General features: G+C 33.3%; 5 protein-coding genes across 5 annotated transcripts in view; 3 read left to right on the top strand and 2 right to left on the bottom strand.

The window, feature by feature from the left end:
- The window catches only part of LOC112005175 (receptor-like protein EIX2), a 4,905-nt gene extending 2,320 nt beyond the window's left edge, over positions 1–2,585 (top strand). Inside the window, exons 2-3 of the mRNA XM_065774918.1 lie at positions 1–915; positions 2,289–2,585. The exon at positions 1–915 is cut by the window's left edge and continues 1,657 nt beyond it. Coding sequence (XP_065630990.1) covers positions 1–872 — 872 coding nt within the window. The 3' untranslated portion in view covers positions 873–915; positions 2,289–2,585. The remainder of the gene's footprint in view (positions 916–2,288) is intronic.
- Positions 2,586–13,211: 10,626 nt separating this feature from the next.
- LOC136061261 (uncharacterized) lies at positions 13,212–14,269 on the bottom strand. The gene is made up of 2 exons (XM_065774933.1): positions 14,092–14,269; positions 13,212–14,000 (listed from the first exon to the last, which is right to left on the bottom strand). Exons 1-2 carry the CDS (start codon positions 14,239–14,241, stop codon positions 13,320–13,322), a joined length of 831 nt encoding a protein of 276 aa, XP_065631005.1. The 5' UTR covers positions 14,242–14,269; the 3' UTR covers positions 13,212–13,319.
- Positions 14,270–39,036: 24,767 nt separating this feature from the next.
- LOC112038985 (josephin-like protein) lies at positions 39,037–40,555 on the top strand. Its single transcript, XM_024071815.2, has 2 exons — positions 39,037–39,449; positions 39,847–40,555. Exons 1-2 carry the CDS (start codon positions 39,366–39,368, stop codon positions 40,303–40,305), a joined length of 543 nt encoding a protein of 180 aa, XP_023927583.1. The 5' UTR covers positions 39,037–39,365; the 3' UTR covers positions 40,306–40,555.
- Positions 40,556–44,951: 4,396 nt separating this feature from the next.
- LOC112038986 (uncharacterized) lies at positions 44,952–45,647 on the bottom strand. Its single transcript, XM_024071816.2, has one exon. It carries the CDS (start codon positions 45,391–45,393, stop codon positions 45,118–45,120), a length of 276 nt encoding a protein of 91 aa, XP_023927584.1. The 5' UTR covers positions 45,394–45,647; the 3' UTR covers positions 44,952–45,117.
- A 20,917-nt stretch (positions 45,648–66,564) lies between these two features.
- Positions 66,565–68,550, top strand: LOC112038977 (cytochrome P450 86A1). The gene has a single exon (XM_024071807.2). It carries the CDS (start codon positions 66,612–66,614, stop codon positions 68,172–68,174), a length of 1,563 nt encoding a protein of 520 aa, XP_023927575.2. The 5' UTR covers positions 66,565–66,611; the 3' UTR covers positions 68,175–68,550.
- Positions 68,551–72,089: the final 3,539 nt, after the last annotated feature.

The raw sequence follows: 72,089 nt of genomic DNA, 5'->3' as shown, positions 1-72,089 counted from the left end.
TACGTTTACGGTCAAATCTATTCAATGGAACCATCCCTCGAGAATGGTGCAATCTTTTATATCTCCATATCCTAGATATTGCACAAAACAATCTTTTTGGAGGCATTCCAGATTGTTTAAATAATTTGACTACTCTGGTTAACAGCAACAACAATGATCAATACAACTCTTTGGACTTGATGTATATTGAAAAAGCAATCATAGTGACAAAAGGAAGAGAGTTGCAATATGATACTACTCTCAAATTTGTTAACACCATTGATCTTTCAGGGAACAATTTGACAGGAATAATTCCTGATGAAGTAACAAGTCTCAAGGGATTAGGTACGCTAAACTTGTCAATGAATCATCTAACTGGAAAGATTCCCAATAATATTGGGAACTTGCGGTGGCTAGAAACGCTAGATCTCTCAAACAACAATATTTCTGGACCTATTCCTGAAAGCATGTCTTCTTTGACCTCCTTGGCATATTTGAACTTGTCTTTCAACAACTTGGCTGGAAGAATCCCATCTGGCAATCAACTCCAAACACTAAATGATGCATCCATCTATGAGGGCAACCCTTCGTTGTGTGGCTCCCCTCTTCTAACCAAGTGCCCTGGAGATGAAACATTTGAGGAGCCAAATTTTATTGGTGGCAGTTCTGAAGACAAGTATGGTGGAGATGATTTTGAAAGGCTATGGTTCTATGTTTGCGTTGGATTTGGGTTTGTTGTAGGCTTCTGGAGTGTTTGTGGCACCTTGCTGGTGAAGAAATCATGGAGGCATTGGTATTTTCGTTTTTGTGATGATATCAAAGACAGGATAGCGCTAACAATTGCATTGAAAGTGGTTCGTTGGAAAAGGAAATTGGGGCTGGAAAAATTTTGAAGTTTGAAGATGGAAAATTCAGCCCTTTGGGTCTTCGTTTGAGGTATGTAAGATTTTCGTTACCTGTCGTTCTGTTTTGGTTGTTATAAATGTTTTTTTGTTTTTTTGTTTTTTTTTAATGTAATTTCGGAATTTCCGTGTGTTTGATGATATCCCTATGCTCTTTTTCTTTTTAGTTTTCGTGTTTTAAAGAACTGATGATTTAGATATATGGGTTTTGGCTTATTTGAAGTTTATATGGGCATTTAGGATCGATGTAGAATATTATTTTGAATCTTTGATTGTGTTTGAGTTATTCTCTGTTTGGGTTCTGGAATCTTTTCATTGTGTAGCTAATATGTTTGCTAATTTATATTGTCAACTTCTATTTCCGATTTTTTTTTTCTTTTCCAAATTCTTTTGGGTAATTTGTCTTTTTCTATATCTTGTTTTACAATTATTTAAATTGTGGTTGATATGTCTGGCGGTGTGATTTTGGGGTGTCAAAAAGTATGGATTTGTGCCTATTTGGCTCATCTACCCTTAAAATGTTGCAAGCAATTTTCTGTGTAATAAAGTTCAACCAAATAACTTTTCCTAAAACGAGTCTTGGTTTTAATCATGGTTGAAGTAGTTGGCTTGTGTTTCCCATGCCCGGCCCTGAGTTTGAGTTCACCATTTTCTTTACCACCATTTGAGTCACTAGGTCCAATACCCTTGCCTGAAAATACACCTCCATATTGTACTTGTCCACAGTACCATCACCATTTTACTATCTCTCACCAATTCTCCCAGTCCTAAGCCCACCTCCAAGCCCAACTGGTACGATCCCGGGCCCGCCAACCACAAATCCCCCAGAAAATTTTAAAGCCCACCTAGTAGTGTACCATTTCCAACTACCTATGTTCCAAGCCCACTAGGGCCTATATTTAAGCCCACCTTATATTGAGCCCAGCCCATATATGAAGATATGTTCCAAGCCCAACTACAGATATACCAGCCCCCACTATATTTGTTCCAAGCTCACCATAGTTTGAGCCACCTGTGGTGTATTCTTAAAATGTTTTCTTCATTCCTATCCTTTAACTTTAATATGTTTTCAATTTAGTCATTTTGTCTAATTTTGTTTCAATCTTGTCATTAGTTTTAGTATTTCCCACTTTCTAAACAACATTGTTGACATAACGGTTCAGATTGAATGGACGTGGACAACATGACTACATTAAAAACAATTGAAAGTTAAAAGGACCTAAATTAATAGTGTAAAAGAACTAAATTTAAAATATTTCAAATTTAAATAGTGTAATTTGTAAATAGGGCAAAGCATGTACATTCTGTTTTCATACAATGTGTATGTACGTATCTGCTACTGTAATTTACTAATCCTACTTCTTCTTCTTTTTCTTTTTTTTCTTTTCTTGGGGGGTGTGTCCACAGGTTATGATGGGTGCCACTATGAGTACTATTAGCTTGAAGATGCAAGACCCACTCTTGAAAACTAAAAGACAGATTTGGCCCTCTTTTTTCTCAGGCTCTCTCCCATATATATTTTGAATAATCAATATATATTATAGACTTACAGTGAATTCTACATGAATTTTGTAAGTAATATTTAAAGATTTTGATAGGTGGGTCCCTTAATAAGTATAGGGTTTTAAGATTTTTGGTTTTAGATTCTTGTGGTGAAAATTTTCTTTTTGTACGTGGGATCTACCTTTAATCTCTTTTGCATGAGATGTATAGTATTCTGAACCTATGAAATTATAATAAAATTTGGATGGTGAATGAACATCAACATATATTTCTAAAATGTTTGTCAACAAGTTTGAATTGTTTGATTCTGGCATATTTATCATGAAACCTAATACTATATGGTCAATTTTGTTAACTTCCCATATTGTATCAATCCTTAATTGCTTATTGTACCGCTAAGATTAAGAGATACGGACACTCTATAATTCCACAATTTTCTTAATACGGATATATCAAGAAGACAAGAATACTCTTTAATATGCGTCCATAATATGTTGGAAGGAAAAAAGCATAAATTTTTTTTGTACCAAAAAAAAAAATCATTTTTTAAATTAGATATCTTTAGATATTTTGATTATTCTGTATTTTAGAAACTTAAACAAACATGAAAAGAAAAGAAAAGAATTTTTTTTTTTTTCAAAAAGACAAAGTTTAGCTATAAAATTGGTTGTAGTCTTAGGCTATAAACTCGCTTAGTAAAATAAATATTACTACATATTTTGAAAATCTAACCGTTGAATTACATGTACTTTACGCTCTTAATGCACATATCAATTTTTGTGTCAATCAGATATCATATACTATAAAATCTATAATTTTATCTTTTATGCATAATTTTAAATTACAAAAACTTGTAATTTAAAAATTTATTTATTGATTTTTAATTTTCTTGAAATTTTGCAAACATGGAGGATGTAAGAAGAAGATGCAATCCAATGGTGGATTTGTCAAAATTCAGCTCCAATAAAAAGATATTGAGTGAGTTTTTAGCCTAAGGTTACAATCGATTTTGTAGCTAAATTTTGTCATTTTCAAAATTGTCATATTTCTCTATCTTGTGTCATATCATGTCAATGTTCATGTAGTTCTCTATATCCTTCTTACAGTTGTAGCCCCAACGGATTCCATCCAAAACCATCACCATACATGAAGAACCAAAGCTTTAGGTCTGTTTGGATATCGCTTATTGTTGAAAACCGAATATATTATAGTAAAATAATTTTTAAATATGTGAATAGTGCAGTGGTACTTAATTTTAAAGTTGTTTTTGCTGAAAAAATACTTGCAAGTCTCATGAACACTGCACGAGATTCACACCAAAAAAATGCACTGCTGATAAACGCGCAAAATGCGCTTCCCAAGCTCACACTTTGTTTTTAAAGAAAACTTTCTTTTCAATAAAGTATAGAAAAGTTGTGCACAAACAGACATAGAGTGAGCTTTGTGAGGTGGTGCTTCCTTGCCTAATACTGTAATAAATGCACAATTACCGACATTTTGCTTTCCTTTTGCCTTTGTATTAAAAAATGAGTCCAAACTTAATAGAGATGGGATGTAAAATTTATATTTTACACCATCCAATAAAAGATTGACATATCAGTTATTTACTCAAAATTTGATACATCTAATCACACATAATAATATTTCAATAAACTTATAACTAAGTTGGATTTTTAAATAAATATTAGAATTGATTGAGTGTGATAGTACGTATTCTATAATATGTAATATGATAATGAGACATGAGTTTGGAGGGGTAAAACTTGAGTTTTATACCACACCCTTATAGAATTTAATCTCTTACAAAATATTTAGGTTTGCCCCCACATTGTTATATACATATACATAAAATTACACACTGGTAATTAATAAAAACCAGTCTTTTATTCAGCAAAAAAATAAAATAAAAGCCAGCCTTTTGCATATATGATTGCGGTGATAAAACCTAAAGGAATGTCCAGAAATTAGAATATCACTGGTCTTGAGGGTTTTCAAGTTTCAAAAACGTACAGTTCGTAAAACATACCAAAAAAGAATTAAAGAAATCAAAACATGCCCAAACAAAAGATTTTTGGATGAAACATAATAGGTAAACAACACTTTTTATTTGGGACAAAATTTAAGTACAACCCTTAGGTGTAATATATTTAGTTCCCTAAATGTATTCAAATATATGATTATGTTGTAATGAAGTATAAATAGTGTTATCTTTTTCAATGACAGTTACATCCAATGCAGCTATTTGAATTTAATCAAGAAACTTAATATATTAACTGTAACTAAATTTATTCCTTTTCTTTTTATTTCAAAACCACATAGACATGGATGATGAAACTATGCAAATGCAAAGATTATTTATAAGAAGGGTTTGAAGTAGGAGCTAATCAGCCCATTAGGCTTATAATGTGCATTAAAAGTGTGTTTGAGAATAGCTTGTTCATGAATTCCTTACCTCTTTGTTCTAAGGTTAATGTACAGACACAAACTTTCTTCATCTGTAATATCTCTCCTTTTAATGGATGTATTACAATGTTCCTGTTTGCTTCTTTCACTAGTTTGTTCATTAAATATTTTCCACTACTCATGTCCTTTCTAGAGGAGGGGCGACCTCCCTTACTTCTCCTATTACTTGATTTTTGAAGGTCTTAATTAGGTTAAAAATTAGAATATGTGAATTGATTGATTTCATAAAGGAAAGATACAAGGGTAGAATTAACATTTACTTTCATTTTATTCTTATGCTAAATTGCAAACTACACCCAAAAGTTTAAGAATGTTTGAATTTTACAACTTGAAATTCTATTCATATTTTCTGTTAAGTGTCATTTAAATTTATCACAAATGTTTAATTTGTCCAATAAAATGATGTCACATCATTTTTTGGACTTAAAAAAAAAATTAAAAATGACATAACATAATAAAAATGACGTTGTATCATTTTATTGGATGAACTAAACATTTGTGGCTAGCTTACGTGGCACTTAACAGAAAATATGAACGGAGAGACTGCTGATGCAAATGAAATAAAATTTAAGGGATAAAATTCAAATTATAAAACTTTAGGATATAAAATCCAAACATTTTTAAATTTTAAAGGTGTAATTTTGCAATTTAACCTTATCTTTATATATACTTTGAACAACAAATTTTTTTTACTACTTTATATATCTATATCTATATCTATATATATATATATAATCAAACTTTACTTTCTTCCCTTGATATTATATGAAACTTCCTCATTTTTGCTCATCTGTTAATAAAACTTTGTTTAACTTACTTGACTAAAACATTCCAAATACATTGGGATTCATTTTAGTTTTAAAAATTTGTTGAAGTGTATTCTTTGAATAACCTTGGCAAATTTAGTTATGTTCTTTAAGTTATGTATGACTGAAAGTACGTTGTAGCATAGCTCACATTGCTATTTATCCATAACGTTTCTCTTTATTTGTTGTCAAAATTAAAATGTGCTCTCTTTTAGGTTTTAAGTGTGCAACGCAGAGTAAATTTAACTAGTGATTTGTAACATCTGCAATAGCTTGAATTCTCTTCCACCAAAGTCAATAGCTTTCCGACATTAGTTAGTACTTAGTAGTTGCAATTTACATATCTTTTTATAGGGTAGTACTTTTGGTTGAATAAATTACCTTATAAGTTATAACAATGGGAATGTTATTCATACGCGTTATCTCAAAACTATTCTGACGAATACTCTGAAAAAAACGCCTCTGTAAATAGGTAAATTGGCTAGTTCCCATACATTATCTAGTTCTATTGTGAGCAAAATAAGCTCTATCCTCTAAGAGAAGTAAGTGCCCATAACGGCATCTTTGAGGTTAATGTCAGAGGTGTCAATTTATTAACCAATAAGGACTACTTCATGAGTTGTTGACGCCACAAATGCCAAAAAACTTTGTATTAGAAAATTGTATTGTTGTGGTTAGGAATGTAGATCCTGAGTTTTATAGAAAATGTTGCTAAAAACCTTATACACAATTTAAGCATACGCAAGAATGGCAGGATTAGATCCCTCACAGAGTTGATTACAAAAAATTCCCTAATAACATTACTATTATTAGTTTTTATCTTTTATTGGCCCAAATATATTGTTTGGGAAATTTCCCAACCATTAACCACTCTGGACAATGTAATTAGTTGGTTTTAATTCCAACATGACTAACTCAACACATTTTGTGGCATTAGGTGACAATTTAAAGTTAGACATTTAAAGAAGAGTTATTAGTTTCTTCCAATATTTTAATGGTCGTACTCTAAACACTTCTTTGCAAAAAAAAGTGATTAATTTAATATATATTTTTATAACAATTTTATCGTTGATTAAATTGGTTTCATTTTATTAATACCACTATGATCATGTCAAAATCAGGATATATTGACCATATTATTGCCATGTTAAATGGCTTCATGCAAAATATGGCTACATTTTTGTGGGGGGAAAAGTCCAACCATACATAGTGGGTCTAAAGCTCAATGTGAAGGTTATTGTATATCCAAAGAGACTAAAATTGTCGAAGGATACTTCGCGTGAAAGAAGGATACATGAGGACGAAGAAACTTCGTCCGAAGAGAGCATCAGTGTTCCGAAGAGATCATTATCCTCGGATGAAAAGATTCTGGGTCATACAAAAAAATTTTAAATTTTAAAAACTGAAATCAGAGAAAACCAACCGAAATTCTAAATTTCAGTTAGTCCATTCGATTTTTCGCACACCCCGAAGTGAGTGTAGGCAATACTAGTCTTTCATACGTTGTACCTAATAAGCTGCAATAATATCAGTCAAGAAACCTTAAAACCATGGTTTTTAATTTTAAACATGTTTAAGAATGGACTGTCCTTCCATGATGAACTAGCAAAAAGGAGACGAGAGCACCAATACAATGTCAGAGAATATAATGAATGTCTAAATTTTGTTTATGTAACATGTGTCAATGTGTGTGATATTTTGCAACTAAGCACTAACTTGAGGATAGAACTATTCTTGGACCTTGGAGGGAAATTCCCCTCCCCCTACCCTCCTCCCAATACTAGTGTGTGTGTTTAGAAATTTAGTTCAATAAAATTATACTTGGCCAACCCTTAACAATATTATTAATCATTTTAAAGGCCATAAATTTTTTTATAGATATAAACCCTAAAACAAAATTAAAAAGCCCAATAACAAAAATTATCGATTGCAAAGCTAAAAAAATTAATTAGTTCAATCAACCAATTTTACCTCAAAAAAGGCTCTTTTAAAAATTTTAAAAAAAAAATAAAATACTCTTACTCAATAACATACGCAATCATCGTAGATGCACACCAAGTTCTCTTTTCATAAATAATTACATTGTAATGTATTATGAAACAATGATTTTGTGTTTGCATCTTTGTTGACAATTAGTGAATGCTAAAGCTAAATAGATGCTTATTTAATTTAGAATTTCATAATGATTTCTTTTTTAATACTTCAACCCCTAACTCCAAGCTCAGTCCCCACACTAACTCCTCATCTACCACATTATTTCTCATATCTTTACATTTAATTTTTCTAACTTATTATTCATAAAAATATTAGAGTTAATCGTTTAATATTAAAATGCTACAGCTATATATATGGCTTTGAACAATGTTCATCAACAGGTTTGAATTGTTTGATACTCACATCTTAATCATGAACTCAGTATCTCGGTAAAATAATAATAATACTAATAAGAATAAAATCAAAATTCTAAGTAATGAGTCAAAGCCCATTGTTTACGTTTAGCAAACATAAAGAGTATCCGTGTGGAAAATGCTTTGAGAAAGTTCAGAGACACAAAAAAGTTTGACATATGTTGTGTAGCATATCGTTAGTAATAAATAAAAAAGTAATGTTAATTAGCAGTAGACCCAAATAAGAACTAGTGAAAGTTTGCCAACTTAACAAATGTAATAAATAAAAAATTTATCAATTTTTTGTGTGTATTTGTATCAAAGAGTAATAACTAGTGCACACACTATTTTAAACAAAGTACACATGCACCATTTTGCTTTAAACTTGTGATTTTATGTTACGATTTATAAATATCAAAAGTTAATATCTAGTGTACACACACTTTTGCAATTGAATTGCATGATTTTAAGTCACGTGCACAATTTTGTAAGTACTTTGTATGCAATAGTATATGAAATAAACATCACTCTCACTCAAAGCTAGTGCTTTGACTACTCACTTGGTTTGTTTCAGTAATGATATTTTCTAAAAAATGAGTCATTTATCAAAAATCATTTTCTATAAAATTATCTTATTTTCTTATATTTAGTAGTAACCTTAAATAAGTGGAAAAACAATCTTCTAACTTCTCTTATTTAGTTTGCTGTGAGATAGAGTTATTTTCCAAAAAAATTAGTAGAAAATAGTTTTTAAAAACAAGCCATACTTTTATGTTAATTAAAGATAATTTTTCTTTGATTCATTTTTTCTAATGCTACCAATATCAAACACTAAAAAATACCAAAAAAAAAATTATCCTTATACAAGTTTTCCATCGAAACAAAGATAAGTGGAAAAAGGGGGGGAAAATTGGTCTTTGCCTTTTCTAAACAAACAATCTAGCATTTTGCCATATTTCTCAAACTAATTAGGAAAATGCCCTTTTCTTGAAAATCAATTTTCTGAAAATCGATTTAGGCCTTATTGTGATGTTTTTAACAAGCCTATAGTGACGTTTTAAGGACTTATAGTGGCGTTTCGTAACTCAATATACATGAAATCGAGTTATAGGTAAAAAAAAAAAAAAATTACATGTAACTCGACTTCATGGTGATTGAGTTAAAAAAAATGTCACTATAGGTTATAAAAACGTCATTATAGGCTACTTAAAACGTCACTATAGGACTCCAGAATTTTGTGGCGTTTTTAAGAAGCCTATAGTGACGTTTTAAGGACCTATAGTGGCGTTTCGTAACTCAATATACATGAAATCGAGTTATAGGTAAAAAAAAAAAATTACATGTAACTCGACTTCATGGCGATTGAGTTAAAAAAACATCACTATAGGACTCTAGAATTTTTTTTTTTTTTATAACTCGATTTTGAGAAAATCGAATTTCAAAAGAGGGGCATTTCTTTAATTAATTTGGAAAAAGGGGGAAAAATGCTGGATTTTTTTTTTTTTGAAAGGGGCATTTGCCCATTTTCTCCGGAAAAAGGGTCCTAATGTTTACCTACGTCTCACAAGTCAGGTTTCTTCCACGGTCAGTTACTACAAGCCGTGTGGGAAAACTTTCACTCCGCTAATTTCTCCTCCAAGCCGTATGGAAAAAACATTATGTTGACTTTACTAAAAACAACGTAGGTCATTATAATTTATAGACTAGCTAGACCAATCAACTGTGATTTTAATCTTGAGACTGATAACTGATAAATATCAATCATGTAGAATGGAGTAGTTCTAGATCATAAATTATTCCACAACTCTTTTGCCAACAATTTTGACGTGACAAATTGTGAGTAGTTAACTATCATTTACACATTAACTCACAATTTTTTCTTCATCAATTACACTCTGCTATGTCACAGTTGTGGCAAGAAGTAGCGAAAAATTTTGTAGTCCTAGACTTTTCCAATGTAGCATGGCTTTTGCAGTTTTGCTTCCTATAAATCACTATTCACTTACAACATTAACAATTATAACTCCATGGCTAATCTTAATTTTGTTGTTGTATTTCTTATTTTGTCCTTGTTTAGGTCCTCACATTGAAAGAGAAGCACTTCTCAACTTCAAGAAAGGTGTAACTAATCATTCCGAGTAAGCTATACGTACCCTTCTGGTTATTGAACCACTTACTGTTCCGCTCAGCCTCTCACCCATTTTAGGTTTTAGATCTTTCTTTATCTCAAAAACCTTAATAACAAATGGTTGTTGTTGATTTGTGGTTGGAGATCTATTGAAATTGAACGTTGACTGGTTGATTTGTTTTGGTTGTATTTATTATGTGTTTGGTTGCCCAAAAAATGAAAGAAAAATTAAAAATTGTAGAGTAATTTTTTTTTATTCTTTTTCTTTCTTAAAATAAAAATTAAATGTTGATTGGGATTTGTAGTAATTAAAAATTTTTATTATTTTTTTTGAACCACTTAATCTTCAAATATACTAACTTAGCAATCTGTTAGCTACGTAAGTATTTTCCGTTAGTGACTTGATGGTCTGAAGCAAATTAATTGTAAGTTGAAATTTGAAAATAAGATAAACTAAATTGACTATTACCAAAATGTATAAATCAATTTTATTTGTTTTTCTTTTCTTTTCATTTTTCTTTTGCAATAAAACTATCACTTTATTAATTTATTCAAAAGATAAAGTATAAAGACTCTAAATTATAAATTTAATCAAACAACATGGGCCATTGCTGCACCTACTGACTGACTGCCGAGTGGAAAAACGCCTAGAGGGTCTTTTTTTTTTTTTTTTTTTTGGAGTGTCACGGTTTATTAGTTACAACTAAAATGAACACACTCACCTTAATGCTAGTATTAACCCACTTAAGTCTAAATTTTAGGAACTTAATTTCGCTAGAGATTTTCATGTTTGTTACCTCCTATATCCTCTTACTTCTTTTGGACTCAAAATGAAGAACTTACTTCTACATATAAGCATGAATAATTAGGGACATAAATCCACTTCTTAAGGGTCGTGTTTTACTACGTATAAGCATGAATAATTAGGGACATACCTCCTATATCTAATGACAAATGTCACTAGATTCTAAGGCTCATGTTTCACATGGCATATTGATCACCCTATCAAGGTATAGGTTGTTGTACTAAAGGCTTTCCTTCTGCACATATATTTTGCCTTCATAATCCCTCCAAACTGCTATCCTCATGTCATTTCCATAGCATGCCACACCTAACCATAAGAAGTTGGTGCCCTGATCGGTTGATCCTGGTCTAAGGTCAAGGTAACATGCATGTCTCTGCTAGGATCCTAATTCACACCTAGATGGCCCAAGCCTACTAATCTACTGGTTTCATGCCTTCAAGTGTGTAGGAAAAGGGATTCCACGATCATTTTTAAGGTCTCAAGTTAAAGGAACAAGGTCACCTTAATGGTGATGAATAATTTTATTCGCCATAATATTGCATTAGAGGGTTATTTATTGGGAGACATTTTTAATATATACAGAAGGAGTCCACCAAATGGCATCAAGTTCACTTGTTTTGGATGAAACCACTACAAAAAATATGAGTTAAAACAGTGGTCTTTTTTTGTAGCACTTACAAAAAATGCTACTATAATGGGTTTATTGTAGCAGATTTTCAAATGCTGCTATAAGTCTCTTTGTAGCAGTGGTTTTTTTGTAACCGCCATAATATACTTTTTTTTCTACAGCGGTTTCCCAACTGCTACAATATACTTTATTTTTTGTGTTTCTATAGGTGATTTCTAAATACAAAACTACAAAGTTTAGTCTTTTTTATTTTTATATTTTTTATACTCCAATGTAGAAAACTAATACCTTAATGAGATCATCATACACCTAAAATACTCAGAATGACACAAATACGCCTAGAATTATAAAATGACCAAAATATCTCTAGAATGTCCATAACTAGAGAACTATTTTTAAAATTTTCAAAATGAAGAATATACCCCTAGACCTCCAAATTTACAAAATACATTAGGAATGATTACAATGGACAAAAAAAAAAAAAAATCCCTAAAATCCCTAAATGATAAAAATACCCCCAAACCATTGTACTACTGTTATCTACTGGTTTAAATTGTGAAGATGTTTATCCTCAGCAATCTTAGTGTGGTGTCAAACACCTATTGAGAAGACCATAATTTCCTAACTCATTTTAGTGACATGTAATATATATGTGTGTGTGTGTGTGTGTGTGTGTGTGTGTGAGGGGGGGGGGGGAACTAACATTTTAGTATTTATTCTATGTGATTAGAAAGATTACTAATAGAATAAATATGTTTATTTTGTTCTATTATTTATTTTAAGCATAATGAAATTTTAATATCATTTTTCTAAGATTTATACTAGAAACAATTGAATTTTTTTATATGTGAGAAACAATTGGTTTGAAATATGGTATTCTTGCTCAAATTAAGTTGGTTTTGCAACAACTGAAACAATGTCCAACAAAAAGGAAAAAAATAAATTTAGTTACACACAATCAAGAATGTAAAAAAAAAAAAAATCAAATGATATTTGCATTTTCTTTAGTAGGCATGAAACATGTTTGTCTATATTAGCTACTATATTATGCAATTTTCAATTTTGAAAACACACACACATATGTATAGTATAATCAAATCACTACAATATTCTTACTATCTTTCAATTTTGTATATAAAATAACTAAATATTACAATTTTTTTACTGGAAAAATTATTGAAATAATTTGTTTTATACATCGATTGTTGGGGTGGGGGATGTAAACTTTGGACGTCCCTGTTAGAAATGTGACAACTAGTTAAGTTGCAAGATTCTTGGCTAAAATTATTGAAATATTAAGAAAAACTAATAATAAGTTTCCCCGCCCATCGTGCGGGAACTCAGCTAGCACTAAAGAAATAAGAAGAGCATAAATTCCAAGCTATTGGACTAGGTATAATGCTATTTATGTATTAATCTAATAAAAATTTTGAAAATAAAATGGCTCATACACCTTGGCAAAAGGTTAGTCCTAGTAGCTGAGAAAATATTGTTTTAAATCCACAATTTAAAAACTCACACTAAAATAGTAAATATTGCAACCAATATTATTGTTTCAAATCCAAAATAGTCACTAGACACATTACAACAAAAACAATATAGACTAGTACTCAAGCAATGATAAACTAATTAGGCAAGCTACAATGAAACAATATTCTCCCTTGAAAGCATTAATCACCAAGAATCACTAAAACAATGAAACACGTTCCCTCTTGTGACTAGTAATCTTCTTCAGACTCAGAATCATCCATAAAATTCTCTTCATCAAGTGGAAGTGGTGTACCGACTATGGTTCCATCTACATCATTTCGAGCCCAATTTAGGTTGTCATTCGCATTATTAGGTGGATTTTCAATATCATATGGCTCATTATCACAATAAATGTCTACATCATTATCACTCAAATCGCCATTACCAACGTCGAACACATCCCTTGGTTTTGTTTTGACAACAACAAGCCAATCCTTGTCTCTTTCATCTTCAACATAATATACTTGTGAAGCTTGAGATGCCAAAATAAATGGGTCATCTGTCATTCTCTTCCCAACATGTATTAAATGTGAAAAATTGACAAGAGGAAACCCAAATTCATCTATCTTATATCCCCTACCTGTATCAACGTCAACCCAATCACATTTGAATAATATGTATCTCAAATTATCATAATAATTCAATTCAATTATGTCAGATAGAACCCCATAGTAAGTAATGCCTCCTTCTATTGTTACACTGACTCCACTGTTTTGAGTTTTCTTATTTTCCTCATAATCTTTAGTTCTTAATTTAGTACCATTGACAACATATCGTTTCATCCGTCTAGCTTTAGTATTGGGTCCTTCAGCAAGCCATCTAACTTTATCAGTAAGTTTCACCTTCTCAGTATTACTCATGGCCACAACCTAAAATTATATATGATATATCAATATGAGCTAAGTAACCCTTATACTACTTCTATTGTATGCAAAAAATTATTAGTAATGAATTACTTACATAATTTCGAAACCAGTCACAAAACTCTTTTATATGGATCTTATTAATAACTCCTTCTGGTACACGACGTGGACGTATTCTGCTCTTTATTCGATCCTTGTGTAACCTATATAAACAAGTGTAGCATGTGTTATTATTAAGAGTTATCATTTGATTAACATGCTTAAATATGAATCATATTTATCAATATTACTTACTCGTGAAATGAAATAATTTCATTGCTATTGAATAGAACATAACGATGTGCTTGTACCCATTTAGTTGAATCAAGTTCAATATTCGACATTGCTCCTGTAGCATCATCAACGTTTCTAATGGGTCTATTGAATACTGTCTCAACAGATTCCAAATATCGTGAGCAGAATATTAAGCACTCTTCTGCAATGTATCCTTCAGCAATAGAGGCCTCTGGATGAGCTCTATTACGCACATAAGACTTAAGTCTTAAGAGATTCCTATTTAGAAACAGAAGATAAATAGTGGAATAATGGATTTCATTGAAAAATTTAAATAATTATGACTTACCTCTCAATGGGATACATCCATCGATAATGGACTGGTCCAGCAATTTTTGCTTCAGTGGCCAAATGGATGACTAAATGAACCATGACAATAAAGAAAGAAGGAGGGAATATTTTTTCCAATTCACATAATGTCATTGCAATTCGAGACTCAAGTTTCTCAAGATCTTCTACTTGTAGGACTTTGGAACATACTTCTCTGAAGTAACAAGATAAATCCATTAAAGCCATACTGACTTTCTTTGGTAAAGCTCCTCTTATTGCTATTGGAAGAAGTTGTTGCATTATAATGTGACTATCATGACTTTTCAAACCAAAAATTTTGCGTTGTTTATAGTAGTCGAAAGTTTTTCCTCTTAGACTTGGCATCCAAGTCTTTTCCTTGTAGAAATCCTCTTTTTTAGAGTTTGAAACGTGGTGGATAGATCTTCTCCTTATAGGGAAGATCTTTACCAAATACATGAGATTTCTAGAGTCCAAGTAGTGCAAGGACTCTATTTAGGGCCTTACGAGAATGGGCTAAAGTATTTCCACTAAGAGGTCCAATAGGCCCATGGCCGACCAGCCCATCTTTCTTCGTTCCATCCGTATCAGGTCCGTCCACCTAAGGTCCATCCACTTAAGGCCTCGTGTAAATAACGAGCTCGTCTGTTCTTATGTTCGTGGACTATAGTCAGCCCGTACAATCACAATAGGCATCCTAGCGCGTATTTTCTCCCTTTCAATAACTAATGAAGTCTTCAAATTATAAACCAAAACTTTAAGTGCATTATTGAGAAGCAAATGAAATTACTAATATGGGTGTTGGGGGGGGGGGGGGGGGAAAAATCAAAGAGGATTGGGCCTAGGTTGAGCCCAAAGGGGACCATTTATGGATAAAAGAGAATTTCAAACCTTCGGTTACAAAGTTTTTTTTTTTTTTTTTTTTAAGATTTTTTTTTTAATGGGATAAATATTAGTTTTTGATAGACATCTATTTCAAAATGAAGATTGCTAACGATTGAAGAGCAAACTAATCTTCAGGCTATTACGTGGGTCATGTAAGAAATTAATTTTTTTTGGTGAAACAAATAATTTTTATTTTATTTTTTTTATGGAAATAGATAATTTCTTCTATTTATAATAGATAACGTAGATAAGAACAAATAATTTTAGTTCTCAAGACTATAAAATATGGAGTATGAAAAAAAATTGATTATGTTATCAACATACTCAATTTTTTCAACCTTAAAACTGAATTGTACCATATTTCTGTCATAACTTCGGGAACAATTAGTCCAAAATCTTATAAAAATAAAATAATTTATAATGACCAATATAAAAATCTAATAATATGATAGTTTGTTATTTTGATTAAAATTACTCATTAAAAAAAATAATAACGTAACTATATGGAGGTGGGCAAATTCCGTTGTTCAAAATCCGTTGTCCTTATTGTTGAGTTGTTGCCATGGGTTTTGACCATACTAAGGCCAAGTGCAACATGGTGAGATCTAGGCTTTTTATTTTTATATTATAACAAATTTAGTTAGGAGACACCTAACTACTAACATCGACATTGGTCTAAAGGCTAGGGCCAAAAAACTTCCAAAATAACTGATGAAGCTGAGAAATTCACCAGTGAGTCACACGATGTCTTCACGCTCGACCGTAAACCTACACAATACAAAGAAGAAAACCTATCAAAGGGCACCGGTGTGGTGCCGGCCAAATACCCTCTGAAGGTTAAGTCAGAAAGTATTCTCACAACTCTAAAGTGCTAGAGAGGATAAATAATGCGTACCTTTATTGGTGAGAGTATTGGGGCTTTTATAGTAGTCGAAAGTTTTTCCTCTTAGACTTGGCATCCAAGTCTTTTCCTTGTAGAAATCCTCTTTTTTAGAGTCCGAAACGTGGTGGACAGATCTTCTCCTTATAGGGAAGATCTTTACCAAATACATGAGATTTCTAAAGTCCAAGTAGCGCAAGGACTCTGTTTAGGGCCTTACGAAAATGGGCCAAAGTATTTCCACTAAGGGGTCCAACAGGCCCATGGCCGACCAGCCCATCTTTCTTCGTTCTGTCCGTATCAGGTCCGTCCACTTAAGGCCTCGTGTAAATAACGGGCTCGTCTGTTCTTATGTTCGCGAACTATAGTCAGCCCGTACAATCACAATAGGCATCCTAGCGCGTATTTTCTCCCTTTCAATAACTAATGAAGTCTTCAAATTATAAACCAAAACTTTAAGTGCATTATTGAGAAGCAAATGAAATTACTAATGTGGGTGTTGGGGGGGGAGGGGGGGGGAGGAAAAATCAAAGAGGATTGGGCCTAGGTTGAGCCCAAAGGGGACCAATTATGTATTAAGGAAAGGGAATGGGCTCAAACCAAGCATTTTGGCCCAGAGGTCAAGGGAATTAGCCCAGAGAAGACGTGTCTGAAAACAAACCATCATCTAGAATTCTGATAAGACCAACCAGAGGAAGGTTTGAACAAAAAGCCTGTGTCGAGGAAGAGGATAGGCTCAAAAATGTAAACAGGCAAATGACGGCTATCAGGCTACACCAGGATACTATCTAGCTGAGGAACAATAATTTCCCCAAGTGAAGGTTGGAGGAAGCTTACTTAGAAAGTAAACATCTCATTCACATTAAATGCACTGCACTAACTTAGCATGCCACATTTATGGTGAAAGGTCGAATTTGTGTGAAAACGCAAGCGCTATTTAGACCCCCAAATTACAATAAACTATACTAAGTCATATTCATCATATATCAATCATTAAAATGAAAGCTAAAAGAGTAGAGAAGAAGAATGCAAATATAAGATAACACGTCGATGTGTTATCGAAGAGGAAACCGAAGAACTCGGCGAAAAACCTTTCCGCCATCTTCCAAGCAGTAAATCGATCCATTAGAGAATGAGTTAGAGTACCCAAATAACAAAAGACCTTCCAAGCCTAGTCTACCCCATGTACTTGGACCCTCCAAGCTCCTACTATTAACTGACTTGACGAAGCATTGTCTTTTTTAGCTTTTCGAATCACGCAATTCAGCTCGATTGCATCCACCAAACAAATGGCTTCTTTCAATACTTCCGAGCAGCTCCAAAACCTCACTTTACACTCAAAATGGGTGTGGTAAGTATTTGGGCTATCAATCTCTCAAGGATTTGGATATGGAGAGGTAGGAGTTGAGGAAAACCACAATGGATTGTGTAGAGGATTGTGGGTATGACAATCTCTAACTCTCAAGAGTTATGGTTAGGGTTTTCTCTCTGAAAAAACACTCCTCTGAATATGTGAGTAATGTGAGTATAAATAGTGTGGGTAGAGAAATGGTGTATCAGATATGACAAAATGGCAAAACAGAATGTTTTGCGGGTATCTCGTAAGAAGGCCTTACCCGCAAAATACTTGCAAAAACCAGTTGTCACCGTCTGTCATCACTCTTCGCATTCCAGTCATGTGCTGAGCACATGGCTTCACTTCACGTGAAGTCTTCTCATGAGCTACCTGCGAAAACTCCTTTAATCTTCAATGATATCTTAAGTCTTCACACTCTCTCTCACACACAACCCATACTAAGAAATCCCACATAAAATACAAGACACATAAGATTGAACAAAATTACAATCAAATTTGGCACGGAATTAAAGCCAACACAAAAGAGTTGTAAATCACAACTTTACATATTGTTAAATGACTCTCTTGAACAGTGTTTTGACAGCCTATTACCTTCACATCTTACTCTCAAAAGGAGGGAAAATGGAAGATGGGACAAGTATCCCACTTGAAGAACCATCCACCCTACAAGTGGACGGCTGAGATGGCAACAATTGACCTCTAAATGGGAAAAGATATATTATATTAAGGGATGGAAAAAAAAAAAAATTTAAGTCTAGAGATAGACTATTGTAATAAACACTTGAATATTATCATCCTGTACTTGAATATTATAAACACTTTAAGATTAAGTCTAGAGATAGATTATTGTGATCACCCTCAAGTATAAGTAGTCTTCCTCAGACAAACCGATGAGAGTTTATAAAAGAAGAGTATTAATTCAACCTCCACTCTACCAACATGGAAATAATTTCTCATTGATTCTTTTTTCTACCCCTTTCAAGCTTTGGTTTTCAAGTCTATCTCTTTGAATGCTAGAAGGCCTCAAGACTCTCTAGTTTGGAAGAGTAGTAAATCATGAATTTTTTTTTTGGTCAAAGTAAATATTTTTGCAGTAGTATATCATGGCAATTGCCACGAAAATTCAGCATCTACTCCCAATACAGGGCGAGCTCATTCCATTTAGCTTTTAAAGTTATTAATTATTTTGATATTATTGCTTAATTTATGGTAATTTTTATATGTTTATTACTATATTTATAGTTGTAATTTTATTTTAATTATATATATATATATATATATGAGAATTGATAAAAACCATATAGGTTAGGTATGACCTGTTAATCAAAAAGATTATTAAAAACGGCTCATTTGCATTGACTTTTACATGACTTGTTAATTAAATGAGTTAAATGTGTTGGGTCGGGTTGATCTGTTTAATAAACAAGTTGTGTTCAAGTTGAGGATTCCTGACACGTTTACTAAACAGGTTGGGTTCGGGTCAACCCATATAACCTAATACTCATAGCTCAACAAAACACGAACCCGACCCGCAAATATGAATTGCCACATTCTGTACAAATAACCAATCTTGATTAAAAATATAAAGAAATAAAATAATTTTATATTATAAAAAAATAGAATAAAAAAACATATATAAAAAAATTAAAATTAAAATATNTATAAAAAAATAAAATTAAAATATTAATTCTTATTGGTTATATCGAGAATGGCTAAGTTTCTTTCAACTATAAAACATAATGATTAATGCTAAATATATTATTCATAATAAAAAATTTATATATATGCTTATGTATTTTTATTTTTATTAATTAGTAGGTGTCACAAACTATTTTAATTTTTCAAATTCTTTAAATTATAGTTAAAATTAATAGATTTCCCACCATGTCAGAATACTAGTGCTTAGTCCATTGGTTGTCATTTTGGACACTTACCTTGAGAAGGTGGGTTCTAACCCTGCCAATTGAAAGATTTTCAATTTCTTTTTTATTTTTTCCCTCCCAAATAAACGTAGGTGCTGGAAGATTTTTTTTTTTCCTCCCAAATGAACGTGTGTTGGAAGTGTGTGCTGGAAGTTTTATTTTAGTTATTATTTTTTTTTTTTTTCAAATAAACGTGTGTTGGAAAGTGAAGTGAAGTGAAGTTTCTTTTATGTGCTGGAAGGTTTTTTTTTTTTTTTTTTTTTTTTTTTTTTTTTTTAAACGTGTGTTGGAAAGTGAAGTGTGTGCTGGAAGTTTCTTTTACATGTTTTTTCCCCCTCCCAAATGAACGTGTGTTGGAAGTTTTTTTTTTCCCTCCCAAATAAACATGTGTTGGAAAGTGAAATTCATGTCCCTTTTTTTTCTCCCAAATAAATGTACTTTTTTACTTCCTTTTTATTTTATTTTTTATTAACCCACTGAATCCTTATCTCATCTTGGTTTTTACGTATTATTATTTTTAACTTTTTAAGAGTCCTTATCTTATCTTGGTTTCTAATATTGGCCTTCTTTATCTTTATATCAAAATTGTAGTTACCCGCCATATTAAAAAATAAAACCTGTAGCTGCCAATAATTGCTTAGAAAAAATTAAAAGAGTTTTTATTCTCCTCAAGAAAGAAAAAAAAAAAAAAAACTTTTGTAGAAGGAGTCGTAACAACAACTCACAGGTGAGTTTTTAACCTCTCTCTCTTTGTCTCCCATTTCATCAATTTTCTAAATCTCCAATATTTTTTTACAATTTTCTCAGAGAAGTTGCTATTTCCTCCAAATCTAAGAGAGTGGAGACTGAAGAGTGATTGAATGTATGGTTTTTAACCATTACTCCCCAGGTAAACATCAAGATTTTTAAACTATTATGCATTTTTTTATTAAATAAATAAATATATTATATAGCATATAAATAGAATAAAATAATTTTAATTATTTATTTGATTAGGTTTTTTTTTTTTTTGATCTATTGAGATTTAGCATTTTTTTTTTATAAAATGAGTAATGATTGAACTGAGGCTTAGTTTTGGCTTTGAATATGTGCATGTGATTCTTAAATTTCATGAATATATACTAATTTAATCAAATATTAGTGAAAATCAATCTTTTTTCAGGATTAATTACTAAATTTTTTTGTCAAAAAAAAAAAAAACCCAAAATGTCTTATGAATATGATTACAGCAACCTATGAATATGATTACTTATGTTTTTAGTCCTGGTAGCATGTAACAATTAATTAAAAGTATGATTGTGGTGTTGACTACATTTTTTTTTGTGCATAAACAAATTTAAGTTGTCTTTTGGCCATTATTTCTAGCCTACTAAACATGAAAGATGTAGGTTTAATCAATTTATAAAGATTGTTGCAACAAACCCTCACTTATGTCCTATTAATGTTGTTAGTTGGCGTACAATGCCAAATGACTACAAAGGAAATTGTTGGAATATAATTGAGGTATTAAAATTTTAGTAACATATATTAGGCTTCTTTCCAGAATTTCAATGCTTCTACATAGATTTTTTTTTTAATAGAAAGAATGCTTCTACGTAGTGGTTATGGTTTTTATTTTATTTTTTATATATGTATTTGTGTTTCAATCAAAGTTTTACATCCCCCAAGATGAGATTGCAAGAGAGATAATCAAGCTCATCATAAATTAAAGAGATTGGGTGATCAATGGAGGAATTGGAAGCATGCTTTGAAAGCAGAGCACTTTGATAAGTCAAAAACTGCAACACAAATAGTGGCTGAGGCTCAAATATAGTAAATCGCCAAGATTATGCTAAGCTTGTTGACTCTTGGTTTAGAGGTAATACAATAAAAATAATGCACATGAGAAGATATGTATTTGTCATCATTTTTTTTTCCAATAGCCATTTGATATATTCTCGCAGATTTGCCTATATATATATATAGTTTTCACTAATGCAAATATATGTTTATTGTATTCCAGGAAACTAAGAAATACATTGGAATATAAAGGGAGACCAAGTTTCAATACAATTATTTTATCATTGTCTTATCTTAAGTACCAAAAAATATTGTTTATACTTTTATTAAGATATTTGTGATTCCAAACTTCGAATTGTAAAGTTTTATTTCTTCATTTGGATCAATATTATTAACTATTTGCAATTATTTTATTACTTTGATTTTTGGAATTGTGGATTTTAATAACATTCCAAACATGTTATATTACTAATTTTTAGGGAAAAATTTAATTAAAAAAATATTTTTGTAATATTCAATAAAGTTTATACCTTCGGTAACAGTTTTTATAACTGCTTATGTATGGAACCTACAGTAGCGGTTGTTTTTTGATGCAATAACTAATTTATAACAAAGTGTACGAATGGGAAAACTAGCATTTTTTATTTATTTATTTTATTTTATAGCAATGTTCTATAAAACTGTTGTTAAAGAATATCTAGTAGCAATTCACAAAATTGCTATTAAAAATAATTCATGCTAGATATAAGGGAAGGGTATACAAAAATTTTTAATTTTGCTTAGTAGCGGTTTATAGAACTGCTGCTAAAGAATCTATAGCAGCAATTACATAACCACTGGTATAAATAATTAATTTCAAAAAGAAGGGCCCTGTGTACTAGCGGTTTTTTTAATTCTCTAGTAGCAATTCTATGAATTGCTGCTAAATAATCTATAGGAGCGGCCACATAACTGTTGGTACAAATAATTAATTCTGAAAGGAAATGCCGTGTGTATCAGCGGTTTTTAATTCTCTAGCAGCGGTTCTATGAACTGCTACTAAAAAATCTATAGCAGCAGTTACATAACCGTTGGTATAAATAATTAATTCCAAAAGGTAAAGTTGTGTGTACTAGCGGTTTTTAATTCTCTAGCAGTGGTTCTATGAACTGCTACTAAAAAATCTATAGTAGCAGTTACATAACCGTTGGTATAAATAATTAATTCCAAAAGGTAAAGTTGTGTGTACTAGCAGTTTTTAAATCTCTAGCAGTGGTTCTATGAACTGCTACTAAAAAATCTATAGTTGCAGTTACATAACCATTGGTATAAATAATTAATTCCAAAAGGTAAAGTTGTGTGTACTAGCGGTTTTTAATTCTCTAACAGCAGTTTATAAAACTATTGCTATAGATGTTTTCTATACCAACGATTCCTAAAACTGCTGCTATAACCTATAGTGACCTATAGCAACGGCAACTTAACAGCGGTTATTCAAGTTGTAGCAGTGGTTTAGAAAACAGCTGGTATAGACCTATATGACTTTTAGTAGCATTTTTTTAAAATTTTAGTAGTGGTTACAACCACTGTTAAAAATCAAGTTTTTTGTAGTGTGGGAGCCGTGCATCTTTGGTTAGTCACATACTGGGAGCCGCGCATCCTTGGTTAGTCATGTACTGGAATCTGTGCAAAAATGTGGTGTTCATATATTAAAGAGTTCGGAGGTTCTGAAACAGTAGAAGGTTTCTTCTATAAGTTCATCTATGGGGATTGTAGAGTCTAGGGACAAAAGTTTTGTACTAGATCTGAAACTTCTCTTTACTATAGTGGATTACTTTTCGGGAAGGTTTCCCCCCAGGTTTTTTACTGTGAAACTAGTTTGTTTCATTAGTTTTCCTGAGTCATCATATATTGTCTTATTCACTTTTCCGTTATGCATTATTTTGACATGATATTGATGTTTGTTTGTTTTAACAAGTTTTATTCATAATAAATCTAATTAACAACTTGGGTTTAGAATTTGTTAATTCTATCAACTGGGGCCTAAATTTCCTAACAGTTTTTAGTTTTATTGAATTATTTTCAATGGGTAATTGTATATCAAAGTAATATTAAATTATATGTATATATATATATATATATATATTATATGAAAAAACTACATAAATCACACGTCAACTTGACGTGCAATTCTTAAAGTATTAAATAATTTTAACAATCTACTACTAACATAAAATGGTTTTTGGTAATTAAGTGCATCACACATTTTCTTTTTAATTATTTACTTTTGAATTCACTTTTAGCATGTTATATTTTTCTCTCAAAATTATGTATATCATATTATATATAATAAAAGTTGGGCTTAGATGTCGTAGTTGCGCCATGTGACTTTACCAAATTGCAAAAATTTTAATGAATTTTTAGATTTTAAGAATAGATATATATATATATATACATATTTTTTGGATAAATATGACAAATCAAGTAATGAAAGAATGTAGCATTTGATTTACAACTATAACAGTTGTGTCTATCTAAAATGTTATCAACAAACCTAAAACAAAAAAATAGATATATATTAAAAAACGTAAAAGGAAAAAATGAAGAATAAAGTAAAAAAAAAAAAAGTATTTGAGTTTCACATAAACTACTTCTTTTTGTTCATATCTTTTTCACAACTTAAAATTCCCACTATATATACACACAGTTTTTTTGGTGTTTCATTATTTCTACTACGTACTTTACAATTATTTGCTATAGCCTTCCTTTCTCCTCTCTGCCCTACCTACAACCTTGCGGGTATTTTTTTTTTTTTTTTTTATTTCATCAAATTGAATAGATTTTGTGTATTTGTTACCTTTTTATTATATATAATATGATTTTTATCAACAAGTTTTACAGATAGGTTGAAATTCTATGTTTAATAAAACCTTTTAGTGTTTTTTTTTTTTAGAAGTCAATATGGCAAGCAATATTTTTGTATTTTTTAATTTCTTATTACATGATTATTTGTTGTTGACATCAATATTTTATTATGGATTTAATTTGTTATGGCTTTTGTTTGGTGCTTTGTTCCATGTAATCTATATTCTTTAATTAAAAGCAAAATTTGCTGTCAAACATGAAATTGTATACAAAAGAATCTATCCATCCAAATTTCTATGTAAGTCTATCTTTACTTAACTCCATTTTTTTTTTAGTTCAAAATTTTGGATTTTTTTCATTAATGAACTAAGGTTTTGGATTAATTTTGTTTTCAACCGTTTTAATTATTGAATTCATTATTTTTTCATGTATAATATTAATCTCCGGGTTTTTTTATGAAAAAAAAAAATAATATATGTGTTTTTAAAGGTTAAAACACAATACAATTACAAACATTACTTTAAGTTTGGGTGTTATATTTATTTATTAGTAAGTTAGAATGTTACATTAAGTTAGAGTATTATATTTTTTATTTATTATTAATTCAGTTCAGGGTTGATATAACTTATAACCATTTGAATAAAATCAACACTAAAACAAATTATTTAAATATCAAAATAAGAAATAAAAATTAAATTTCATTTAAGTGTACATGTACAATTTATTTTTTAATCTTATATTTTGAATTAATTCTTTTTTCATTTTATTTGTTATTAAATTTAATTATATTATCAAAATATTTTTATTAAGCCGTGCATCACACGGGCATAATACTAGTTTAATTAATTTTTAGTTGATTTTACTGTATTTCATGTTTCATATATGACAAGTGTACGTATTTTCTTTTCTTTTCTATTGTGAAATTATTGGATTGGTGGGCTATTAAAACTAAATATCTTTATATAATTATAAGCTTAAATATTTATGTATTATCTTACTTTTATTTTTGAGTATTTTCTTTATTTATTTTTACTTGTATTGAAGGAAAGGATAAAAAAAATGATGTTAACAAATACATTTAAGGGTATTTTTATAATTATGTTCTCGTATGTGAAAATTACAGGTCATAACAAGTTAATCCATCAAAGTTTAGGTATAGACAATAGATCGAAACAAAACCTTTTTTTTTTTTTTTTTAATAAGAAACAAAACCCATTTTAGTTATACTCATTTTTAATTTGTACCTATACTTTTTACTCATATCCAATCAAATTATATCAAAATCCTTCCAAAAAAAAAAAAAAAATTAACGGATGCTTATGACAAGTCATTATCCTTCAGAATTAATGACAGAGAAATGAAAAATACTTAGGCTGTGTTTGGTTCCCGTAAAATATTTTCCGAAAAATAGCCTATTTTCTGGAAATGCTATTTTGGGGAAAGGAAAATATTTTCAAGTGTTTGATTGCATTATGAAAATTGTTGTAAAAAATATTTTTATGTGTTTGGTTTTATTCTGAAAATGCTATTTTCTTACACATTTTTCACATTTTTCTCAGCTATTTTCTCAGCATCCAAACAAATTTTATTACAAAAAATTTCAAAATCACACCCAAAATCACACCAAAAAAATTTCAAAATCATCAAATCCGGTCAGATCGTTGCGGTGAGGCGACTGGGTATTCAAATCTAGTGCGACTCGTGGCGTGATGCGAGTCGCTGGGTCTGGGTCTGGGTCTGGGTCGAAGGCGATCGACGATCGTGGCGATGGGTCTGGGTCTAGAACGGTGTTTCGGCAAGGTGAGTTCTCTGGGTTTCTCGGTGTGGTGGCTGGATCGGAGGCATGGGAGTGGCTGGAACGGTGTTTCGGCAAGGTGAGTTCCTTGGCTTTCTCTGACTCGTTTGGTTCTTGACGAGTTCTCTTCTTTCTCTGGATGTCTTCAAAGTTTCTCTGCTCTCTCTTTTGTGTGTGACTCGAAAATGGTTTGAAGTGAAAATGAGAGGTGAAAACCATTTCCGGGTCAAAGGAGTAAATAATGGTCAAACGGGTGCCTATTTTTCGGAAAATTTTATTTTCCATAGCTGCCAAACAGTGGGGTCAGGTGGAAAATAATTTCTTGAAATCATTTACCACCAAAACAAACGGATCCTTAGTCTAAAGCAAAAATTATTTGGCTTTGGTTAAGTAAAAACAAATTTGTCATACTAAACATCCAATAAATTAGATTTGACACGCAGCCCTTCAAGAAATGTACCCAAAGAAATGTAAGAGCATTCACATCAGCTCATGTAAAATTTGTGTCTATTTTACACATAAAAACCTATTTTTTCTATTTTACANCAAACACAAAAAACTGCAACACTCAAACCTAGGCGCTAAACACGTCATAATCCTGGCGAGGTGAAAACTCGATGATTTTGTTGCATATATATATATATATATATATGGCCAATTTTTAAGGTCATTTCAATTTTCAGATGCGTCAGCTGGTAATTAATGTGACAAGAGCAGCTGCAACGTAGGTCGTGCCATTTTAGAATTGATTGCACATGTTACATGAATTCACCAAGGCTTTATTGATGGTGCATAAAACATTTGTCACGTGTCAATCAGAAAAAAATTTGTCACGTGTAATACTTCTTGGTTTTATGTAATTTCATAGAGAGGCCAGTAATTATAAATTTATAATTTTTCTAAGATTATAAATTTATAATGAGGTTCCCTTGGACATTCACATCAGTTCTTGTATAAATGTGTAAAATACATATTTTGATCACTTTTACACATTTTAAACCAAAAAACACTCCACATTAGTCCTTTTAAAATCATGTAAACGTGTGGAAAATTATCAACGAGCTACAGTACATGGTTGGGGAAGAGAGGTAGGAGATGAGAGTCAGTTAGAGAGGAGGAGAAAAAATTATTAAAAAATTAAATACACGAGCTACAGTGCCTGTGTAAATTTACACAGGCACTGTAGCTCGTGTATTTAATTTTTTAATAATTTTTTCTCCTCCTCTCTAACTGACTCTCATCTCCTACCTCTCTTCCCCAACCATGTACTGTAGCTCGTTGATAATTTTCCACACGTTTACATGATTTTAAAAGGACTAATGTGGAGTGTTTTTTGGTTTAAAATGTGTAAAAGTGATCAAAATATGTATTTTACACATTTATACAAGAACTGATGTGAATGTCCAAGGGAACCTCATTATAAATTTATAATCTTAGAAAAATTATAAATTTATAATTACTGGCCTCTCTATGAAATTACATAAAACCAAGAAGTATTACACGTGACAAATTTTTTTCTGATTGACACGTGACAAATGTTTTATGCACCATCAATAAAGCCTTGGTGAATTCATGTAACATGTGCAATCAATTCTAAAATGGCACGACCTACGTTGCAGCTGCTCTTGTCACATTAATTACCAGCTGACGCATCTGAAAATTGAAATGACCTTAAAAATTGGCCATATATATATATATATATATATGCAACAAAATCATCGAGTTTTCACCTCGCCAGGATTATGACGTGTTTAGCGCCTAGGTTTGAGTGTTGCAGTTTTTTGTGTTTGGGCGCAGCTTACGTCCAGTGCTCCAGTGCACTGGATGTGTTGCGATTGTGACACGTGTTCAAAAATAGACACGTGTCACAATCGATGCGGCTCTAGTGCACTGGAGCAACTGGACATAAGCCGCACCCGTTGTGTTAACCCTGTCCTGTGTTTATGTGGTTTAGTTGATGAACTGTACGTGTTAGTTCTTGTTGTTCTAGTTTATGGTTAATTGGAGTTCCTGTGAGCTAGCTGTGCCAGTAACTAATGGCATGTTTGGATGGAGGAAGAAATGAGAGAGAGTAAAGGAGAATAGATTAAAGTTAGCTAAAAATAAGCGGGAGCAGCTTGTGTCCAGTGGAAGTTTCCACTGGACACATTGGATGATGGACACATGTCCACTCTTGGACACGTGTCCGAATCCGGACGTGTCCAGTGGAAATTTCCACTGGACAGAAGCCGGGTCCAAAATAAGCTAATTTTGTGCTCAATCTACTCTACTTTACTCCCCTTTTCTCTCCTTCAATCCAAACAGACTATAAATTGAGTCTTGAAGTAATTAGTAACGCTTTTGGTTTAATTCAGTCTTTTATTGGTTGTGAAGTTTTCTAGGGTTTGGAGATCTTTAGGGGGTGTTTGGGAGAGTAGTTTGAATTATGTTGTTTAAGTTTTGATATATGTGTGGGTGAAAAATGGTGTAGAAATATGTGTAATTTTGTTTAAAATGTGTGAAAATGTGTTAGAACTAACTTGCCAAACACCTCCGTAAACTCTTAAAATAAATCTCTCTTTGTAATACTAATAATTGCAATATGTCTCATTTTTTTTTTTTTTTTTGGAGAAACATGTCTCATTCTGTTTTGAAGCTCGTAGGTGTAATAAAAAAGCATAAAATGGTCTATAAAGTTTGAGTCCTGAAGACTTTTTGTTGTCTGTACTATTTGCTCTTTATGGTTTATATATTATCTCCCCTCACTTTTTCACGCAAAAAACAAAATCATGCGGTGAATGCAACAACATTTTCTTGAGGTTTCAAAATCAATCAGCAGCATGAATTGGCTGGAGACAGTCTATTTAAACAAGTACACACGTTTTTTCTTCTTCTTCTTCTCTTTATTTATTTTTTCCTTTCAAAAAGAATGATTACAAACCTTTTCACCATCTACAATATTAGTTTAAAGAGAGTCTTATCTCTATAGTTGTTCACATTTCACAAATGGCAGCATTAAAAGGTTCCCTACGCAGAAGAGATGGGGCCGTTGCTCATTTCCAACCCAAGTACTGGGGCTATGGGCACCGGCATCATTTCTTCCGCGTAAGAAACCTTTCATCTGTAAGAATCCATCTATGGAATTTGAGATTTAATATGACAGCAAAGGTTAGGTTTTTTGGGAGAAACATGTCTCCTTCTGTTTTGAAGCTCGTAGGTGTAATAAAAAAGCATAAAATGGTCTATAAAGTTTGAGTCCTGAAGACTTTTTGTTGTCTGTATTATTTGTTCTTTATGGTTTATATATTATCTCCCCTCACTTTTTCACGCAAAAAACAAAATCATGCGGTGAATGCAACAACATTTTCTTGAGGTTTCAAAATCAATCAGCAGCATGAATTGGCTGGAGACAGTCTATTTAAACAAGTACACACGTTTTTTCTTCTTCTTCTTCTCTTTATTTATTTTTTCCTTTCAAAAAGAATGATTACAAACCTTTTCACCATCTACAATATTAGTTTAAAGAGAGTCTTATCTCTATAGTTGTTCACATTTCACAAATGGCAGCATTAAAAGGTTCCCTACGCAGAAGAGATGGGGCCGTTGCTCATTTCCAACCCAAGTACTGGGGCTATGGGCACCGGCATCATTTCTTCCGCGTAAGAAACCTTTCATCTGTAAGAATCCATCTATGGAATTTGAGATTTAATATGACAGCAAAGGTTAGGGTTTCGTATCCTTTCGTGTTTAAATTTTATTATGCACCTTTATTATATAGTATTATTATTTTTGGCCTTAACTGCTTATTTCGTGTGGTGGAAATTGTGGGATGGCTATTGCCATATATAATTTTTTATGTATGTATAAGCTATGAGCCATATGCAGATCCCTCTTTTTTCTTCCATCGTTTTCTTTGGCAGCAGGCAAAAGTTAGCTATGCAATTTTATTGTACCACATAAACCTCCTAAAACTCCAGTGTCTCATACAAGATTTGACCTTGATTCTACCGTTTTCTCTTTTATTTTGCAACACGGCCATTTGACTTGGATGAAGATGAATTAAACACTTCAGAACTCAAAAGTATATATCTAAAACAACTGTTGAAAGTTTCTTTTGTTTAAAAACTACTGTTGGAAGTTTCAATAACTAGCTGATGCATGTATGGTAAAGACAGCAGTACCCTGTAACTGTTCCCCAATTAATAATGTAAAGTTCACATGCTCCTCATAATATATATAGTACATTCGTTGATTTTCCTCGACAGCTTTTGTAGGTAGGGTTTGTGTTAGTTTCCTACTATAGACATCGTATTTTTCAACCGATTAAGATTGAGAACAGAAAGGCCATTTTACTAATTTGAGGGTAAAAATGTCATTTACGCCATTGGAAGATTAATTGAGGATCCAATATGAAAATCGACATGAATCCTTAATATATGATCTAATTGTCATTTATCACAAAGATAAGAGCATCGTATTAGAAGATCATGTGAAACCAAGTCTTCTTCTTCTTCTTCTTCTTCTTCTTCTTTTTTTTTTTTTTTTTTTTATTTCATGCTAGCTCTAAGGTACATCCTTTTGAACCTATGGTTGTTTGACATTTTATTAAATATAATTAATTATTTTAAAAACCAATCATAATTATTCAATCTTTATTGAATGATATTAATCTATTGAAAGGGGAAGTATCTCTTAAGCCCGAATAAACGGATCCATCATTTGCACGGGCCCTTGTGGACGGACCTGATGTGAACGGCCCGGACATGGACGGGGTGAAGTATGNACACGCCCACTCCCGTCCACTCCTTCGTAATAACATTCTCTGACACGTAAGGTAGACGGAGTGGGATATGGTCAGGAATCTGGTACGGTCCCTTATTGTATTGAAGTGGCCCTCCTTGATGGTCGACGAAAAGCGTGGACCGTCCACTCTGGGGCAAGATGAACCCCTAAGTCCATCAGCCCCACGACGACCTATTACTATTTGTTCCTCGTCATCTGAAACCTCCTGGACTTCAATCATCTCCAGGCCCTCATGTGTTGAAGACGAGAAGATGACGACGGACTACTCTCGCTTGAGACGCCGTGGTCTTTGGACATGACGGGTATATCCCCTCGTAGTCCACCCCGTCGGGAACGACCGACTGGTTACTGATGCACTAGACATTTCCTACATATAATTACAAAACCTAAGACTCTGACGGTTGGAGATAGCGACGGACGCATTAAGTGCAAATAAAAGAAAAAAGAAAGGACGGATATAAAAATAACTCACCAGAAGCTTGAAGTAGGATGCGACGAGCGACGGATGCTTGAGTGAACGGGTCGTGCTCTGACAGACGTGACGGACTCGCTCTGACAAATCTCTTCCAGCAGCAAGTGGAGAAATGAGAGGCAGAGGACTAATATTTATACTGGGAGTGCACGGAAGACGAAGCGACGCCTCGTTCCAAAACAACAGCCACTGGCAGATTGACATTTGCACAACGCATTAATGCGTCAGCTCCTGACTCAGCATTGTACGGATGAAAATTTGCAGATAGGCGTATCGAGTTTTAGATCCGTCACCCCATGGGTCCGTTCATGAGCGCTGACGGACCCATCGGGTGAGGGGGCAACTGAAAGGGGAAGTATCTCTTAAGCCCGAATAAACGGATCCATCATTTGCACGGCCCTTGTGGACGGACCTGATGTGAACGGGCCGGATATGGACGGGGTGAAGAATGGTGGGCTTGTTATCCATGGGCCTGCTGAGCCCCTAATGAAGGATATTTTGACCCATTTTCATAAGAGCCCAAATAGAGTCCTTGCGCTATAGGACTCTGGAAATCTTGTATAATTGGTAAAAATCTTCCGCGTAAAGAGGAGACTTATTCATCACGTTTAGGATTCTACAAGAAGAGTCCTATAAGGAAAAGACTTCCGCGCCAAGGAAGGGATGTCAACCTCAAGCTACTATAAAAGCCCCAATACCCTCACAAGCCGAGGTACGCATCATTAACCCTCTTTAGCACTCTAGAGCTGTGAGCATATTTTCTAACTTGACCTTCGGAGGGCGTTTGGCCGGCACCACACCGGTGTTCTCTGTTAGGTCATCTTTTCCCTGTGCAGGTGTCGTTTCGAGGTACGAGCATTGTGCAACTCACTGTTGATATTTTCGGCATCATCATCTATTTTTAAAAAATCTTTCTCAACTGTTAAAAATGAGCTGTGACTGCTTAGGCTATATGGAATGCTCGATTTTATTTTGAGAGGTTCCAAGTACATCCTAAGTCTATACATGATGGGGCTCTTGGTTTACTAGAGGAGTATCAGAGGCTGTTTGCTGCACAAATATGCTCTTAATGATGTTTTCTTTTCGCTGTTTTCTGCTACATGTTGGGCACTTATTTCCTTATATGTTTCTTTCTTTGTTTTTGTAATTGCAATTTCCCTGGTATGGTGTTCTCAGGGTGCTGTTTCTTTTCTTTGTATACTTCTTATATAGTTATATCTTTATCTCAAAAAAAAATAATGGATATATATATATATATATAGTTACGAATTTTAATTAGTTATTTAAAAAAAAAAATGAATAACTAGAAAACCTAAATATATAATCATAAGGTTAACCGGATCATAAAATGGCTTAAAACTTGTAATTATCCCCAATATAATAATAACATCGAAACAACATTGGATAAGAGAAAAAATAGGCACATAGTCAGAGTGCCAATCGACACTTTAAGTAAAAGGTGAAGTGCCTATCGGCACTCATAGCCTATATTTGATACTTTAGTGTCCAGATGTAGAAATTTGCTTATTTATTTATATTTCTTTATCTTTTCATTTTAGGGGATAAATATGAGTCAAAGGATATTAAGAGGGAGACTCATAAGAGGTTTGAAAGTCTAAGAAACCCCAACTCATAAAATAGAGAGGAATTTACCAATTTGAGAGGACCGAAGAGTTGAATTTGAGAGTACATTAAAGAGCCCTCTTTAATCTCTAAAAATACATATCCTTAGAGCCACGAGATTCATAAGGGTAAACCTCTCTTCCCTTCACCAAATAAACCCTATAAGCACAGTTTTGAAACCTGACAACATGACACCTCCATTACATTTAGGTTGAAGGTATGTGGATAGTTGAAGATAATTGGGGATTTGAAACTCCTCAAGCTTTGAATCATAGTACATTTTGAAGTAAATCCACCAACATATTTTTTTTTTGTAAGAAGGTAGTGAAAACAGGTAACTTAACTAAAAAAATGTTTAAATTATTTTTTTAAAGGTGACATGAACATATTGTGTTTCCTTTTAGAAAACATGTGATTTGGTTGCACCTTGTGTGATCATATGTTTCACTGAGTTTAGAATCTTACATGCCATGACATCGAATGTGTAACTGAAGATCCATTGGAAACATGACATGTGAGTAAGATAACTAATCCACTTCAGCTTCTAAGCCATATCATCTTCCTTTACACCTTAATCTATTGGCTACAATATCATCTTCCTCTACTGCAAGAACAGCTTGCTTCTTGCCCTTATCCTTCATTGTCTTCTCAAAAAACATGGCTTCTTGCTACTACAAACTAATTGCTAGCACATATGAAGGCTTTGGTTTTGGTAAGAGAGGTATTTTATGCTAGGAAAAGTAATCAAGACTGAATCTTGATAGGTTCCTGGACAGAAAATGAAGAAACAAATTGCAAACGAACTTAAATCCAAAGGATCTCATGCTCTGATACCAAACCAATGCAGAGAATGTGTGTAGGTTGAATTGTTTTGAGTTTTTTTAGCAATGAGAGTTGCTTAGAATGTTTAGTAGGTGGTTAGGCACCTCTACAAGAACACTAAGTTCCAAAGAAAAGCACACAATTAAAAGCTTAAAATCACTAATTCTCAAAAAAATTGGTTACAAAATGGAGTACAAGAGTACTTATACAATTTGTTCTACAACTTACAACCATTAGTATCTTGCCAAATGTCAAACTAACATTGGTTACATCTAATACAAGTAACTAACTCATTAACAAGACTAAGTAATTCAAATAAGAATGACTGCCATATAAGCTAACTACCTTAAGGCTCTTGTTTGGACACAAAGATAGTTGTAACTAACTATTCTCAACATCTAAGGTTAATAGCTAGAACTTAAACAAAGGAATCTTAAAACAGCTTAGAAGATGCTCTTGCATTAAGATGCCCTTCTTAGAAAGCACTTGGCCTCAAGTGCTCTTGGCCTCCTTTGGATCATGGTAACGAGTAAGGTGCTGCACATTGAAAATATTGGAAATAGACAAGTGCGAAGGTAGCTCAATCTCATAGGCATTGTGATTGATTCTTTGCAAAACCCTTCAAGGACCATACTTCCTTTGTCTCAACTTAGCATACCGTCCTTCTGGTCTTCTATCTTTAGAAATCAACACCCAAACTAAGTCTCCAACCTTAAATACCACATGCTTCCTGTGTAAGTCAGCAACTACTTTGTACTTCGCATTGGTTGCTTCTAGCTTGATTTTCACTTGTTGATGAATTTGTTGCATAACATCTGCCATATCTTCAACCTTTGGATGAATTCTCTTGGGCATTGGTGAAGTTACCAAGTCAATCACACTACAAGGATTGTTGCCATATGCAATTTCAAAAGGGCTGTAACTTGAACTTCTATTGATAGAACTATTGAAAGCAAATTCTGCTATGGGCAGAATCCCCTCCCATTCTTTAGGATGGTCCCCAACTAGGCATTGTAGATGGTTCCCCAAACTTCGATTCACCACTTTTGTCTGCCCATCAGTTTGAGGATGAAAAGCTGTGCTATAGTTAAGGTTGGTTCCCACTCTCTTCCATAATGTTCTCCCAAAATGGCTGAGGAACTTAGTGTCCCTATCTAAAACAATGGAATGGGGTACCCATGCAACTTGTAAACATCCCTAAAGAAGAGATTGCTAAATTTGTCAACTACAACAAAAATACTATTTGCCCTTCTTGTGGTTGGAGGCAACCCTAATACAAAATCCATGCTTATGCACTCCCATGGCTTGGTAGGCACTGGCAAAGGAAGATAGAGGCCTGAATTAGTGGTTGTCCCCTTGGATTTTTGACAAACCAAGCACCTTTGAACCAGTTTAGACACATCTACCTACATGCCTTTCCAAAAGTACTTCTGTTGCATCAAAGATAAAGTCTTATCCCTCCCAAAATGCCCTTGATTATGCACTTCAAGCAGCAATTGATCCCTCAATGAAAAATTAGGAACACAAAGTTGAACTCCTTTAAACAGAATGCCTTCCTTCTCATAGAAACCAAGATAGGCTGCACAGTTGCCTCGCTTGATTGTAGCTTAAATAGGCTGTAACTTGTTGTCACCCATGTAATGTTCCTTGAGCATAGCAAAGCCAGGTACCACAACTTGCATATGGCAAAGCAAGGTATGTCTTCGATTTAAACCATTAACTACTTTATTTAAGACACCCGCCTTATGCTTTATGCAGAAATTGAATTGCTGTGAATAAGCAACCCACTTGGCACCTTTTATGCAGACTTTGCTGGTTATGTAGGTGCTTAAGTGCCTCCTTAAAATTGTCTAACTATCTAACAAACTAATTAGTTACAAGTAGATTAGGATATATACATGTAGTTACTTGAAATGTCCTACATCATCCTCTCTCACTTATCTCTTCTGTCTTCTGTCTTCTCTCTCTCTCTCTCTCTCTCTCTCTCTCTCTCTCTCTCTCTCATGCCTTTATTTGTTCTTGGTGGTTCTGCGGTTGTGGTTCGGCATTTCGTGGGTCTAATTTGGTGGGTGAGGTCATGAGGCACAGTGGTGATGTAGGTTTGATTTGGTGGGTTTTGTGTGTCTAATTTGGTGGGTCTCGGTGGGGGCTATGGTCTGGCGGTTTGTGGGTCTGATTTGGTGGGTGAGGTCATAAGGCATGCTGGTGATGTGGGTCTGATTTGGTGGGTCTCAATGGCTAGTAGGTCTTGGTTGTTTTGTCTAAGTGGTGCCAGTTCTTTCTCATCTCAGTGGTGCCAATTTTGTCTGAGTGGGTCTCGGTTGTTTTTATCTCGATGGTGTTTCTCAACGATGGTGGGTTGCTCAATGGGTCTTAGTGGTGTCTCAGCAGTGGTTTTGTCTCCGTGGGTCTTGGTGGTGTCTTGGAGGTTTGAGTTTTTTTTTTTTGGCTTATGACAAAAATCAAGCACAAAATTTGGCAGTTTTGTCCTAGTGGGTTTCTAGGTGGATTGTTTGGGTTTCTTTTTTTTTGGAAGGGGGGGGTGGGGAGGGTTGAATTGTGATTGTAATGGTGGTTCTTGTGGTTGGCTGTGTTACTCTATTTTAATGGGTGTTGTGGTGGGTTGTTGATGATGGTGGTTGTTGTCGTGGTTGTGGTGGTTGGTTGCTATGAATTTTTGGGGGAAGTTTTATTTATTTTAATAAGTTGTTTATATTATTTTAATGGGATGAATGTAAAAATAGAAGTTTTGATGTTGGGTGTATTGTAAAGTGAGTAGTTAAAATATATGAAGTGACTTTTTAAGTTGCTAAAAGCTATTATTTTTTGAGCTTTGATGTGAATGCTCTTAATCTCTAAAAATACATACCCTTAGAGCCACGAGATTCATAAGGGAAAACCTCTCTTCCCTTCACTAAATAAACCTTATAAGCACAGTTTTGAAACCTGACAACAGACACCTCTATTATATTTAGGTTGAAGGTATGTGGATAGTTGAAGATAATTGGTGATACGAACCTCCTCAAGCCTTGAATCTATAAGTACAGTTTTGAAGTAAATCTACCACCTATATATATTTTTTTTTGTAAGGTAGTGAAAACAGGTAACCTAAGTAAGATAATCTTTAATTTTTTTAAAGGTGTCATGAACATAATGTGTTTCCTTTTAGAAAGCATGTGATTTGATCAGTTGCACCTTATGATCATATGTTTCACTAGAATCTTACAAGCCATGACATTGAATTTGTAATTGAAGATCCACTAGAAACATAACATGTGAGTAAGATAACTAATACAGTCTTTCACTAAGATTTTGAATAGCTATCTTGAATTCAAGTTATTTGAAGTTTGATCATCCATGGAATAGATCTTGTCATGATTAGATAGATCTATGAATTTCTTAAGAAATTTGAATTGTTTTGTTTAGAATTCAATCTGATGTTCAAATGCACTTATATTAGTTATATGCCTATTCAGTTAAGCAAAACAGCCACCCAAAATCTTAACCGTTCAATGATAACCCAACCAAACCAACTAACATGATTGTGTCAAGATAAGAGGTTAGAAAAGCTAAAAAAGCTCCTATGACAACTATAACTAAACTAATATTGGCCATATACTGAAGTAGTAACTACCACATTGAAAGTATGAAAATATATATCCTCCAAGATAACATAAACTTGAAAATGGGTTTAATAGGGAAAAATACACCCTGTTTTGGGCGTATACTTCCTCGAATTAACATATATCTACTTAACTGGATTATGAACTTACCATCGTCAGTCTAGCTTAAGAAAAACCTAAAGCAAGTGAGTATGACCTCAACTCAACTCACCCAAAAGTTAATAAGCTTATATATGAAAAATACTAATAATGTTCTTAGAACCTTACCATCAGTTGCACTTGTTATCCCAAATTTATCTCCACAACAAAGATTTAGGATGTGTTTGTTTTGGCTTCAAACCATTTCAGGAAATCATTTTACACCTCACTGTGTGTTTGGCTGCACATGGAAAATAGAATTTTCCAAAAAAGCATTTCAGTTGACCGTAAAAATAAAGGCTTTAACCCGAAAATCATTTTATGTTTCTATTTTCACTTCAAACCATTTTCGAACTCAGACACTCAGAGGGAGAGAGAGAGAGAGAGAGAGAGAGAGAGAGGGAAATGGTGAGCCTCCATAGACTAAGCTCTAGTCCGACGACCCACACTCCACCGGTCTCGTCGATTGCAACATTGCGCCGATCAAGCAAAGATCGACTCCAACGCTGCACGATCTCGCCTTCACCTCCGCTGCACGATCTCGCCTCTAGATCGAACCCAGTTGCCTCTCTTTCTTCCTTCTTCTCTCAATTTGACCAGATTTGATGATTTTTTTTTTTGTTTTGTTTCTCTATGTGTTTGTGGACTGAGAAATGATATTATATATTTGTTTGAAAGCTGAGAAAATGTGAGAAAATGTGAGCAAAAAGTAGAAAATGTGTTTTTTATAGTATTTTCAAGAATACAACCAAACACTAAAAAATATTTTTCAAAGAATTTTTTAAAATACTACCAAACACCTGAAAATATTTTCTTTTTCGAAAAATATTTTCACCTAAAAATATTTTACACTTGGAAAACATTTTACATAGAACCAAACACAGTCTTAGGAAAACATACCTCAATTTGGTTTAATCAAAACTCTTTATAAAAGAACTAGAGTGGGTTAGTTCCCATCTTTAACTTGTCATCATTGCTAGCTTAGGTTTTAGATAGAGATGGTTACAGGTCTTCACTTTTTTTTTCTTATTAAAAATAAAGTATTTATCCAACAAAAAAAAAAAATTGGAATACTAGGATCAAGGTACATGCATTGATCACCAAAAAATAACTTATTTCTTTTTCGAAAACCAAAAAAGAAAGAAGTAGTAATATTTATTAACTTTGGCATCAGATGATTAGTGGCCAACACCACACCATATTCCTTTTAATCATTTTTTTTTTTTTGGGTAAGAATCCATTATCTATCAACCATACAATTGTGAATTGACTGATTTATCCATGATTTTACAAACCGAATTGGACCAATTGGTTCAATTGAGTATCGAGCACCAATTCAGTTCGACAAAAACCTCCATAACCTTTACTAAAAAAAAACCTCCATAACTGGTCAAAAAAAAAAAAAAAAAAAGAGGTCAACAATTGGCAAATAGAACCTTTTAAAAAAAAAAAAAAAAAATGTTGTTGGGTACTTGGATTTGTCATATCCTGTTGGATAAAACATTTTTTAATATTTTTTTTTAAATGCTGCTTAACCGGTAAGTTTTATATTCCCCCCAAAACGACGAACATTTGCTGAAAACGACGATTGTCTTCCAGACGTTGAAACTTTTTTGAAACTTTGAAGAAGAAGAAGAAAAAAAAAGGGTAAAAATCTGGAAGAGCACCGAATCGGAACCAAATTGCTATTTCAGAAAAAAAGAAGAAGAAAATTTTCGAGCCTAAAAAAAAAAAAGCATTGATCTCGGTTTCTATGTGTATGCAAGCAAAGCTAAAACCCTAGAATTCGTCTTCTGTTTGGTGATTCTCAGTGTGTGAGAAATTGAAGATGGCGACAGAGAATACCCAAATCTATCATGAGAGGCAAAGATTACAGTTCTGCCTTTTGCACTCCCTCAACAATCTCTTTCAGGTACCCCTTTTCCTAAACCCCCATCTCTCTCTCTCATTACTTTTTTATTTTATTTTTTGAAGCTTTGTTTGGTTAGTGAGAAGCAAAAAGAAAATAAATTGAATTTATTAAACCTTTATTTCCACTTATTTGGAACCCAATAGAACATGACACTCCAGTTTGAACTCTGCTTTGCCTAAAACAATCACTCTGGTTCAGTTGAGGATTTTGTGTATAGGATTTTAATTTTAATTTTAATTTTTCGTTTTCTCTGTTTTCTCAGCAACCAAACGAAATCTCACAATTTGTCATCTATTCTTTCTCTCCAATTTTCAAAAAAAGAAAAGCTTTAATTGTTTGTTCAGTTTGATCTTTTAATGGGTTCGTTGTTAATATAAAATTATGCATCATAAAACAGCAAAAGGACGCGTTTACTCGAGCCAGCTTGAATGAAATTGCTGAGAAACTTGTTCTTGATGATCCAAGCAAGGCGAGCTGGACACCATTATCTGTGCTCTTTAAGCCTCATTATAATGCAATCACAGGAAATTATGACATAAATGTACTAATGGTGGCATTAGAAGGGAAAGGGAAGAGTGTAATTTGGCATGATCGGCGTAACGGATCATCTTTGATCAATCTCAATGATGATACTTTGATGGGTATTGTGCTTAATGTTTCGGTTATAAAGTATGGTGGGCTTTGGAAAAGTAGGCATTGGATTACGTTGAAAAGGGTCGATGGGGTTTGGTATAATTTGGATAGTGATCTTGTAGCTCCTGAGACTTTTAAAGATGATGAAGAAGTTAGGGAATTCTTAGATTGCATCATCAATCATGGTGGGGAGGTTTTGCTTGTCATGAATGATACACAGTGAGCTTTGTTTGCTTTGGAATTAAGTTCCTTGATAGAACTTCTGAATGTGTATGTATATGCCATGTACTTGTTCCAAACAAGATCTTGGGGCAGTTTATAGATGAATTCAGTTTTGCTTTTTATGCAATCTTAGTCTCTTTCAAAGCTTGGACTTCTTGAGGTAGGAAATCAATTCCTAAGGGGTCTGGCAGGTGGTGATTAAGGATGTTCTTAATTGTTTCTTCAATGAAATGGTTTTTTTCCTTAAGGTTTCTTAATGGATTGGAATTCAGAAGTCACTTTAGTGTGCGTTTGACATCAACTGACTTATCTTTTTGTTGATTGCTTTTTGGAAAGTGTATTAAAATATACTAGTACTTTGAAAAGGTAAGAAAAAGTGAGGTTTAAAAAGCTATATATAAAATCTAATAGCTAAAAGCTAACCAAATAAGGTAGACATAAACAGACTTTAATAAAAATGTGATGGAGCAGAAGAACTTAGACATATTGGGCACGACTCTCTGACTAATATGTAATAATATTATATGTACAGATTACAGTCTCTTGGTTAAAATTCAAATAGTGTCTAGCACTTATTATAAATGTTGGTAGTTCGTCATGGAAACTGATTTCAGGCAGTCAATTTGACTGATTATTTAAGAGATGGTTGAATGAAGATGCATTTGAAAACCAAAGATTGAAGGAATTTGATTATGCTCCTTTCTAGCTTTGCCTGTTTCTTCCATGGTCTCTTAACCTGTCTTGTACTGTTTCATGCTGTATAGATCTTTCTTCTAAAAGTAATTTTTAGTTTCTTTGGTTTAAAAATTAAATCCAGATAATGTTTCTTCCATGTTTATAATACTTTTTTACTTCAATTATATATCTATTGATATTATGATTTTAGCTCAATTCTCTATGTTAAATACCTGTAAAGAGAAATTACATTAATAAATTAAGTGTAGTGTTGATAAATGCCTTCTCTTAAAGTGTTGATAAGCAGTGGCCTTGAAATACATGTCATTATAGCTTCTATACATTAACTGCTTGTCTCAGAAGTTTTATGACCTTTCTGTGCTTGAACTGGAGTTGGCTAATGATGTAGCTTTATTTTTGGGATGGAAGACATCAAATCATTCATGATTTACAACATGGAGCAGTTGGTTTAAAACATTGGTTTTACTTGAAAGATTTTGATTTTCCTTTGTGGTCGACTAAATTGTATGCTTAGGCACCTGTCCAGAAAAAGGGCAACATCTTGTCAGAGCATCTTCACCTACTCATGATTTTTTTCGTTCTTTCTTTCTTTGTTCTTTTCCTTTTGGTTTATTGTTATTATTTTTTTCTGTTTTATATTTTTTGGGGTGGGGGAGTTGGGGAACTTGGGATGGAGAATGTACCTCATGCATCCAAAATATGCATCATTGCTCTCACAAAGTGTGGATCCCACAACCATATGGAATCATGGATGCTCATTGTGAGAGAGAGACAATGCATATGTTGTATGTATGAATCTATAAGATAATTTTTGGTTGAAGATGAGTGAGTTTGGCTCCAAGGGAACTCATGATATTTTTAATGCCAGGTAATCCTGGTAAGATTTGGAAACTTTACCGGCAGTTACTGACAAAAGTTGCACCAAAATGAGAAGCAAGATGTAATCAATGCTCTGTGATGGTATGATTACATTAGATTTTACCAACACTTCATCTGTCCGTCTCTAGAAACTTTATGTATGTCTTTTTCTTTGGTTGGAGGCATAAGACCTATCATCATATGATATTACTTCTGGTCTTGTCTAATAATTCTAAGTGTCCTCTTATTGTGAAAAAAAGGTTCAGAATATATTCATGCTACTCATGCCCAAATATAGCAGGGTTTTGGTTTGGAATTAAATTTCAAGCCCATAATATTTGGAAAAGACCAGTTTTTGTAGTGAATTGGTCGTTGACAAGCATGTTTAGTTACTGATGGATTTCTCACTAAAGAATAAGATATTTGGGAATCATTTGTTTGGAGCTCTTTTTAAGCTATAAAAAGCTTTAGAGTGTTTGTTATGGATGTTGTACATTATTACTAACAGATTACCAAAAAGTTGTGTGTAAATGATAAAATTCAATAAAGCAAATGGAAGTAGTAATGCCTAGTGCCCCACTTGTGACTTCCCCCACCGGCCATCCACCATTCTCTCTGCATCAATCATGGTCCGATTCCTTCAGAATTTCTAACATAAGATCAAAAGCACTTTAAAAGCAAGACACACCAATTGGATACTGCTTAGTTGCTACTTCTTTTTTATAAAAGACGCCTCTGTAAAACTTTTGCCCTATTTTTTATTGTTGTTCTCTTTTCTCTTTTCTTTTTCTTTCTTCCTGCACCATCTCTTTTTCTTCATAATTTAGTTAACACCCTTGGATAGGTCCACTCCTTTAACTTTCCTACACAGAACCTATATTGGGATATCATTGCCCACGACCACATTCTAATAGTCTAATAGCAGGGGCATTCTCTTTATTCCTTAATTTGATGGAAACATCTTGATGTTGTTGTCACTATATAAATATTAGGTAATTCATTACCATCTATTTATAGATAATAAATACTAATTAGGGTAGTGTTGGTGATGAAGGTAATTTTAAATTCCAAAGGGTTGGCCATTCACTTTAGTCACAAGAAAGCATCGTTTCCTCTTTGGGGATAATATGGAATGGTCACTTAATTTTTTTAAGAGACTGAAGAATCATGAACTGGGTTTACAAGAATGCATGGTTAATTGTTTCCTCTTTGAGGACCTAACTGCTTGCAGGTACGCATACAACATTGTGCCTAGAAAAACTAGAAGCAAATGGTTTGCTTAAGCTTAAGCCCTTAATATTTTCTTATATTTTAGTTAAACATGATGATCTAGCATTATCTACCCGACCAAAACCATTCATTTCAATTCTTTTTTAAATTTTATATATGTTTGGTTGCACTAACTTTTCTACACTTGCACTACATGCAAGCAAAGAAATATACTCATCATGGTCCATGGTTGTAGCCGGGTGTGCGTCAGAAAGTAGAGAAAGCAAGCAGTATTCTTTTTATTGCTTACGCTCTCTTTTCTCACCGCCTCCATCGACCTTTTCGGCATTTACTTTTTGGTTCTTTTCTATATATTTCGTCTACACTCTATCATCTACTACACCCACAACTTAATATATTTCTTCTGCTGTTGTCTACATTTTTTGCTATTCCACTCACAACTCTCTCTCTCTCTCTCTCTCTCTCTCTTCATGGACAAGACAAGCGGTTACCCTTATTATAGACAAAACTATAGTAAGAGCGGCTTTTCTAGAAATTGCAGATTCAAACTGCCTAAAGGGTCTGAGTTAACTGTCAGATACCTTAAGAATCTTGCTGATAAGGTAGCAAGAGCTCTACAGTCGGTGACTACGAGGAAAAGACAGTCACCTAAGGATTCTTCTTCATTAGGAAGATCAAATCCAGCCTTCGTAGCTCCTGTTGATTCCCATAGAACAGAAGCCATTGAGGATTGCATCGAGTTCATCAACTCTTCTTCTTCTTTTTCAAGATCAAATTCTGTAACGGCGAACTCTTGATATTGTAAAATATATAATATTTTGTTCAAGAATTTATGTCAAGGGCCCTCTAGGTCATATGCGTTTTTCTTTATTTCTCTGTAAATACCAGTTTTGTTGGTTTTGGCATCCCTTTTCTAATGTTCTGATTTCTGAAAGGGGGACACTGGCTCAACTATTAAAAGGTGAAGCAATTTTAATTGGGTACTGCAATCAGAAGAAGCAGTGGCCATCTCAATTGGTTTTCAGAGAAGGTGTTATGGACTTTCTGTGATTGAGCAATCAGGAAACCTGATACTTAAATTAGTTTTGCTCATACTTTAACTTAAAACAGTAAAACTTAAACACTCATCAAGTCAAGAATGTTTCTTCACATCACATGATGGGACTGGGGGGAAAACAAAACGAACAAATGACTTCAGGCCGTTCTTAGAGGTCCACATCCTCTCTCTCTCTCTCGGACACACATTTTATGCGAAGGTTTTCTGAAAGAAATTATTGTTGCTGGCAAAGTTCTTGACTGTTACAATGGAAACTATTACCCTGTAGCCTAATAGTGATATGCTTACATGAGGCTATGGCTTAATATGCTATTTATATGGTGTTAAACATGTTTTTCACAGTTTCCTTCCACTCCCAATTATATATAATATGAATCTAGGCAGTAGCCATTCCATTCAGAAAGTTTCTTGCTTAAATACTTTTTTTTTTGAAAAGAGTGTTGGCTATTCTTATTCCTGAGAGTCGTTCCATTTTATCAGCTATCCCCGAAGGGTCCATGGCAAAAATCATGACTCATGGAAAATGCTACATTCACTGTTAATCCGTGTCCCAGATTGCTTTTCTTTTCGCTATTGGCACAATTATACACATACACAACACACGTCTCTCTCTCTCTCTCTCTCTCTCTCGCGGATGCATAATTACTAATTAGACTATTGGAGCTAATCAGTGACGTGCAGTATACTGGTCTATTTTATAGCTCTGGCACCATCACCTTATCAGTCTAATTCCCATTTCATGCACTCTCACCATCAATAAAAAGATAAAAAAAATAAAAAAATCTTATCAACATATAAGATGCTAGTTGCTAGCTGATCCAAAATGAATTAATAATAATCCTTAAGAAACAGAACACTAAGAAGTAAACACGACTTAAGCATTCCATAATCACCAAAGATTGAAAGTAAAACAGACATGAACATGGCATACGTGAAATGCCAGAAAATGATGAATGACCCCAAAAGAGGGCATCAATTCTTGGCAAAAAGGCCTCCAAAGCCACCACCCTTCTTCTTCTGAGGGACAGCCACCGAGTTCTTGCGCCCATTGCTGGTGGTGCCACCATCCTTCTCCTCCACCTTCTTGAGGATTGGATCAGTCTCAAGAAGCTGGTCCTCCTTCTGTAACCCTCCAATAATCCAGTCAAGAAGCCCTTTCTCCTCTTTGCTTCCACCAGCACCCTTTGCTGCTGTTGCGGCAAACACTCTTCCAGCTGCTGGAGCAAATGCGATTGTTAGAGAAGCCATCTTAACTAGCTTTCTTTGTTTATTTTCTCTTCAGAATCCGAGCTTGGAATAGTTGAAATGAATAGAGGAGTGAAGGCAAAGTGGGTAGGATGTTAATATTATATTATATCCTTCTCTTAGCTCCTCTCAAATGAATATGAGCCGTTAGATGGGTTTCAAATGGTAACTGAGAATTGAATGGAAGCGTTTGAAGCACGAGTTCTCCACAAGTGGCTTATCCTCATGGTTTCTATTTTTTTTTGGTACTAATTTTACGAGGAGGAAAATTTTGTAAAGCTGAGGAGTGAGGGCCTCATCCTTTAGTCAGCACATATGGTTATGTATTCAAAACGTGGCATCATTATAACCAATGCTCTCGGCCTCTCATGAAGACACTCGTGGGCTAATCCTGGATTAGTTCAAGCATTTTACCTCGACATAACTGGGCCTGAGCCCATAAAAACGTGTGACCATTAACAAAATCTTTAAATTCAAATGCAAAACAAAAACAAAAACAAAAACCAAGCCCAAAAAGTTCTCTTCAGCGTTTTTCTTATTTTATTTTATTTTTCTTCTTTTCTCCCCTTATATCTTTCCCTTCCCTTTAGAGTATTTTAAATTAATAATAATAATAATAATAATACACGTAAATAATTTTATAAATTGTCATGTAACAAGTTAGAAGAGATTCTTCCAAACTGGTTTAAAAGAAAGTTTCGTCTTTATATATTATCTCTTACCTTATCTTCTTTTCTTTCTTATCAAGCACATCTTCCCCCCTTTGCCTTTTTTTTATTCTCTCTTTATTTTCTTTCTTAAAATTATCAAGCTCTAATATCTCTTTCTTCTCTTTTCTCTCCATAATTCTTCTTCAATTAGTTCCATGAACTCTTTAGCCCTCTTAATTTCTCTCATTTTCCACATCCTCTCATTCTCAGTTACTATTAAGAACATAGAAACCTGGTAGTTACTTAGGGAGATGGTTAAGAAGTGAATGGAAATGGATGATAATTGTATTCGAATTGACTTAATTTGAGATAGTTAACACCATAGAGAAATATTAAGATAGAAAAGAAATGTATCAAGGAAGGAATTTGTTTATTCTTCAAGATATTCCAAATGATGGATACATGCAACTCTTTATACAACTCAGGCTCTCTCATATTAGCCACACATAACTTAATCCTATTGACTTACTAATTAAGCATGTACTCTCAGCAATGAGCCCATGTGATTAATGAGCTACATGTGCTTAAAGCTCAAACTAGCTCTATCTAAATCCTATCTCTTGTAATCCACTTGTAACTAACCTAACTAACTAATGGCAAGGAAAACAATGGAATTACAATAATTATTCTATGGAATTACACTACTACTAATACAACGAGGGGTTCCTAATAAATGCTTTTTATGGGAAAACAAATTACAATATATAGTAAATTGTAAATTGACCCTTAAAGTTTGGTGTTAATTTTTTTTGGGAAATTTAGACCCCGATTAGTTTTAATTAATTACTTAAGTTGATTAATTAAGTCGATTATGTAAAGCTCTAGGTCAACTAGTGATGGGCACAACCCCACCAAAAATAAATGTTAAAAATAAAATTTGACATAAGCCATATGGTTATGATGGAGAAACTTTAACGGGAAAAACCTCAACAAGTGGTTTGAAGCTTACCATAACCTCAAAGAATCACTATATAGTATGAAAGTTACAGTAATACAAATATACATGACCTTAGTATTGTTACCTACAGTAGAATTTACTAACATTACCTAACGCAACACCAACCAAGTTGGACTCTTCTACCTTGTGAATCACTTTGGTGCACAAATACCAAATTCGTGAGTCATGGTTGAATTCACAACAACAACTCTTGATTGCAGTAGATGTTGGTGCAAATGTCTTCATAGGAACTCTCTTAATCTTTAATATGCTTAGAGTTGCAGTTTGGAACAAAACCATTGGTACACAATAGTTGCAACAACTTCTCTAACTTCCAGAAAGTCCTATCTATGATTATAACAACTTAATGAGGCTTAATATATGTCATAGAATCCTAGTGCACAGATTACTAGGTCATTAAGTCATCATGCTTTACTAAATTACAAGAAAAAATCAAATTTCAATCTATCAACTAGAGTCGAGGTTTAAATGAACCTTGATTGATCAAGATGCAGCATAGGCAGCAAAACTTCCTCTTTTTTAAACAATTTATTTAGCTTTTTATTATTTATTTTTTGTTTTCAACACTACATAGATACTAAAAACTTTACAACTCAAATACATAAAAATGCGTTTTGGCTTGGATTTGCCAACGTAACAAGATTTGACCTTGACAATTTTGATTTTCCCTTTAAAGTTTTAAAATTTTGATATGCTACTCTAAAGTTAAATATCATCTTTAAAAAAAAAAAAAAAAAACTTTCCTTCTATGTCTGGTGTTGATGTTTTTGTTAAGTGTCATCTAAGCCTATCACTTTCACTCATTGGTCACCAGTGCAACCATTCTTAGGCCCTTGTAGCCATCCTTTATCATTCACTTGTTGTCTTTTGCAGGATTCATTCCACATTGTGCCTAACCTGTTCTACATTTGATGGTCATCTTCGAGGCATCTTCACAAGCTTATATTCTGACTCAAGTTATCATCAATCCTCTACCTTAAGTTTCAGGGAGTGTGTCAAAGATATTGTGGGTTTGTATGTCAAAGATGTTATAGCCTAAGGGGTTCATTTGATTGGAGGGGTGGAAAAGTGGGAGAATAGAAAATGAATAGAGGATAGAAAAGTGGAGGGATAGAAAATGTAGTTTATATAAATTTACTTTCATACCCCTACTAGAAAAAAAAAAATTAGAAAAAAAAATATAGAGTCCATTTTTTTAGGTTGGCAAACCGTGATCAAGTGTAATTCATTTTTAGTTGTTTTGATGAGTCTTGAGTGTGTTAAAAGTGTATTTTATTGTCCAAGACAAAGACCCACGTTCAGATCAAGAAAGAATCAAGTTCAGAGCAAGAAAAGAAAGGTTCTAGTTCTGTCACTTCGACACTAGACGAAACCTGGCTCGATTGATTGAAATTGTCACTTCGACACTAGCTTGATCAATCTAGATTGCGATATTAGCAAAAGTCTAAAACGTAAAAAAGCCCATAACTTGCTCTTTTCAAGTCTGATTCATGATCCATTTGTTGTACTATTTAAAGGACATCATAAGCTACCCTTAATAAGGCTTTTCAGAGAGATAAATCACTGTATGTGCAGCTAGGGTTTGTATAACCAATTTTTTCTCAATCTCACTATACTGGAGACTTTCAAAGTAGATATAAGCCTCCATCTACTCAACCCGTGAGAGTTCAAGAGCACATAGAGAAAGATCAACATGGTGTTGCTACTACCATAGTGCAGATCTATAAGAAACCATAGAGAAATTAGTTAACCACAGTTATTGATTTAAAACTTTTGAGTGGAGTCTTAAAGTCACAAACAAGAGTGTTTTTGTGTAATAGTTTTATAATAGAAGAGTTTATGGATTTCGAGCTGCGTGTGGTCACGTAGTAAATACTACATGGAGTAGCAATAGATTGAGGGTTAAGTCTATTGTATAAAATTCTATTCTATTAGTGAAATGTTGCCTTGATGATTGTTTAGGTTAAATTCTCTTTAGGTTTTTTACTTTGAAACCACAGTTTCAAAAGTTTTCTTGGGTCATCATTCTCGGTGTTCATATGATCTATGCTTGTTTGATGTTTGTTTGAATAAGATCTATTGCATAATTAAAGTAATTAATTATTGGGATAATATTTGATAAAATCTGAGATAACTGGGGGCTAAAACCCTAACAATTGTTATCAGAGTAGGTACATTCTGAAAGGACTATTTGTTTGGAGTGTGATCCTTGACCCCACTGTCATGGATATTTTTTGTGTCTTACTACTTATGGCTGTGAAAATTTAAATAAAGAAAACACAAATGATTCTGTTGTTTTGATGTTTGTGAAACTCTTTGTTCGGAATTATCTAATTCTTTGAAAATTGCTAAGAAATTCTAGGAAGAGTTAAAAAAAAGGTTAAACTTGAAAAAGAGGCATTGGGAGTATGTTTGGATAAGTCAAATGAATTGAATGTGATTTTGAAAAAACATTTTGCCTTTGAAGTTGAAAAGAACAAAAGCTTGAAACAAAAATTAGCTAAGTCTAAAGGTAAACTTTAAAAATTGTCTAGTATCAAGCCGGTTGTTGTGATTGAGTCAGTTTCTAAACCCCCAAAGCCTAAAGATGATAAAAGTTCTGATGTAAACGCTGAAGTTTCTAAACTTAAGTCTAAACCTCCTCCTAGGTTATAGAAAAAATATGGTTTTGTGCCTACCTATCATCATTGTGGTGTTCTTGGCCACATTAGACCAAATTGTTCTTTGTTGAGCCAAGAACCAAAGCTTGTGACTAGAGACCCTTCTAGGAATACTGATGTTCCTAAATTTGTTCCTGTTTGTCACTTTTGTGGTGTTACTGATCATATTTCTCCTAATTGTCATAAATTGAAATTTAAACATTGTATGATTCAGTCTAGGACAGGAGATCATGTACTCCCTACCACAAGTTTGGAAAAAAATTTTTGTCTTCTTTTGAAAAATTTAAGCATGTTGACCTGTGATAGAAATCTCCCCCCCCCTCCCCCCCCCCCCCCCCCACCCTCCCAAAAAAAAAAAAAAACTCTCTTTCTGTGTGGGTGAGAATAGATTTTATGTAGTGAGTGTTATTTTGAATTGTCCCCAATTTAATTCTTTCAATCATTTGAGAACATTTGTATTTTATGTTTTTAGTTTTTTTTTTTATTATTCAAAAAATCCTAAAACATTAATTTTTTTTAAAAAGACAAAAATATTTGATTTTGTGTCTTGTTTATTTTTCTTGAGGTGTATTACATGAATCTAAAGTCTCTTTCTTGACTTAGAACATGCTTGACATTGTGGAAAAACTTGAAAGTGTGTGTTGCATAACTTAGTGCATAACTATTTTGAGACAAATACATTTGCGGTGTCAATTGAATAAAAGTCATGTATTGTATTTTCTAGTTTAGCACATGCACACTTCTTGTTCATTATTAAACTCTCTTGTAGGTTCATTTTATGAAATGAATATTCATTGAGAACTTAGAGTTTTTAAGTCAAGCATTGATATGTGTCTTGAAAAAATTATTTATTTTTCACACTTGTTGAAAAAATATTGGAAATGACTATCTCTGTTTGTGCGTGAGTATGTACTAGATAGAACATGTACTCATTGGTTAGTTAAGAAATTAATTCTTCTTACTTGTATACCCTCTATAGCTTGGTTAAGCACCCTTTATGCACACATTATGTCAGTTGACCAAGTGTTAAATTTTGTATGATACTGACTAAAAATTTATGATTAAATTATTTGAGTCTATTATCACTCTCTTTAATGGAAATGATTAAAAAAATCTGGAGAGAAAGGCATAAATGACTATCTCACTACTTGTGTCTTCTAATCAAAATACCCTAGTGTTAAATTGAAAAACCCATGCAAATAAGGGATGCACAACACTTTAGAAAAATTAAAGGGTAAAAATCAATAAAAAAAAATGTTGTATGGGCTTGAAAAAAATTTTCTCTTAAAAATGTATGCCCTTGAATGTGCTGGTAGCAAAAAGCTCAATTTTGTTTGCAGGTCTTTGATTGCAAGTAGTCATTTAGGAGATGTGGGAGTTATATGATGTACCCTAAAGGTGATGGTCTCCATCAAGCAAATGTGATATAATTCATTTGATTATATTGTATGTTTGCAATCTTTTATCTCATAATTGACAACACTTGTACACTGATTAGTTTTTCACACACTCAAGCATATTCCTTGCTAAATTGGGTACTTAGTTTGATTAATCGTTTTATTACTTAATCCTTGAGTTCATTATTCTTTAGTATATGCTATTTTTCTTGATGTATGAACTACTGAAAATTTAAAATTTTTAAGATTAATTTGAGTTTTCAAGACACCTTGACACATGAAAATATCTTGTATGTAGAATTTTTATATCATTGGGATCTATATTGTATAGTCTAAATTGATTGTGCCTGGAAGTGTTTGCATGCATCTATTCATGGGTCACATAGTGTCAAGTTTGCAAATATTGAAAGAGAGAAGATTTGTATTCATGTGAATCTTTATTTATTTACTTTTAAAACTTTGGTTTGTGTTTCTTTATTTTCCCCATCTCCTAAATTTTCCCCAAAACTATTTTTCCCAAAAATTGTTTTGTTTCCTATTTTTTATAGAGAAGTGTTGATGCCCATTTTTTGCAAATTTGTACCCAAAGGCCCATAAGGAAGAAAGTCCAGTAAGAAGCAAGGCCCAAAGACCCACCAAGAAGATCGAAGAGCAAGAAATTTCTAAAGAAAGAAGTGCAAGTGAACGCAAATCTGCCGCAGAATACAAGTCTGCCACATAATACAAATCTGCCGCAGAATACAAGTCTGCTGCAGAATACAAATCTGCCGCAGAATACAGTTCTCTGGCAGGATGGCTTTGACAGATGAAGATAAATTGGGCCCAAGACCCTTTTGATCCAATCAACATCATTTGGCCCACAAAGGCCCGAATCCTTTTGTATAAAAAAGATAGGCGTGAAAACTAAGAATAAAAACATACGGCAGGCCCAAAAAGGCCCGGCAGGATTGAGATAAACAGCAAGAATAACAATCTGGTATGACAAGAGATGCCAAGCCACGAAACAAACACCGAAACTAAAGGGAGGCCCAATGATCCAACAAGGCCCAACCTTCAAAGAAAGAGACAAGTCATAAACGTTGGAGATGCAACCCACACCAGAAAAAGCCAAAAAGTGCACTGCAGGATATGCACACCCATTTTCAGACCTCGGCAAACGAATGAAACATTAAGAAGGTAAAGCATGCATACGACCCAGGCATCACCCGCCTATACCCAGCCACTATGGGAAAGGGTGAGATCATGGGTGAGGGTACGGTCTGGCAGTGGGGAGAGGAGTGGAAACTCATTCTTGTGTTTCTTGCCTAGGCTCTTTCGGTAGGCACAATCCTGCTGGGATGACATGCCACCCAAAAGAGGCAAGGCTGGGTAAGAACCACTGGGTGCATGCCATGAGAGACCGAGAGGGAGAGGGTACACACTGGACGAGTAGAAAAGGAACATTCATTGTTTGAAAGCCATAGGTCAATGGTGGTAGTCAGAACCATTGACTCGGTAAGTGGTCGGCAAAAGGCTCCTATACCAGACAAGGGCCATTAAAGGGTTAGAACAGTAAAACCGGTCACAGCAGGCTCTATATAAGAGACCCGTAGCTGTGTATAGGAAGAAGGAGGAGGGGGGAGGAATTGAAAAAGGAAGAACGGAGCAAGAAAAAAAGGAAAGAAAAAAAGAAAGAAAAACAAAAGAGAGGAGAAAGAATTGAAAGAAAGAAAAAGAGAGAAAAGATTAGAAAAAGAGAGAAAAAGAAAGAAAAACAGAGTGTTTTTATGGCAGGCATGCACCCAAATGGGTTAACCCCCTTTCTCCCTCAATAGCCTTGCTCTCTATTAGAGGAAAAATGGTTTATACTAGGGCACACACCATTTGGGGCAGACCTCTCAAGCAATTAATTTCTCTTTTGAAGTTACTTGTGTTGAGGGAGCAGTTTTCCCTTCCTTGGTTAGAGTCCCGCGGTAATACTTGGTGTGGCAGACCCATTCCTTTAATTCTACTAACCTCGTTCTACTCCTTGTTTAAGTTTTTTTCTTTGAACGTGAGGCCTTTTAAGCCATTTACTCTATTTATTGTGGCAGGAATAGTGACTGTACTTTATTTACATCATCTATATTATGTCTGCCTGCTATAATCTCTTAACAGTGACTCTGCCTGCTGTGAGCTTATAAATAGACTTTAGCAGACGTGGTGTGGTTTGCACACAAGCCTAGCCAAGGAAGTGGAAAAGTATTTCTGCGGTAAAATTGAAGAGTAGTCATTCACACGATAGAAAGCTTTAAAGCACAGTAAAAAGCTTTAATGTACAGCAGACAGCTCTATTGCAGAGCAGAAGGCTTTATGGCAGGAAGGTTTACTGCACAGCAAAAAGCTTTATTGCACAGCAGACAGTTTCATTACATAGCAGAAAGTTTTTGTTGCACAGCAGAAAAGTCAAACCCGTGGTAGAAATCGGAGAAAAGTTCCTTCTGCGGCAGAAACGTCAATCCTGCGTCAGAAACTGGAGAAAAGTCTTCTGCGGCAAAAAACAGAGGATAAACCCACTTTGCTGTGTCTTCCCTCAGACTTGGACTTAACGTTTGCGCACAAGCCGGACCAAGGTGTGCTCCAATTGGGCCGATCCCGACTCCTTACCCAGAAACGACTCGGGCTTAGTGCAGCAAGAATTTGCCTGACATCCCAATCCAGGCCCACCTCTTTACAAGAAGAAAGTTGTTTTTACAAACCATGCTTTTCATAGGGGGAGTTATCTTTGCTTTCTATATAGCTTATTTTTTTATGACCATTGTCAATCATGACAAAAGGGGGAGAAAGTTGGATTTAAGTTTTTAATTTTTTGTTAGTTTTTAACTGTTTTTAATGGGGTTTATTTCTTAGGGGGAGAAGGAAATATCTTTTGAGAGGGAGAGATGTTTTGTTGAGGGGGAGAACATGTTTTAATTCTTGCTTAGTTTCTTTGCTAACTTTCTTTGCTTAGTTTCTATTGCTTTAGTTTTAAAACATTTGGTTTGTACTTATTTTATATAGCCTTGATTGTGTTTTTCTTCAACATTTGGTATCAAGCTAACTATGCTTCACACATGCTTTTATTCAAACTCTTTATAGTGTTTTGCTTATAGCATTGTGATTTTTTTTTTTGGGTCTATGTTTCCACACATACATGTGTTTATGCGTTTGTTTAGTGTTTTAGGAAAGACAAGCATGAAGCTTATCAACTTAGTTAGCCTAGTTCTTTCTTTGGTTTCTCAGGACCAGTTGAGTTTGATGAGTTTGTAATAGTGACTCATTGAATTGATATTCTTTATAAACTTGGGTAATTCCTTGTAGTTGGGTTTTGTCATGTATTGCCAAAAGGGGAGACTGTAGAGTCCATTTTTTTAGGTTGGAAAACTATGATCAATTGCAATCCATTTATAGTCTTTTTGATGAGTCTTGAGTGTGTTAAAGGTGTATTTTATTGTACAAGACAAAGACTGAAGTTCAGATCAAGAAAGAATCAAGTTTAGAACAAGAAAACAAAGGTTCTGGTTCTGTCATTTTGACACTAGTCGACACCTGGCTTGATCAATCGAAACTGTCATTTTAACACTAGTTGACACTAGCTTGATCGATCGAGATTGTGATATCAGCAAAAATCTAAAACGCGAAAAAGCCCATAACTTGCTCGTTTCAAGCCTGATTCATGATCCGTTTGTTGTGCTATTTAAAGGATATCATAAGCTATCCCTAGTAAGGCTTTTCAGAGAGAGAAATCACCGTATGTGCAGCTAGGGTTTGTATAACCAAGTTTCTCTAAATCTCACTATATTGGAGACTTTCAAAGTAGATCTGAGCCTTCATCTCATCTATTCAACCTATGAGAGTTCAAGAGCACATAGAGAAAGACCAACACGGTTTTGCTATTGCCATAATGCAGATCTATATGAAGCCATAGAGAAATCAGTTAACCACAAACAGGAGTGTTTGCGTGCAACGGTTTTACAATAGAAGAGTTCGTGGATTCAAAGCTGCGTCTGGTCATATGAGTAAATACTACATAAGGTAGCAGTCAATTTAGGGTTAAGTATATTGTATAAACTTTCATTCTATTAGTGAAATGTTGCCTTGATGATTGTTTAGGTTAAATCCTCCATAGGTTTTTTACTTTGAAACTACAATTTTAAAAGTTTTCCTGAGTCATCATTCTTGGTGTTCATGTGATCTATGCTTGTTTGATGTTTGTTTGATTCAGATCTATTGCATAATTAAACTAATTAATTATTAGGTTAATATTTGATAAAATATGAGACAACTGGGGTTTAAAACACTAACAAAAAGGGAAAAAAAAAGGATGAAAAAAAAGACAAAATATATGGAAAAAAAAAAGGATGAACACACAAAAAATAAAAAAAAAAAAAAAAACGTTGAAGAAACCATGAAAACCCAAGAAAAAAAAAAAACTAGTTGTTGTTGCATAAACAAGGGTGCTTTAGTCCAGAGTTTTTCTCTCCAGTTTTCTCCCCAATTTGGGGAGAAAACATTTTGATGGGCGTGGAGAGAAAACACTTGGGTTCCACTAGATTTCCTTCCTAAAATCACTCAAACCAAAAACCTCAAGAAATCATTTTCTTTCCTCTCTTTTCCATCCTTCCTAAAATCTCTCCAAACAAATGAACCCTAAAAAAGTTAAGTATGTTGTATGCTTAGTTAGGGTTAGCTTAACTCCTATGTATAATCTAATTATTTTCATTGTAATACAATTGTAGCGGTTTAGGATTTCTACTATGGACATAGACAGTCAAATTGAATCATGTTAACTCATATTTAATCTTCTCTTCCTCTCTCTTTAATTTTTTCTCTACATTCTAATAGACATGACAAAATTGGACTCAACTAAATTTCCATTTTTGTGAGTTGACTCAATCGACCCAGCTAACTCGCAGTGCAATCCACTTTTTAGAATAAAAATAAAAATAAAAATAAAAATATTTAGATAGCCAGGTTGGCTAGTGCAAAAGCCAAACTCAATTAGTATAAATGTATAATATCACATCCACTGTGCCAGCACCAACCCAGCCAGCCACGCCGTTATTAAAAGTAAAAAAAAAGGTTAAAACAATAAAACCTAACCTAAATATTAAACTAGTAAAAGGGCCCGTTTGGTACATGTGTTTAAACACATGTTTTCAGTTTTTAAACAACATTACACGTATTTTCACATACTTTTTCACTTACATGTATTTCCAAAAAAAATGAAAACTGTTGTTTAAACACACATAAAAATTAAAAACTAAAAATCAAAATGCAAACGCAAACGACATAACAGTGAACAAAGACAACAAGTAGCGGCAACAGCGTACAACTCCTCTCAAGATCAACAACTTGGGAAATTAATATATTAAGTGTGCATTTGGTTCCAGTTTAAAAAGCCAGTTTATTTTACCATTCAGCTTATTTTTGCTACTATTCATGAGCTCCACTACACTTTTTGATACTATTCATAGGTCTCACTGTACTATTTCAGTTAACTTTTACCTTTATCTACAGTATTTTCAGTAAAAAGTTTTCAGTTTCAGCAAAATAAGCGGATCCTAAACATATCCTAAAAAGTGAAAAAATGCTAGGTTTTTCCAAACTCCAAGGTACCAACAACAATAAAGAGGGCATAAGGGATGAGATTGATGTGGAGAAAGCAATATACAATCTAGTATTAAAATATGTAATCGAGGTTCGAGGAAATGGACTCTGGAGTCAATCGAAGGGATTAATTTACCATTAACAAGCCTATTAGCAACAAATATATATATATATATATATAGAGGAAATCTTAACATTGTATTACATGTTTTATATGTTTTTAATATGTATGCCAATTTTCATGCTAATCAGTTGTTATTTATCATTTCATCCATAAACACATTTTTTATGTATTATTTTAAACTACAAACACTTGAATTTTAAACAATTGATTGATGACATAACTATTGATATTCGATTATCTTGAAATTTTGCAAGCATGAAAAATATACGAAGATAATGTAATTTAATGGTAGATTTGTAAAAATTAGCATCCTATTAAAAAATAATTAGTGTAATGTTACTTAGAATTATACTAGGTGTAACTTGAATTTAACCCATATATATATATATATATATATAAGATCAAAATATCAATTGATTTTTGATGTTATGTTTATTTTATAATTAGTGTAATGTTACTTAGAATTATACTAGGTGTAACTTGAACTTAACCCATATATATATATATATATATATAAGATCAAAATATCAATTGATTTTTGATGTTATGTTTATTTTTGAAGATATTTTTATTTAGTTATATTTCTATAACTTAATTATTATTTTGGTGTTATATTCACCTAAGAAGATTGATAACTTGATATAGACATATAGTCCTAGAAATTTATTTATTTATTTATTTATTTTAAATGGGAATGATATTATTAATTAGTGAACTTTGAATTTGAATTGCATAAACTTAAAATATATACTTTTTATTGAATTGTCTAATTTTTTTGGTGGGTACTTTTGAACAATTTGAACAGAAGTGTTGAAATTTGTTAAAGAATGGTGTCTTTTCCATTCCAAGTGTGGTGAATAGAACAATGGTAGACCGGTAGTAAGTTTAGTCTTGTAACAATCTGAGAGTTAAGTGCATGGTTGGTATATTAAAAAGAAAAAGATAGTCAAGTGTATCATTTTTTCTTTTGGATTGATAGTGAAGTGTACCATGGTTACAACTAATAAATACAATTTAAAGAAAAAAAAAACAAATAAATCCAAAATGATATTAATTATACAAAACAATTTCACAAAATGATATTATAAGGAAAGCCACCAGCCTTGAGTTGGTTGGTGCCATGTGGCGTGGAAATGGCCATACTACTACAAGTATGGTTGTGGTGGTTGTAGACGTACTAGTAAATTTGAACAAAAAAAAAAAAAAAATGCTAAAGACTGTACACAGTATTCGTATAAATTAATATGAACATAACGGGACAGGAGTGTATTCTGAGTTTGACTCGTTTTTTATGATGTAAAACCATGTGCTATAATTTTGTTTTTGCCATATTTTCGAGAGGATAGTGGATATAAACTATTAACAATTCTACTAAAAATCTTGGGGTTGGTATCGATAGCCTCAAGAAAGGGCAAAGTAAGAGTTTTTGTGCTCTATTTCTTGCATGCAAAGTTTCCTCCCACTCAGAACTACTTGCTGAAAAGAGAGTCATTTTGCTTCCTCGTAGGTCTAAATTGTTTTTCTTTGCATGGCTTTAAATGTTTCTTCTTTCTTTCTTCTTCTTCTTTTTTTTTTTTTTTTTTTCAAGGTTTTTGGATCAACCCATTTTCTCATTGCGGGTACACCTTCTCTAACTAACCTCTTCCTCTCTCTCACAAAGCTCGAGCTAGCTGAGCAAGACAACCAATAAAAGAAAAGAAAAAAAAAAAGATGGCTTGGAAAGCTGAGGAAGGTGGCCTTGCTAGAGTAGGTAAGAGTCTTACTTGCTCCTTTGATAAGCATAGGTACGCTAACGAAAGTCCCTCGAGAAACTCCAAATTACGTGCCATTGAAAGGCAGACAAATGAGAGTAGTTAAAACAAAGATTTCAAATTGAACAAAAAAGAAGAGATTGGCATGCAAATTGTCATTGTAACTGTAATTATACTAATACACCATATGATGCTCTTTGGATATTAGGCACATGATACCTTATTATTGCCTTATTGGGATGTATGCATGAGGTTCCCGAAAATATCCTATAAACCAATGTGCAAGGAAAGCTCCTTCAACCACTACACCACACTTCAAATAATCACGTGTATACTATTAATCCAATGAACTATTTAATGATCACGTGTTTCTTCAAATAAGCATTTGTTTATACTATTGATCCAATGACAATTTAATAATCATGTTATTTCTTAGTGATTCATATAATAATAATTAATTTATTTTTTAAAATAATTTAATGAATCGTATGATCAAAATATATATAAAGGACCTTTATTAACAGTCACGTAATGGATTCAACCCAATTCGAAGGAAAACTTTTTTCATTTTTTATGTACAACTATTTTTCTTCTTTTTCCTCAACATATTATACATGGATAAATATTTGTAATATTTAAGTAATTTATTTTAAATGAAAATAGGTCGAGGGGAACAAATAATAATCCACTATGCATATTTCATGCATAGATTAATAATGATATTTGATACGTGTATATATATATATATATATATATTACCAAACTAAACAAAAAATTCTTATAAATTTTTTTTATAAAAAAAATACATGTTTTCTATAATTAAACATATAAAATGCATGTTAAACATTTCCTATATTATATTTATACAGAAATACTTCAATTTACTGAACTTATATGCTTTATGAAGTTTTAAATTTTATTTTCTTACAACAATAAAAGTATCAAAACCAACATTTCTTGTCCCATCTTTTACTATTTATATTAAGAGTCAAATTTATATATTTTTATTATTATATTGAATTTTTTTAGATACATTTAAGTTTTTTCTATAATTTAAATGATTTTATTTATTCTCATGTATATTATTTATGTATGTATATTAGATGTTAAATAAACAAAAACAAAATCATTTTCGATTATAATAATATGAGACAATATATTTTTTGTTTTGTTTTGTTTTTGTTTTTGCTAGTAAACAAAGGAGTATATGAAATATCATCTCCTCCAATAAATTGTTATGCATTTTTCTTGAAAATACAACTATAAATTGTTAGAAAATTTAGACCCCGGTTGATAGAATTAACAAGTTCTAAACCCAAGTTGTTAATTAGATTTATTATGAATAAAACTTGTTAAAATAAACAAACATCAGTATCATGTCAAAATTATGCTTCGAAAAAATAAATAAGACAAAATATGATGACCCAGGAAAATTAACGAAACAAACTAGTTTCACAGTAAAAAACTTGGGGGAAAACCTTCCCGAAAAGCAATCTACTATAGTAAACAGAAGTTTCAGATCTAGTACAAAACTTTTGTCCCTAGACTCTACAATCCTCGTAGATGAATTTACAGCAGAAACCTTCTATCGCTTTAGAACCTCTGAACTCTTCAATATATGAACGCCACCTTTTGATGCACGAATCTCAGTACGTGATTAACTAATTGCGTGGATCCTAGTACGCAACTTAATCACCAACTAGAAGAAGATGTTGGCTCCAAAAATTTTCACTTCATTAATAATGAAGATTAAGAAGCACTTGGTTACAAAACCCTAAGGCGCAAAAGAAGTAGTAGATTCCTTTAGAGAGAATAAGGCATCGGTTACCTTTTGTATATGTTCTCATTGTATTCTCTTATGTAACAACCTCTAAAATAAGCCTCATATAGGTCTAGAGTTGTGAGAAAAGAAACCCTACACATACATGTCAGCATGGGCCAAAAACCAGATTTGAAAATCTGAATTCCCGTAACTTCAATCAATCGAGAGGTGTCGAGGAGGTGTCGAGCTTTAAACTTCGACAAATACAGCTATCAAGAAGCTATCAAGGAGCTATCGAGGGGACAGAAGATTTCTTGATCGATCCACAAGCTATCGAGAAGGTGTCAAGATTGCGATAACAATTAACTGAAGAGCTCAATAGATTTAGCTGTCAGGAGGTGTCGAGAAGCTATCGAGCTATCTTTCCGTATGTGTCGAGCTATCTGTCCAACTTTATTGAACAGTTTTTCTTCACTTGTTTCTTGGTCCAATCTTCATGACTTTAATATTAGACTTAAACAACATATTTCTTGAAGTATTAAACACATTCTAGATCTACCAAATTACAAGTAAAGTGTTTTTTGTCAAAGGATTAGCCAATTACATAAAATAGTGACATATGTTCCTAAGAAGTGAATCACATATGTCCTAACGTAAATGATACACACACACTAATTATATTAAATATTAAAAAAATTAAACTTTTTAACAACTTATGAAATTATATCAAGATTTCAGAAGTTTGCTGTTAAGTTTAAATGTAATAAGAGAAATAACTAAATTTATATTGCTGCTTTTTTAGTCCCAATTTCTATTGCTCTTCGTAATATATCTTGTATGTACATTTATTTATGCTTTTTTTATCCTATACTTTTACAAAAAAAAATTTATAAAAAAAATTTTACAAAAAATTTAAAATTGAATGAAAAATGTAGATATTCAGTATTGTATAAATTCCATTCTGTATATTACTAATTTTTATATCAATTAAATTTAATTCAAAATCAACTGTTCGAACACAAGCTATAAGCAAGAAACAAGTACAAGAGATATACAAAATAACATTTAATAAAAATATCTTATGCTAATTCACTTACAATTGATAATTAGTGGTCCTTTCATGTAACCAAATTGCGGTTATAATAACTGCTTGATTTGATGTGTGATGATAAAATTTGACTAATGATTATGTAATTTTGTAAGTTATATTTAGTTCAATGGGTAAAGTTTAAATAAGAGATTTAAGATTCGAATATCCGCCTACACAAAAAATTAATTGATGTTTTAATCTAACAAAGAGTACTTATCATGCAGTAGACGTTATAGGTTTATGTATCAATTAACTAGTTAGTTGCCCATGCAATACATATAAAAGTTCAACAAAATACAATCTTCTATATTTCTTTTTCTAAATATAAAACTTGATAATTATGATAGTTATTAATAAGTATATATTATGATTGTATATTTGTTTATGAAATTATTTATTCTATTATTTATATAAAATATGATGTGACAATATTATAATGGAAGGTGTAATATATGAGGTTTTAGACAGTAATAGCTCCATGAATATTTTTCAAGGGGGTCATTAAGAAGGTTAAATTAAATTAAATTTAATCAAAATATAATTTGAATATATTGAGTTATAAACACCAAAAAAAAAAATACATGTATTATTACTATTTCTTTTTATAAGTTGTGATAATTTGAAATCATTACATATTAGTTTATTATCAATTATCATTGTCTATTGTTGATGTGGGTAGGTCTAACCATTTTATTTTGTTAAGTGTAGGGGGTCGAGGATTCCAAAAATGATTTAAACAAACAGACAAGGTTATTTTCGAGGAGCTAAAATCCGACAATTGATCTAGGGTGGTGATCTCACAATTCGAAAAGAGATTGGGGTAACACATTTGATGAAGGTTTCGAGGACATACCTCGGACCTCGGGGGACGAGCACTAGTTGTATAAGGGACACAAGGTTAAACCATTAAAAATGAAAGAAAGCAGACTTGACACGGAATACGAGAAGGATGAAGAAAAAAGGGTATAGAAGCCATCACCTCCGCATTAAATACAAGACAACCACTCATCTAGCCACATAAATGAGGAAATGACCATGAACAGTGGCGGCACTGCTAAGATTTTAGTGTAAAACTTGCTGGTATGTTCTGCATGGGACAAGAGTTCTAGGAGTACAATCCCAGCCCTTTAAGTGTAGGATCCAGATACCTTGTAGCTGGATATAAAAGTAAGAAGAAGATCCAAATGGAGAGTAGGGAAGAAAAAGAGTTAAAAAAAGTAATATAAGAAAGGAAGAGTTCATCCATTTTTGTAACTTCATCCTTGGACTAGACCCGAGTGATAGGCCAAAAACGTATTGACCCATTGTGATAAATTAATTGATTAATTAGCCAAATTTATTAATTAATCAAATTAACATACAAAGCGTGTGATAGCACAAATAAATCACTAATAACTAAAGTATGCAGCTGAAAATAAATTAACACAGTGATTTGTTTATGAATAGGAAAAACCTACATGACAAAAAACCCATCGGATGATTTTAAAGTCACCACTCATGAGAATTCACTATTATCACAATAAGTGGTTACAAGTAAAGGAATCCCAGTACCCAACCTACAGTTAAACTCTTGTCCCAATATCCAATTAGACTTGTTCTGTAATGACAATTTCTTCTTGTAATGCACAGCTCCCAGTATGTGACTAACCAATTGTGCAGATCCCAGTACGCGACTTCAATCACCAACTAGAGAAGGTTGTTGGCTGCAAAGTTCTTCAGTTTATTACACGATGAAGATCGAGAAGATGCTTGATCACAAAACCCTACGGTATACAAATACAGCAGTTTCTTCACAAGAAAGATGAACTAGGACAAATTTTGTCTTCGGTCACAATTTGCTTGAACATAACTCTGCTCAACACTTGTACAACTTGTGTCACCTTTGACGGCCCTTAAAATAATCATTTTATATATTTAGGGTTATGAGAAAAAGAAAGCTCAAACATACAATCACAAATTGGATGAAAAACAGTCCTAAAAAACTGAACTTCATAAACCTCGACAGATACCCTATCTGTCGAGTTGTTGTCAAGTCACAGGCTGAAACAGCTCTTCAAGGCTCGATAGATTGTTAGCTGTCGAGTTTTAATGAACAACACTTTCTGCACTTGAATCTTTGACAGACTTGCATTGCTTTAACACTTGAACTTAAAATAAGGTTTCTTGAAGTATCAAACACATCTTAGGTCTACCAAAATACAAGTAAAATGCGTTTTGTCAAAAGATTAGCCAATTAAATAAAATAGTGAAATATGTTCCTAACATGTGAACCACATATGTCCTAACACCGAGGACCAACGCTTGTGTTTTTTCTTAATCAGCTTTCAAATTATGAATTAAAGAAATAAATACCATTTCTCATTCAATTCTATGACATATGCTTTCTTAGACTTTGCATTGGATATCATAAAACAAATTTGACTTCCCATCTCTAAAGAAATTTATTGTGATAGCAAACAGTAAAATCATCATTTAAGACAATAGGGTGGTTTCTTGCTTTTTCGCCGTTACATTAAGTTTATATAACATTTTTTTAATGCAATTTTTATTACCTATTTGTCATTGTTTTTATTTAAAAATATTTTAAACTAAATGACAAAATTCAACTTGCTTGCACTATATTAATTATTGGCCCACACGGTCATACTTGTCCATACATAAATAATAACACTAAGGACACATTTGATAGATTTATGGTATGTGATGTGTAATTTGTTCATGTTAAATACCAAACTACTTGTTCATGTTAAATTTATGGTTTGTGATGTGTAATTGATAACATGTTTATACTTTCATATCTAAAAACTTAAAAAAAAAAAAAATTCAGTTGTTCACTGTTATTTATTATATTTATTATTTATGGTGTACCAGGGGCAAAGTTAGTGCACTAGAGACTAAGAAGAAGGTAAGTGGATTGAGAGTTTAGCTAGTGCACTCGGCTTTAGTGTAGTAAGTATTCTATACTTAAATTACATGTACACTTGTATAATGAAATCTATGGCGCTTAATGTTATGGTGAGCTGTTAAATTCATGATTTTTGATGTTTAATTGATAACATGTTTATACTTTCACATCTAGAAACTTTAAAATTATTTCAGTTGCACTGTTATTTTTCATATTTATTATTTGTGGTGTACTATGAGGAAATTTAGTGCATTTTTAGAGACTAGGAGGAGGGAAAAATTGAGTGCACTAAGGTTATCATCAATTTGCACCTAATTAAGTGTACTTTTTTGGAAAAATTTGTTGTGATATGAATAATATATTATAATTTGCTTTGTTTATAAGATGAAAATGGTTCAGAGAATCACCGAAAGATTTATATGATACTAAAAAAATTTATAGCTAGGTAATATAAATGTAGGAGTCATGAGAGATCATGTACATGATCTATATAGGAAAGTTAGTGCACTAGAGTCAGGAAAGATTTATATGATACTTTTATAATAATATATTTTTTAAATTAAAAAACATAACAGAATATTTGTTCTTGCTTTAAAATGTTGAAGTTCAGGGATTTGTGCCTGTATTAAACATCAAACATTTAACATTCAAATTTTTATTGGAAAAACAAAAAAAAAAAAAAAATAGAATTAAATTTTCCTGTGCAGAAATTAGGTAGACCTAAAACCCTATACAACTAATATCATTTACAAAATACAGTCAATAGCCAACACAATTTATAAATTGGACGCTAAGCATATTATTGAAATAAAAGATTTATTTCAATTTCAAGATATACAGTGGGTAAATTGAATTGATGACGAAAGAGAGAGAATGACTTATTTAACTAAATAGGAGATCTCTAGGCTGAAATCTAGCTACAAAGGCTAAAATGGTTTTTTTTTTTTTTTTTTGGTTGGATAAAGAAGTAGCCTTACATTTATGGCTTGTGGAGAGATATTTCAAATTTTGTCGAGGTATAAACCAAATATTAAAGCAAATTAGCAAAAAGTCACACTTTTCCATGTTTTATATATTATGTAGATTATGCAGATCATGATCTCTCATAAATCCCACCCCCATGACTTAATTTTTTTTTTTAGTATCATTTAAAATCTTTTGTTGATTCTTTGAATCATTATCATCTTATAAACAAAGCAAAGTATAATATATTATTCATATCATAAAAATTTTACTAAAAAAGTACACTTTAAGTGCAAATTGATGATAACTTTTTTTAAAAAAAAAAAACAAACACACACAAGAGAGAGAGAAATGGATACTAACACAAAGTCACATCACAATTCCACTCAAAAGTTATGATAGCTTTTAAGGGAAGATAGGAACAAGTTATACTATACGCACAATATACTCTCTTAATCAAATTGATGATAAACTTATTATATGCATATATCGATAAAGCTCAAAAATTGACACAATGAGTGTCTTTAAATGCAATTTACTGATGATTTATTTCTTTAAAAGTACAGTAAAAACATCGGAAAAGTTCAAAAACTTTTAAAGGGTTTTTTTTTTTTCCTTGCCAAAGGCATGAGAAAGTATACCATGTTTCGGTAATATCAAATCAACATCTGTTTTGGTATTTCTTACCCAATAAATAAGTAACATCTGTTTTAAAAAACCACACCAGACTACTCTAATAAACGATTAATTTATTTTTCCGATAATATAAAAGATTATGATTAATTTATTAAAGTGATCTAATATAATTTTTTGAATAAGTGTCATTTATTTATTGGATAAAAAATATCAAAATAAATACTAAATTAATATTATCGAAATATAGTATACTTTCTGCAAAGGCACGTATGCTCTTTTTGCAAGCTGGAACGGTGGAGTTGAACTAGAATGAACCATAATACGTAGCTGGGTCCGTTTAGATTTACGAATAATTAAATTGGCATGAAGTTGGACGTCTTAGGAAAGCCCATTTCCTATGAAGTTATAAACGAATGACTACAAGTAAGAGACTTCACCCACTCGGGTGACTATAAACTATTCCAGAAATTATACATATAGCTTTCGTGTATGCACTCTCTCTCTGTTCCTATCAAATCGATAGCAACCCCTTGCTCAAAAATTTCCCAACAACTTCTCCTAAATCTTTCTCATTAGTTTTACTCTATATATAATACCACATCTCTCTCTCTCTATGTCCAAATTTGTCTTAAACTCTTAGCTATACCAATTCTCTCACATGGAAACCCTATCTATTCTCTTTGGCATAGCAGGTGCAATAGCACTCTATCTTTTCTGGTTCAACCTCTTAGCCCAAAAGCTCACCGGTCCAAAAGTATGGCCCGTCGTGGGAAGCCTCCCGGCTCTCATATCGAACCGGAGCAGAATCCACGACTGGATGGCTAATAACCTTCGTGCAACCGGTGGTTCAGCCACGTACCAAACTTGCACCATACCTTTCCCTTTCTTAGCTCGCAAGCAAGGGTTTTTCACTGTCACATGTCACCCAAAAAACATCGAACACATCCTCCGAACCAAGTTCGATAATTACCCCAAAGGACCAGACTGGCAAGCCGCTTTCCACGACTTATTAGGCCAAGGGATTTTCAACAGCGACGGCGAAACGTGGCTTATACAACGCAAAACGGCGGCGTTGGAGTTCACCACTCGTACACTAAGACAAGCTATGTCTCGGTGGGTGAACCGCACCATCAAGTTGCGACTTTGGTGCATATTAGACAAAGCCGCTAAAGACAACATCCACGTGGACTTACAGGATTTGCTGCTCCGTTTGACCTTTGACAACATTTGTGGTCTCACATTCGGTAAAGACCCGGAAACACTGTCTCCGGATCTACCCGCCAACCCGTTTGCCATGGCGTTTGATACTGCCACTGAAGCCACTCTCCAACGCTTACTCTACCCTGGTTTAATTTGGAGGTTCGAGAAATTGCTCAGTATCGGAGGTGAGAAGAAATTAAAAGAAAGCCTCCGAGTTGTGGAGAATTACATGAACGATGCCATCGAGGCGCGTAAGGAAGCTCCGTCTGATGATTTACTATCACGCTTCCTCAACAAACGCGACGTTAACGGAAAGCCCTTCACGAGCTCAGTCCTCCAACGCATTGCCTTGAACTTCGTCCTCGCCGGACGCGACACGTCATCGGTGGCACTCAGCTGGTTCTTCTGGCTCGTCATGCACCACCCTGAAACCGAGGAGAAGATCATCAACGAAATATCGACGGTTTTGAAGGAGACACGCGGCAGCGACACAGCGAAGTGGATCGAGGAGCCGTTGGAGTTCGACGAGGCTGAAAGGTTGGTTTATCTGAAAGCTGCATTGGCTGAAACGCTGCGTTTGTACCCTTCCGTGCCGGAGGATTTCAAGTATGTCTTATCGGACGATGTTTTGCCGGACGGCACTTTTGTACCCGCCGGTTCTACTGTTACGTATTCGATATATTCAGTTGGGAGGATGAAGAGTATATGGGGTGAGGACTGCATGGAGTTTAAACCGGAGCGGTGGTTAGCGGATGAGGGAGACCGGTTCGAAACACCGAAAGATGGGTACAAGTTTGTGGCTTTCAACGCTGGACCGAGGACTTGTTTGGGGAAAGACTTGGCTTACCTGCAAATGAAGTCGGTGGCCTCGGCTGTGCTTCTCAGGTATCGGTTATTGCCGGTTCCCGGTCACCGTGTTGAGCAGAAAATGTCTCTCACTCTGTTCATGAAGGATGGGCTTCGTGTGTACTTGCAGCCACGTCAGCTCGGAGGAGGTCCGGATGTCGCAGCCTCTGTGTGAAAAAGAAAAGAAAAAATCGTTGTTCAGCGGTTTTCGTCGTTACAAAAAGTCAACTGTGTAAGCAAGCGGGGAATATGGTCATTTGCAGTTGAAGGGTGTATGAGTCATTCAATTTGTTGTTTTTACTTTTATTTACTTTTACTTTCATCTCTGATTCTATATGACATGTTATTTGTTGTTTGTTGGGTTGGGTGAGTTGTTGGATACCTAAATTTGCAGTACAGTTGTTGCTCGTCTTTAAGGTTGGAAAGATTATTAATGTCTTTGTCAAGTTCATATTCCATGTCTGTTGATATGGTCTTTCTTTTATGTATGTCTATATTTATGACACAAAGTTATATTCTTATACTATGTAATCCGATCACTTTCCTTCTCATTTTCTATCTATCTTTGACTTTCTCTGTCTTTGTACAACAGTTTTTATATATTCCTTCTCAATATATATATATATATATATATGTGGTCGGTATAAAAAAGAAAAAGAAAAAGAAAAGTATATAGTCTAATGTCCTATATTCTAATCACGTCACTTTATGTTCAGGATTATAAAAAAACAAAAAAATCATACATTTCTTTGTTCCAAATACAACTAAATAAAAAATAAGAATGGGAAGAAAATGTACACATTATGTTCAGGATTATAAAACAAATGTATACTTTTTGAGTTGTATCATGTCATGTAACAAAAGATTTTTCTTAAAAAATGTAACAAAAAAGTTATATATTTACCATGATGAGATATGCAAGTTAAAGAGGAATTATCTAAATAAATGAATAAATAATTACACTAATTTACCGGCATCTCCGTATATATAGTTCCAATTCTATCGGATATCCACAACTATTACAAATTTGCATGACCACAAATACACTAGTGTGCCATTTTACATCAGAAAAAAAAAAAAATGAAGAAAGAAATAGAGGTATAATATCAGGCCAAAATTGGCAATTAACAGCAATTCCCGAACTATATAGTTAGTTGGCAACATTTCAAAACTATATACTAAACTGATTTGGTTTTTTTCCACATAGAATCCACCTAGAACTCAACTCTTAAAGGCTCGAGTTCCATATCAACCGTTAGAGGCTCAATTTCCATGTTCTGAGAATGACGTGGTTTATCCACATGGAATCCACTTGAAAATCGACCTTTAGAAGCTTGATTTCATAAAGGCAAAATTCCCCTCTCTTTCTCTCACGCTATCATTCAGTCACACTCGCCATCTCCACTCTTACTCGTCCACAGAGACACTCTCAAGACCTCACTCTCATTCTTCCTCTAACTCTCAATTCCTCTCAATTCCTCATCCTCCACCAAATTACTCATCCACAAACTCACCCTTAGTTCTTCTCCCTCAGTTCTTCCCCCTAAATCAAACCTTAAATCCACAGACTCACGCAAACACTCCAACCACCCTGCCTCACTGAAACCCGCTACCTCTGTATCATTGAAACCCACAATCTATAGAAGCTTGTGAAACACTAGGTAATCCATTTTGTTAAAAGCTTTTTTTGTTTTGTGGGTTTGATTTTTTACTTCTATGCTTTTTTCTGTTCGTGTGTTGAATTGTTGATATATGCTTAAATCATTAAATAGTATATCAGGCAAATCAACTTTCTATCTTATATTTTGCTAAAAAAAAAAAAGGAATGCATTTCAAATTTCTATCAAATTTTAAATGCATTGTTTTGTGATATGCAATGTGAGTTGGATGGATCTTCTATGAAATTTCTATGCATTGACCTATGATATACATTTCATTTCAGTAATAGCTTGTAAGAGTTAAATTTGATTTGGTATATATAGTGTGGGTTTGGACCCGCGTTTTGCTCTCAGCGTTTGCGTTTTCTACCATTTTTTTTTTTTTGGGTTAAGCCACAAAGGTTGACTTTTCAACCGTAAACAGTGCACGATAAATATCACTTTTCAGCAATTTTTAATTAAAAATGAGTCCCCACAATATTATTCACACATTTAAAAATTATTTTGCTACAGTGTTTTCAGTTTTCAATTTCAACAAAATAAGTTCTATCCAAACGGACCCATAGTGTTCCTTTTGCCATTATCTGTTATAAAGAAACACTAATTGCATTTTTTAGGGAAAAAAAAAACACAAATTTAATGTTAAATTTTGAAATGATATCGTTTCATCAGTAATGAACGAAAGGACTAAAATGATTTCGTTGCTAAAGTTAATATATGCCTAGCTCTATATTATTATTACATCTGAAAAGGGATGGTATTAACTGTGATGAAGTTTAAAATTACATCACGCCTCCAACAACAACCCAACATCTACCATTCTTTTAAATAAAAAAAATTGCATTCTTGGACTGCTTAAACTGGTTCTTTCCCAGAACCAAAACTTACAATTAAGAGTAGAAGATTTCTATTCATGTAGATATATGAAACCCATGTAAATAAATGCAAGTTGCATATTGAACGTCACTAACTATCTTGTCTTTCAACCTCAAATAACTCTATCTCTCAAACACCAAACAAGTATATAGATAAAGTGATCAAGGCTTTCTTAATTACCTGCATTTGATGGGTTACCAACACCATTGCCTCACCCTCAACCACCCAATCATTTACTTAACAGGGCCTATTCAACCCCAAAAAATAAAAGATACAATAGACATGTTATTTATCCAAAGACAGAAGATAATGAACCAATTCAAATCTCCACAACATAATATAAACTACCAGGTTCACAATTTTACAACAACACATCTCAATATTATAATACAAGCAAGTTCTACAAAAGCAAAATTCACGACCACCTATCTAAATAATACTCAAAAACCAAAGAATACTTAAAACCACATGTAGGGACTCAAATTGGATTGACCCTGAGTGATGGGTTTTCAGCCCAATAAGCCCAAACAATAAATTTTTAGAGTATGGGTCCAAGAACTAGTACTGTTTTTCAGAAAGGGTTCTACTCATCAATCAATAAGGGATACTTTCGGTTCGCTCTCTGAGGATTATTATCCTCGGCTCTCTTTCAACTGATCTCTCTCTTTCTTTTTCTTTTTCCTTTTCTTTTTTTTCTTTCTTCTTTCTGTCCCCCTCTTGTGTTTTCTTCATTCTTATGTTATATACTCCGTTCTCCCCCTGTTTCCATCGTACACGTGTAGTTCTTATCCTGGGAGCTCCTTTCTGTCCCATCCAGTACCTACCGGAACCTTCAGCTTAGTGGCCATAAAGCTGCTTAGCTACTGTTCAGGTATCACCTCCACATTAATGCGGCCAGACTGTTAGCTAGAAAGCATTTAATGTGGAGGTGATGGCCTCAAAAAGATATTTGCTAGCTTCCCCGACGCCTCCTAAGCTATATCCAATTTCCAGTTCAGATACAACTTGGTGGGGTCTTTCCGCTAGCATGAAGGTTACCTTGACCTCGGACTTTGTTGTCCTCGGACGTATGTCATGCCGCTGTATATAATATCTACTCTGGTTATTGCCGGTTCCCGGTCACCGTGTTGAGCAGAAAATGTCTCTCACTCTGTTCATGAAGGATGGGCTTCGTGTGTACTTGCAGCCACGTCAGCTCGGAGGAGGTCCGGATGTCGCAGCCTCTGTGTGAAAAAGAAAAGAAAAAATCGTTGTTCAGCGGTTTTCGTCGTTACAAAAAGTCAACTGTGTAAGCAAGCGGGGAATATGGTCATTTGCAGTTGAAGGGTGTATGAGTCATTCAATTTGTTGTTTTTACTTTTATTTACTTTTACTTTCATCTCTGATTCTATATGATATGTTATTTGCTGTTTGTTGGGTTGGGTGAGTTGTTGGATACCTAAATTTGCAGTACAGTTGTTGCTCGTCTTTAAGGTTGGAAAGATTATTAATGTCTTTGTCAAGTTCATATTCCATGTCTGTTGATATGGTCTTTCTTTTATGTATGTCTATATTTA

This window comes from Quercus suber, unplaced genomic scaffold (genome assembly GCF_002906115.3).
Source record: "Quercus suber isolate HL8 unplaced genomic scaffold, Cork oak 2.0 scaffold_102, whole genome shotgun sequence".
Taxonomy (NCBI): Eukaryota; Viridiplantae; Streptophyta; class Magnoliopsida; order Fagales; family Fagaceae; genus Quercus; species Quercus suber.
This window is presented reverse-complemented; position numbering and strand designations above follow the sequence as displayed.

Bases quoted from the DNA above. Each gene is read 5' to 3' on its own strand.
- LOC136061261 (XM_065774933.1), bottom strand. From the start codon at position 14,241: ATGATAACTCTTAATAATAACACATGCTACACTTGTTTATATAGGTTA. The intron at 14,001-14,091 runs GTAAGTAATTCA...ATATAATTTTAG, and splicing joins GTGACTGGTTTCGAAATTAT to GTTGTGGCCATGAGTAATAC.
- LOC112038985 (XM_024071815.2), top strand. From the start codon at position 39,366: ATGGCGACAGAGAATACCCAAATCTATCATGAGAGGCAAAGATTACAG. The intron at 39,450-39,846 runs GTACCCCTTTTC...ATCATAAAACAG, and splicing joins CCCTCAACAATCTCTTTCAG to CAAAAGGACGCGTTTACTCG.
- LOC112038986 (XM_024071816.2), bottom strand. From the start codon at position 45,393: ATGGCTTCTCTAACAATCGCATTTGCTCCAGCAGCTGGAAGAGTGTTT.
- LOC112038977 (XM_024071807.2), top strand. From the start codon at position 66,612: ATGGAAACCCTATCTATTCTCTTTGGCATAGCAGGTGCAATAGCACTC.